Source organism: Bombina bombina, chromosome 3 (assembly GCF_027579735.1).
Source record: "Bombina bombina isolate aBomBom1 chromosome 3, aBomBom1.pri, whole genome shotgun sequence".
Lineage (NCBI taxonomy): Eukaryota > Metazoa > Chordata > Amphibia > Anura > Bombinatoridae > Bombina > Bombina bombina.
In genome coordinates this window covers 805,250,370-805,322,458 of record NC_069501.1, presented here as the reverse complement: position 1 = coordinate 805,322,458, position 72,089 = coordinate 805,250,370, and the positions used below count along the sequence as shown (strand labels likewise).

Genomic DNA, 72,089 nt, shown 5'->3' with positions numbered 1-72,089 from the left:
TTGTTTGTCTTTATGTAAGTCATAATTCTTTCTTTTAAGAGGCTTTCCATTAATTTCCCTACTACTGAAGTTAAACTAACTGGCCTGTAGTTGCCAGATTCTTCTCTACTGCCCTTTTTATGAAGAGGTATTACATTTGCTATTCTCCAATCATCTGGGACAGCTCCTGTTAATAGTGACTGATTAAACAGATCAGTTAATGGGACAGTTAGTACTGATCGAAGTTCTTTTAAAACCCTTGGATGAATATTATCAGGACCCACTGCCTTTGTAACATTTAATTTTGATAATGCTAACAAAACCTCATCCTCTGTAAAAAGATTACTGTTAAGCTTGTTTCTATTTTTCGTAGCATCCCTTAATGTAGACATTGTATCTTCACAATCTTTTGTGAAAACAGAACAGAAGTAATCATTGAGACAGTCTGCAATCTGCTTATCTCCTTCCATTATTCTACCATCAACTGATTTCAATTTTACTATTTCTACCTTATTTTTTCTTCTTTCACTGATATATCTAAAGAATGTTTTGTCCCCGTGTTTTACTGACTGTGCTATCTTCTCTTCTGCATGAGCTTTAACCTTCCTAATTAACTGCTTAGTCTTTTTTTGTTGGAGTCTCCATATTTTCATATCATCATCTGCTTGTGTGTGTCTGTAATTTTTATAAGCTATCTTTTTTGTCTTTACAGCATGTGCTACTTCTTTGGAAAACCAAATTGGTTTCCGCTTTCTTTTACTTTTACAGACATGTCTAATACAGTGTGCGGTTGCATCTAAAATGGCACCTTTCACAAATTCCCACTGTTCTTGAACCCCTGTAATAAGAATTTTCCCCTTTAAATAGTTTTTTAGGTATTCTCCCATTAATGAAAAATCTGCCGTCCTAAAGTCTAAAACTTTTGTTTTAGTCTGGGTGGACAGTTCCTGCACATGAATACTAAACCAAACAGATTGATGATCACTGGATCGAAAGAAAGATCACTGGATCACTTACTAAACGAAAGAAATAGAGTGTTTAACTCAGCAATCAATACTTTCATTAAGACTCTCTGTACATGCTTACGGATATGTATAGCCAGGCATTGGAAGGTGGGAGTGCCTAGTTGGGGGGAGGTAGTGGATAAAATTAAAGACACCTACACAATGTCAGAATTAGCAGCATGGTCTCAGGGATCTAATGAGCAGTTTCAAAAAATATGGTTTTACTGGATCTTGAGAAAGGATAATTTCTTATAGATTTGCTGGCAGGAACAGATGTGAAAGGGATGAAGCTGAGGAGGAAGGGAGAGGGGAATAGTAGAGAACCCCAGACGCCTGACACCCACACCTGAATATTTATGCAAAGACAATGTATTTAGCTAGCTGTTGATACAAAAGTATTGATTTTGCCAGGATTTAGCTATGGTTCTTGGAAACACCTGGGGGGGGGGGGATTTCGTGGGAGTTATAAATGTTTTGAATATAATGTTTGAATCTATGTTATTGGACTTGCAGGGATGAGATGGGGCAGAGTCTTTATATTATGGACTATGGGAAAGATAAAGAGAGACTTTTATGACATGTACCCGGGAAATGATTGTATGAGTCCATCTTAAATCACATGATTTGTTCTGTATTATGTCTAATGGAAAATGAATAAAAATTTATTTCAATTAAATATTTGTAGCTATTGTGATATATTTTAAAATTTGTTTTATTGTGGCTAAGTAAGAGGTTATTTCAGCTCAGATTAACTGGCATATAAATAGGCTGTTGCATTAACAATACACAATTTCTGGTGGTTTAATTAGAATTATATAGAACCATTTGTGGTATTGTAAAAAGTGTGTATAATTGATTCATAATCTAGTTTCTACATAAATATAATTCAAAGTGTCTATAAGGATAAATAGTTTAGAATTAAGAAATAAATATTGATCTTAATAAATATATTGTTCCGAATATACATTTTATTGGTTGGCAACTGCTAAAATAAGTTCTCCAACATTTAACTGGAGATTACTGCTTTTATAAATGATATTGTAAACCTAGTATATACCAACAAGGAGGAAATACTAACAATTCTGATAACCCCTGCGTGGCCACGCAGGACTTGGTATGCAGACCTAGTGAACATGACTCAGGGCCAGTTCTTTTATCAAAACCTAGATACTCTGATTCCTAATGAATTAAGTCCTATAATGGACATTATGGATTTCAAAGAGGCTTGTGATTATCTCTCCCTCCATGACCTTAATTTTGAATCTAATGCTCAGAATAATTTCTTAAAGACTACCCATAGTGGCTTTAAGCCACATTCAGTCTTTTACCCTACCAGGGAAAGGGGTCCTTTTTTGGAGGCCTTTCATCGTAGGGTGGAAGAGGATTTACTCATGCCTTCCAGATACCACAATGCTGTGCCCCCCAATCTTAGTCAAGCACAGAAGCTGGCTCTTGATACCTTAAGTAAAAGAGATGAAATAGTGATTAGAGCAGCAGACAAGGGGGCAGCATTGTGGTACTGAACAGAATAGCCTATATAGGTGAAGCAGAAAGACAAATTACAGATGAAGAGGTCTATCTTCCTCTCCCCAAAGATCCCACAAATATATTCAAACTTCAGTTCCTGGATTTGCTAGACGATGGTCTGCAGGAGGGTTTTTTTGACCTGGACACATTTAACTATCTTTATGTGGAATTTCCGGTCATTCCTATCTTCCATCACCTCCCCAAGGTGCATAAATCCTTGGAGGAGGTGAGAGGAAGACCTATCGTTTCAGGGATAGGTTCTCTTTTTGAGAAGATATCAGGGTGGATTGAGTCCCTCCTGCAGCCCATTGTACAACAAATACCATCTTATCTTAAGGACACCACTCATCTACTAACATGCCTGCAACAGGTTTCTTGGAGCAGTGAGTGCTCTTGGCTTACTATGGATGTAGTGGGTCTTTACTCCTGCATTCCACATTTTTATGGCCTGGAAGCAGTTTCCTTTTCATTGGACAAGTACAGCAACTATGACCCCAAATTGAAAGGATACATCCTAAAAACTTTGGAGTTTCTTTTGGATCACAATTATTTCAAGTTTGGTGACTCCTTCTTTCTCCAAAGGCGTGGGACCGCTATGGGAGCAAAGTTCGCCCCAGCCTATGCGAACATCTTCATGGGTTGGTGGGAGAGGACCCACGTCTTTGGAGAATCAAATCCCTACAAACACCTAATAAGATCATATAAAAGATACATAGATGATCTTTTGTTTGTATGGCTAGGAACCAAACAAGAAATGGAAAACTTTGTTGCTTACTTAAATGATAATAATATCAACTTACAATTTACATTCAGCTTTGAAAAAGCAGTAATTCCTTATTTGGATGTGTATTTGATGGGTGATACTGCTAGTCACAGTGTTATGACTACACTATATAGAAAGTCGATCACATCAAATACAATTCTTCACACCAAATCTTGTCACCCCAAACATACAGGTTTTGGGGTGGCAAAAGGGCAATTTATAAGATTGAAGAGGAACTGTTCATCTGATTCTAATTTCATTAAAGAATCTGATGTGTTAAAAAAAACAACTCCAAGAAAGAGGGTATTCTAACAAAATAATAAATAGAGCATTTTTAGGGGTTAGCAGATTAGATCGAACACAGATGCTGCAACATAAACGAGGTAACCTAAATGAAAAGTTTGACAACAATAAACCTAAGTTTATCACTAATTACAGCCCCCAATTTGGAGAAATTTGTTAGATCATAAACAAACATCTACCAGTATTAGCAGGGGAAGACAGTTTACAGGATGTGGCAAAAGATGGTGTTAACTGTATATCCAGGAAGGGTCGCACTATAAGCAATATTGTGGCTCCAAGTTTGCTAAGGAAAGCAACAACTACTGGCAGTAGCTGTTTATTAATTAAGGGACATTTCAAGTGTCACTTTCTAAATTGCATAGCTTGTAGTCATGCTAACGTAACTGACAGATTTCAATCAAAAACCACATAGAGAGTATTTCTTTCATCCAGCTGCACGAATTGTAATTTATCTGGCTGAGTGCACACAGTGTGATAAGCAATACGTGGGGTGCTCCTCACGTGAAGCACACTCACATATTAGAGAGCATCTAAACAACATAGATAAGAGTATTGATGTGTCAGATTTAGTACATCATTTTATTTATGAGCATAATAAATCTGTAACCAGTTTTAGATGGCAGGTTATAGAAAGTATTACACATACCCCTAGGGGAGGGGATAGATTAGAGATTATTACATAGAGAGGCTTTCTGGATATTCACCCTGCAAACAAGACGCCCAAAGGGCTTTAATGCAGTAGGTTATATCATAAATCACTGGCAACATAAATAATTTACAGCAGGTTTTTCTATGGTGGTCATTTAGGGACTGAACATATTATGCATGAGAGATTGTAGTATACAATTATATTACTCTCTATCCCTGTGTCATCCCTAAAAATAGGCATTTATTAGAAGTGATTGAATTGTAAAAATAATGAAAACAAAACTCATTCTTCATGCCGAATTTGACTCCTATTGATGAGATAATAGTACAGATCGCATGAGAATCACAGGAGTTATGGAATTAATTTATTGCCCTACGGCGATTTTCCTTTATGCATGTGGTCATCAATGTATTTATTTACTTATTTATTACTCATCTACCTAGTTACATATGTGTATACCCTATAAACAGAGTATAAAGCACCAATACCCAATCAAATTGTCTGAATGTTTATGCCATTGCTGTTAAGACAAGGTATGCATTATTCAACAGCTGTACACCCTTAGCATTTAATTGACCAGCCAGCCTATTTAAGGGTGTAAACCGGACAATCTGTATGGTCTATGAATAAGGCTACCTACCAGCCGAAACGCATAAGACCAACTGGTTGCTGTTGAGTAATGGCATACTCTTCTCTCATATATATATTTTTTTCACCCCCATTTTTTTTAGTGTATTTTATCCTCTTTTTAAGCAATAAAATTTACCACTGTTTTTTCAATGAGGCTCGCTGGATTTGTTGCTGTGCTCTGAGGCTGACTGCCTGGAGATTGAATGGTTGCTATTAACTCAGAGAGGTCTGGAGGTCTAATCTTCACTGGTGTGGCCAGCGAGGTTTCTCCTGGCGTAGAGTGAAGACTCTGCGTATCCTACAGTTTCTCCAGGAGGTTCTGGAAAAGGACCTGTTTTTGTTGCACAAAAAGTTGGCTAGTTTACCTGATGTTCAGGAGTTTGTTCAGGCCTTGGTCAGAATTTGACCAGTTTTCAAACCTGTTGCTCCATGGAGTCTAAATTTAATGTTTAAAGTTATTCGGAGGCCTCAGTTTGAGCCTCTACATGCTGTTAAAGGGACAGTCTACACCAGAATTGTAATTGTTTAAAAAGATAGATAATCCCTTTATTATCCATTCCCCAGGTTTTGCATAACCAACACAGTTACATAAATACATTTTTTACCTCTGTGATTACCCTGTATTTAAAACTCTAATGACAGCCTCCTTATTCCAGTTCTTTTGACAGACATCCATTTTAGCCAATCAGAGTTGGCTCACTGGAACTCCACGTGCGTGAGCACAGTGTTATCTATATGACACACATGAACTAACACCCTCTAGTGGTGAAAAGCTGTCAAAATGCCCTGAGAGAAGAGGCGACCTTCAAGGGCTTAGAAATTAGCATATGAACCTCCTAGGTTTAGCTTTCAACTAAGAATACCAAGAGAAAAAAGCAAAATTGGTGATAAAAGTAACTTGGAAAATTGTTTAGAATTACATTCTCTATCTGAATCATGAAAGTTTATTTTGGACTAGACTGTCCCTTTAATATTAAGCTACTCACTTGGAAAGTGCTTTTCTTGCTGGCTATTTCATTTGCTTGCAGAGTGTTAGAGCTTTTGGCTTTGGTGATCCATCAGGATAACTTTGTGTTGAGGACTCAAATAGGCTTTCTATCCAAGGTAGTTAATACCTGCAATATCAACCAGGAGATATTGGTTCCTTCAGTTTGTCCCAATCCTTCATCCTCCAAGGAGAGATTTGTAACTATTTGGAGTTGAAGTTCTACCTTCACACTACTACGGAGTTTCATCAATCATCTTCCTTATATATCCTGTAAGTGCAAGGGTCAGAAGGTCTCAGCTGTCACTATTTCTTTTGGTTGAGAAGTCTGATTCTCATGGCCTACAAGGAAGTGGGTCAGGAGCCCCCTCCAGAAATCAAAGAACATTCTACTTGTGCTGCGGTGTCTACTACTTGGGCCTTCAAGAATAAGGACTCAGTTGAACAGATTTGCAAAGCTGCAACTTGGTCTTCAGTATAAACATTCACAAAGTTCTAAAAATTTGATGTTTGTGCCTCAGGAGAGGCATCTTTGGGTGATGGGTTCTACAAGTGGTGCTGCCTAGTGTTTAGGACTGCCTTTCATAATTTTCCCTCCCGAACATTTGTGAACTCCACAGTTTGGGTTTTGATTTCCCATTGGTTAAGAATGTTCTTGTGGACTCACTGCCAATAGAAAGAAAATTAAATGTATGCTTACTTGATACATTCATTTCCTTCTTGGCAGTGAGAGTACATGACCTTGCCCGGATGCTTAATGTGTAATGACGGCAGTTGTTTTTGCACCTCTGTACCCCTTGTATCTCTATTCACTTTTCTTTATCCTCTGATTGAACTACTGAGAGGGTAGGGGAAGTGGGAGGGATAATTATAGCTTTGTTTGATGTTGCCTCCTCTTGTTTTGGCATTTGTTGTTTTTTGTGGAAAATGCTTTCAGATTCTACTTTAAGTCTCTTCATATATTTGAAGGTTTCTATCATGTTACCTCTTGCCCTTCTATCCTCTAAACTATACATATTTAGGTCATAGACTTTCTTTGTACGTTTTACATTTTAGACCATGTACCAATTCAGCAGTCTTCTTTTAAACAGCTTCTAGTTTATTTATATCTTTTTAAAGCTATGGTCTCCAGAACTGTACACAGTATTCCAGATTTGGCCTAACTAATGATCTGTAAAGTGGCATAAGAACCATTTCTGCTTCTAATACCTCTCCCAATGCAACAAAGTATTCGACTGGCCTTGCTGGCTGCACTGCTGCATTCTGTACCAAATTTTAAATTATCTGAAATAATAATAACCAAGTCCCTTTCTTCTTTAGTTACAGTCAGTAATGTACCATTGAGACTATAATTGGCCTTTGGATCATATATGAATAATTTTGCTCTTGCTAATATTACATTTCAGATCCCATTTATTTGACAAGTCCTCTAGTTTTATAATTTCACTGTTCATTTGATCAACCCCTACTGGAATATGTTGGCGATGGGGGTGTACGGCAGTTTAGGGGTTAATAGGTTTAGTTCGTGTTGGCGTTGTTTGGGAACTGCGGTTTAGGGGTTAATAGGTTTAGTTAGTGTCGGGGGAATGGCGTTTAAGGGGTTAATAGAATTATTTAGTAAGTGTTGGCAATGTTGGGGAACATGAAAAATTCCGAATATGAATAAAGAATGGATCTGAAAATTTGGAAACTGATTTATTTATTTTTGGAATTTTTCGGGATTTTAGTTTTGGTGCCGATTCGAAAATTCGGATGCATTTGAATCTCTGAATTGGCCGAAAACTAAATTTGGCCGAAACGCACAGGTCTACTAGTAACTGTCCCCTCATTTGAATGTACTGAAACCCTCTGCCTTCAATGCTTAAGCTAGCATTAGACCCACATAATCTTAGTATATGCTGGTGAGGGTTATTTTTAAACAGACCAGTGACCATAGTCAATATTTATGCCACAAACACTGCTCACCGCCTATTTTTTTTTCATAAGTTAGTCAATAAGATTTTAGAAAGAAAAAAGTTTAATAGTAGGCAACTTCAATTTTCCACTAGAACCTAGATTAGATTGCTCTACGGATTGAGCCTGGTTCATAAATATGTTCTGAAATTGGTCAAGGGAGATTTATCCAGCCTAACATTAGTAGATTTGAGGTGGATGATACATCCTACCCAACAGGATTATTCTTTCCCTCAACACTCATTCTCGTACAGACTACATCTTTTTACACCTTACTGAAATGATCCCACAACTGTAATATCACATGGTCCAACCATGCCATGACAGATATGATCATTGACTGGCCTGATGCTTCCCTGACCCCATTCCAGTGGCATTTAGATGATTTGTTTTTATCAGACCCCCTTATAAAACAGCTTATTTCCCCTCTGTCTACCCCACAATATGACAATAGAGGAAAGGGCTCTTATCCAACTTAATAAGAAAACCTGGTCACAATCTACTGATCCCCCCGCACTTTGATAGCACCACAAAGCAATGCATAGCACCAATATTTTGATTCACTCAAGAACAGTATACATTTCTTCACGTTTTTTTTTCTTTTTTGTTACATGGTTTTTGTTAATTTTTATTTTATAGTTTTGTTTAATCTAAAAGCATTGAAAAGTCAACCAGCAAAATGGGTTACAACTTGAATATGACAAATGATTGATAAAACATGTGGCAGTGAACTCTAGAGCTCTTTGAAGACTTCCAATGATAAATGTAAATGGACATTTGCAGTAGGTGAACTGCAACATAAGAACTATTATCCTCTGTACTACTTTTTTTTCTCTTATTCAGCCCATGTATACTAGAAGTTATAATAGAAATTATGTCAAATAAAACAGCTTATTTCACAAACTCTAGAATCGTATTTTGCTCACAATGTTCCAGGAGATACCTCTTTTATGGTTTGGGAAGCACACAAATGTGTAGTCAGTTTTGAATTTATCAAACAAAAATCAAGCTTAACCAACAATATTGCATACATATGCTAAACTGTTGCCATCTTTATGATGCAATACCAATTTAATCTTTTGGACAATTCGCATACCATATAATTGGTGTTTATAGTCCAATCTGGGAACAGCTCTGTCTGTGAATGAGTATGACCGGTTCCTGATCAAGCAAAGCACAATTGTACGTCTCACATATGAAACCGCTGTGTACTTAGCGGTTACTTTCTGTTCCGGTTTCAAAAGTACCCCCTTGATGAAAAACGACACATTGCGCATGCGCAAACGCCGGGAGCGTGTAGAATAGAAAAGTGAATGCGAGAAGACAAAATAAGGGAAGGGGCAGGCTGACATTTTTGAACTACAGAAACGAACATAGTAAGTCTTTTTAAATGCTAAAGCAATATTGTTGAAAATTGGTCTACATTTAAAAATAATAGTTTTAAACTCTATATGTATGATTTAAAAGCTGTTTTAGGTTGACTGTCCCTTTAAAGATTGTGAAAACCTCTTCAGCTCATTATGCACAACTGTATAACATTTCCTCAAAAGATTCTTCCAATTCCTTTGCATTAAAATGTCTTGATTTTTTTACGCATTTTCAAATTCCCAGCATAACAAAGGGATCAACTCAATGACACTTTTTCCACGTAGAAAGTCCTCCATGTAATCCAGAGCCTGACCTCTGGTAAAAGCCCAGGTCCAGATGGTTTTAGCTCCAGTTATTATAAAACCTTTGCCAACATTCTAGCCCTAAAACTTGCAGATGCCTTGAATTAAGTGGACAATGATTCCTGCTTTTCACCTCAGATGCTGTGAGTGCAAATAGTGGTTTTAATCAAGCCTGGCAAATCCCCCACCTAGCTACAACGCAATGTCACTACTAAACACAGATCAAGATACATGCCAAATAGCAACTAATTGAATAAAGTCCTCCCAGATACAGTCCATTTAGACCAGGTAGGATTTGTCCCTGGGCTTGAAGCCAACGATAATATCAGAGCCATTCACCTGTTTCGATATGCCCAGCTTCATAATAACCCATTAGTGGCCCTAAAAAGCGATTGACAATCTAGACAGGGAATTTTTTATTAGTTAAACCTCCAAACACTGAAACACATCTTCCACCTTTATAATAACCCTACCACAAAAGTACAAGTTAACGGTGTACTGTCTAACATTTTTCCCAATAACAATGGGAAAAGACAAGGTTGACCACTGTTCCCCCTCTTTATTTTGCCCATGGAGATATAAGCAACTAACATTAAAAATAACTCAAGTTCGCTAACAATAGGGGATCGGGAATCTAAATTGGCTTTACATGCAGACGATGTCCTCCTAACACTCATTGATCCCGCTAATTTATTATCTGAGGTGGAAACCGCTTTTCACAATTTGTTTTATTTCCAATTTCCATATCACTCATAGGTTTAAACAGTTAGACGATATATGTAAATCCCATCTTATCTCGACCTTCCGCCTCCTCCCAATCCCGTTGAATGCAGAATTTCAGGGAAGAGTATTATCTCACCATCCAAACCAGTGGCATCACTAGGGGAGTGCGGGCTGCACCCGGGTGACACCCTCCAGGGGCTGACACCACCAGAAAAAAATAAATAAATGATGATAAGTAGCGCAAAAATCTTAATTCCTAGGCATTGGGGAATCACCCATGGTCCCCACCCTCCAGGAATGGATGGCACAGCACAGGTAGACACTCTTACAATTAGAAAGGTATCACTACATCAAAAATGCTCAGTGGACATACACGAAATGATGGTATGTATCTGGAAAAAGAGAGATATGATAACATTTCTACAATACATTACCCTTACCTCATCCACCCCTTGGAAGACAGTGACCACACACTCCTATTAAGATGAGACTATCTAGATAAATAGGAAAATGACATTAAGTTAAACAGCCTTGGCACTGTATTGCGCAACAGAATGTGTAACTATCTCACCCTAGCTGAGCTGACAGACTTCCATAAGGACTAAAGATTATGAAAAAAATGACTTTTTATGGAAATAACGACTATTGAATAACTAGCCATAGCTTAACACACTTATGGAAATAATCAGATATTTACCCTATGTAACCTGTTACAGATAACTGATTGATTATGTTTGTATTCTTTATTTGATTACAATAAAATAAAAAGGGACAGTATACACCAATTTTTATATAACTACATCTAATAGAAACCACTATAAAGAAGAATATGCACAGATACTGATCTTAAAATCCAGTATAAAACCTTTTAAAAACTCTTATTTAGAAGCTCCAAGTTTAGCACTTTTGATGAGGTTAGCTGGAACACCCAGTAAAAGGGGTTGGGAGCAGACACTCCCCCCTCTCCTGCATTTGAAAAGACAGATTAGACAAACAGGAGTCGGCAGTAGACTGTAAACGCGTGTATACATCTTACACTTTGGGGCTTGGTTAGGAGTCTGAAAATCAGCACAATGTTACTAAAAAAAAAATATATAAAGAACTATTCATTGTTACAAAAACACTCCCAGATGGGCTATATAAATGGATTATCTATAGAACATTTATGCAAAGAAAAAAACTAGTGCACAAGCCCAACATTTTGTTTTATGATTTAGATAGAGCATACAAATTTAAACAACTTTCTTCTATTATCAAATTTGCTTAATTTTTTTGTTATCCTTTGCTGAAGGAATAACATTGCACTACTGGCAGCTGGATGAACACATCTAGTTAGTCGTTGACTGGTGCCTGCACACATTTGTCTTTTGTGATTAGCCAACTCCCGCTAGTGTAGGATATGTGCGTATTGTTTTTCAACAAAGCACATTTTAAAAAAAATTGAAGTGAATTTAAAAAAGTGTCTTAAAATTACATGATCTATCTGAATCATGCAAGTTTAATTTTGACTTTCCTATCTCTTTAAAGGGACAATCAAGTCAAGATTAAACCTCATGATTCAGATAGGGCATGCAATTTTAAACAACTTTCCAATTTATTTTTTATCTTTGTTCACTTGGTATTGTTAGCTAAACCTAGGTAGGCTCATATGCCAATTTCTAAGCCCTTGAAGGCCACCTCTTATCTCAGTGCATTTTGACAGTTTTACATTGTGCTCACTCCTGTGGAGTTATTTATGAGTCAACAGTGATTGGCTACAATGCAAGTCTGTCAAAAGAGCTGAGGTAATTGGGCAGTCTGCAGAGGCTTAGATTCAAGGTAATCACAGAGGTAAAAAGTATATTAATAACAGTGTTGGTTATGCAAAACTGGGAAATACTAGCGATAATCATACTTTAGTAATATCTTTATAAAATGCATTCTTGTTTTGTTAAAACCTACATATTAGAAGCATGTACTACAATGTTTAATCCTAGACTGTACCCTTGTTATTATTGATCATCTTTGGAATTTGGTTCTTTATTAAATCCTTTTTAGCTCTACCTGCATCTATTTACGTATTGTGTTGCATTTCATTTGGAGAAACTCAAAAATTGAATTAAAAAAAATATATATATATATATAAATAATAATAATAATATATGATTTTTGTTGAACTATTTTGTTCCCATTTTTGATGCACCTTAAAGGGATATTAAGCCAAAATGTATCTTTCATGACTCAGAGCATGCAATTTTAAAGAGCTTTCTAATTTACTTCTATTATCAAATTTTCTTTGTTCTTTTGGTATCTTTTGTTGAAAGGCAGGGATGTAAGCTTAGGAGCCGTCCCATTTCTGGAGCACTATATGGCAGCAGTTTTGCAAGACTTATCCATTTGTAAGAGCACTAGAGGGCAGCACTATTTCCTGCCAAGTAATGCTCCAGATGCCTACTTAGATACTCTTCAGCACAGAATATTATGGGAACGATGTAAATTTGATAATAGAAGTAAATTGGAAACTTTATTTTTGCGTGATTTTTAAAATTACAATTTTCATTGTACACTTTTGTAATTTATGCATGTCCTTCCGATACGAAAATGCATTATACGCCCCTTAGCGAGAGACACCATATTTTCAGAGTTAGAGAAAATAAAGTGTACCGGCGTGCATTCTTAATATCGCCAGCCCAGAGACCTTTAGATCATCAGGTCTAGTCATACACCCATGAACCGCCCTCACTTCTATTAGAATATATGTGTTGGAGGCTGCATGCCATCTGCAATAACAGTAGCTCTGATGTTTAAAGGGACATTATACACTAGATTTTTTATTTGCATAAATGTTATGTAGATGATCCATTTATATAGTCCATCTAGTAGTGTTTTTGTAACAATATATAGTTTTGCTTATTTTTAAATAACATTGTGCTGATTTTCAGACTCCTAACCAAGCCCCAAAGTTTTAGATGTATATAGACGTCAGACTGCTTCTGTTTGTATAATGGATCTTTTCATATGCAGGGGAGAAGGGAAGTTCTACTATCAGCCCCTTTCAGTGGGTATCCCAGGCTTATTTCATTAACAGTGTTAAATTGGGAGCTTCTAAGTTTTTTAAAAGGATTTACACTAGATTTTTATATCAGTATCTGTGCATATTATTCTTTATAGTAGAGTATTACATGCAGTTAAATAAAAATGAGTGTATACTGGCCCTATAAAGGGATAGGAAGGACAAAAATTAAATGTGTATGGGTGCATTTCAATTTGAAATGTCAGCAGTTTTGTAATATACTTACACTAGCAAAAAATGCTTCTATTAAAATGTATTACTGGTTTTTCGGTGGCATATGCTGTTAGGGTTCGTGCACCAGTATTCAAACACCATACCTGCTCAGACAGCTTTTGATGGTGTGTATTGCTGCTGAAAGTGTAATGTGCGTCATACTCTCAGCAGGCATGGTGTTTGAATACGTGTGCACAGGACCTTGCAGGATATATGCATATGCTGCAGAAAAACAGTAATTACTTTTACTAGAAGCATTTTTGCTAATAGAAGTATATTGCAGAAGTGACTATTTTAAATTGACATGCACATTTTATTTTTGACAGCTCTATCCCTTTAACTCCTGTGGCATTATCTGCAACAACCAATAGCTACAGTGAAATGTTGAGGTTTAAACATGTACTTTTGCAGTTCTCTACATGTCTTAAATCTCTTTACTTGTGTAATTATTTACAGTTACAACAATCCAAAACTAAAGTCATTATAGACTCCAGACTGCAAGGTGATTTAGCATGGAGTAGGGAGCATGAAGCAGGGAGGACATAGGAGGGGATGGAGTAGGGAGCATGAAGCAGGGAGGACATAGGAGGGGATGGAGTAGGGAGCATGAAGCAGGGAGGACATAGGAGGGGGTGGAGTAGGGAGCATGAAGCAGGGAGGACATAGGAGGGGATGGAGTAGGGAGGATAGAGCAGGCAGAGGCAGCATGAAGGGTGAAACAGAAAGGAGGCAATAGGGAGTTTTACTGGAGGGCTCATGGAGTGTTTGTACAAGAGAGCGCATGGAGTGTTTGTACAAGAGAGCGCATGGAGTGTTTGTACAAGAGAGCATGACTAAAGTAATAGACTCCAGACTGCAAGGTGATTCAGCATGGAGGAGTGAAATGAAGCAGGGAGGACATAGGATGGAGGATAGAGCAGGCAGAGGCAGCATGAAGGGTGAAGCAGAAAGGAGGCAATAGGGAGTTTTACAGGAGCGAGAGAACATAGAGTTGTGTACTGCAGACAAAACATTCCTTATTAGTTTGACGATAGGCCTAATAAAGCAGATCGATATTTTGTCTGCAGTACACATCTAAGTACATATAGGCCAAAAGTGTACCATCTAAGCCTAATTGTTTACATATTGGGAGACATTCTAGGAATATATTATTCACCTTTACCATTTGGGTAGCCTTAAAGAGCTAATTTCATGTGTTTTTATATAAATATGCTGGAAGTCTTATTGATTTTTTTTTTTTTGCTTAACAGCTAATAGATTGAATTCTATACATCTGCAAATAGTTATTGCTGTTGTTCTTATGCTATAAGGAGTTTTAATATATATATATATATATATATATATATATATATATATATATATATATATATATATATATATATATATATATATATATATATATATATATACACACACACATACATACATACATATACACACACACATATAGATACATACATATATATAGCCCTCAGTTTACGCCGGGGTTAGGTTCCAGAAGGAATGGTTGTAAATCGAAACCGTTTTAAATTGAAACCCAGTTTATAATTTAAGTCAATGGGAAGTGAGGGAGTTAGGTTCCAGGGCCCTCTCAAAATTGTCATAAGTAACACCTAATATATTATTTTTAAAGCTTTGAAATAAATACTTTAAATGCTAAACAGCATTATAAACCTAATAAAATAATCACAACACAATATATAATTAAACTATATTAAATGAACAAAAATATTTGCTAAACAGCATTATAAACCTAATAAAATAATCACACAACACAGACTTCACTTGCATTTCTCTGCAAACAGTTCTTTCTATGCATTCCAATCTGGACTGATTTATAGACAGGAAGAGCTTGTTCCTTTGAAATCTGCTCAATAGCTCAGGTTTGGTTAAACTGATTAATTTCAGCTTGCATGGCTTTGTTGCAACACAAGCAGACAGCTCCACCCACTGGCTATTTTAATAAATGCACTGCTTCTCAATAACAGTCACATGACTGGAAAAAAGGTGGTTATTCTGATATATTCTAATATATATTTTTCTTACTACTTTTTTATTTTTTAACTTTTATTTTAATTAAATTGTAAGTTAACATTTTGAGTGAAAGTGTTTAATTATTTGACTTGTTTGACTCCGCTTTTAGCGCCCATCCAAACTTTGATTGATTGCTTTTATCTTTGGGAAGAAGATATTTGGAAGGGGCAGTGAGTCTGTAGTTTAGTGCCACACTTCTCTTACTTTTCTTCAGCTGCTTAAAAGAGTCTGACCCTTCCATAAACTACACCAAAGGCATGAGACCAGGTTTTAAGAAGTATCCCCCTTTTTAAAGAGGGTGTTCGCTTGCGTTTTTTTAGTAATATGCAATTGAGGGCCTGATTCCCTAAATCCATCTGGTCTGGAGAGATTATATAAAATGCACTGTCAGTATTACAATACCCCTCAGGGATTATTGTAAAAGTAATTTTACCTTGATACCCGTGTATCTCAAAGCAAATTAGCGAACTCTTTGTATTATGTGTAGGAGACACACGTACTTTACACTATAGTGCTCAGTAAAATAAGCAGATGATTTCTCTCCAGGCCTTAAGTGAGAGGTTACATAACCCACTGGCTTGCTGGAGATTGATGTAGAAATTAATCAATTCAGCAGGAGATTTATGGTTCTTGAAGTGATTAGAAAGTCAAAATCATTGCAGTCAAATGGAACAAAAGCAGTTGAAACATTGTGGAATGTTTATTCAAGAGGGTAGGTATCCTTATATGCTGCACTACTGGCTTCATGGATCCATCAGAAACTGCCTTTATGACAACTATTCTGACTTTTTTTTTTGTTGGGAGGGGACACATGCTTGCTATATATTGGTCAATTTTTGTAATTGTTTACAAAGGCCAATAAGACATAAGAAATTATGTAATTCATTTATTTTTTTAAGATATATAATTTAAAGTTTAGTGCAACATTTTTAGATTTTTTTAAATGTATATACATTTTAAATAATTAAAAACTGAAAAACAGATGAATGTTGAGGTAATCTTAGTTAAAAAGGCAAAAAAAAACCTCCCCTAGAAATTACCCAAACTAACCAGCTAGAGATTGGATTGTCAATAAAAAAATGGTGAAACCCCTATTCACTTTACAGATATGGAATCAATTTTAACAGATTCTGGCAGAGTGCCTTAAAATAAATACATGATTTATGTTCCATGCCAAATGAGTTTCCCAATTATATCTTCTCTTATTAAAATATTTACAATATATTCTATACAACTGAATAAAAAGTAACCTGGCTAGACCATTTGATCAATGTTTGATAATAGCCAACATTCTGACTAATCTCATCAGATAACTGGGTGGGGGGTAAACTGTCCTCAAAATGTTTAGCTTTTGCGCTTTCCAGAACAAGGATGTGTGTTTGCTCTTATTTTCAACAACCTACAAAAAATGTACCAATGTTTAAAATCTGCATACTAATCACAAGTGGTTGGATAGAACTTAAATGACATAATTTTTTTTAATATAATCAGAAAGTGGCTCATCACAAAGTCCAGGTTACATATTTTTTCCACGATATGAAGGTATGAATGTTTCAGTTAGAAGGAGGTCATGTTTCCATTTCTTCGAGACGCAGTGGTCTCATTCATTGCAAGTTCGTTGTCACCAAGCTGGCTTTCCTCATCACAATTTAAATGCTCATAAATGTTGGTGGAAAGATTTCCATTTAACAGCCGCTCATCCTTTCTTAGAGACACGGGTAGATTTGATAAAGTGATACTGACATCTTTAAATGCGTGCAATAAAAAGATCCCAACAATTATTGTAAGGAAACCACTGAATGTGCCAATCATGTCATTCACAGACATGTGCTGCCATTCTTTAAAGAGAATAGCTGAGCATGAGAGAACTGAAGTGGTAAAGAAAACATAGTAAATTGGAGTCACTAATGAAGTGTTGAATATATCCAAAGCCCTATTTAAATAGTTTATTTGGGTGCTTACGCAAACTATAAGGCTTAATAATAGGATCCATGCCAGAGGGTGTCTTATAACAGACTCTCCTGCGAAGAGTTCCTTTATGGCAATGCCTAATCCTTTTACGCAGGACACAGACAGAGCTCCAATCACTGAGCATATGCTGATATAAACCAAAATATTTGACTGTCCATGACGAGGTCCAATAACAAATATCAATATGAGTGAGACAATTACAACTGCCGTTGCAAAGAGTACAAAACCTAAGGAAGAAAAAAAAAATTGTTACCTATTAGATGTAAACTCACAATTATGTAGCACAAATGTGATTTTTAGAAATCTATGAATAACTAGAATCAAGCAAACAATTTCTCAGTGGCTTTTCCCTATACTCCTCTACAAACTCAAAGGATAACTGCAGCTGGCACATGTAATTTAACATTTGAATTCAGCAACATATTTTATTAAAGGGACACTGAACCCATTTTTTTTTCTTTTGTGATTCAGATAGAGCATGACATTTTAAGCAACTTTCTAATTTACTCCTATTATAAAATTTTCTTTATTCTCTTGGTATCTTTATTGAAAATGCAAGAATGTAAGTTTAGATACCGGCCCATTTTTGGTGAACAACCTGGGTTGTCCTTGCTGATTGGTGGATACATTCATCCACCAATAAAAAAGTGCTGTTCAGAGTTATGAACCAAGAAAAAAAGCTTAGATGCCTTCTTTTTTAAATAAAGATGGCAAAAGAACGAAGAAAAAATGATAATAGGAGTAAATTAGAAAGTTGCTTAAAATTGCATGCTCTATTTGAATCACGAAAGAAAAAATTTGGTTTCAGCGTCTCTTTAAGCTGCTATCTGGACCAAAATAAAAAGTGCAAATCAAGTGGCTCATTTTATTCATACAAAACAAATGGTTAATTAATGCATCTGTTTTGGCAAGGTACTTTTCGATATGGGCAGTTTCTTTCATGTAATTAGCAAGAGTCCATGAGCTAGTGACGTATGGGATATACATTCCTACCAGGAGGGGCAAAGTTTCCAAACCTCAAAATGCCTATAAATACACCCCTCACCACACCCACAAATCAGTTTTACAAACTTTGCCTCCTATGGAGGTGGTGAAGTAAGTTTGTGCTAGATTCTACGTTGATATGCGCTCCGCAGCAGGTTGGAGCCCGGTTTTCCTCTCAGCGTGCAGTGAATGTCAGAGGGATGTGAGGAGAGTATTGCCTATTTGAATTCAATGATCTCCTTCTACGGGGTCTATTTCATAGGTTCTCTGTTATCGGTCGTAGAGATTCATCTCTTACCTCCCTTTTCAGATCGATGATATACTCTTATATATACCATTACCTCTGCTGATTTTCGTTTCAGTACTGGTTTGGCTTTCTACTACATGTAGATGAGTGTCCTGGGGTGAGTAAGTCTTATTTTCTGTGACACTCTAAGCTATGGTTGGGCACTTTTATATAAAGTTCTAAATATATGTATTCAAACATTTATTTGCCTTGACTCAGGATGTTCAACGTTCCTTATTTCAGACAGTCAGTTTCATATTTGGGATAATGCATATGAATAAATCAATTTTTTTCTTACCTTAAAATTTGACTTTTTTCCCTGTGGGCTGTTAGGCTCGCGGGGGCTGAAAATGCTTCATTTTATCGTGTCATTCTTGGCGCGGACTTTTTTGGCGCAAAAAAAATTTGTTTCCGGCGTCATACGTGTCGCCGGAAGTTGAGTCGTTTTTGACGTTTTTTTGCGCCAAAAGTGTCGGCGTTCCGGATGTGGCGTCATTTTTGGCGCCAAAAACATTTAGGCGCCAAATAATGTGGGCGTCTTTTTTGGCGCTAAAAAATATGGGCGTCACTATTGTCTCCACATTATTTAAGTCTCATTTATTGCTTCTGGTTGCTAAAAGCTTGTTCACTGGCATTTTTTCCCATTCCTGAAACTGTCATTTAAGGAATTTGATCAATTTTGCTTTATATGTTGTTTTTTCTATTACATATTGCAAGATGTCCCAGATTGATACTGAGTCAGAAGATACTTCTGGAAAAACGCTGCCTGGTGCTGGATCTACCAAAGTTAAGTGTATCTGCTGTAAACTTGTGGTATCTGTTCCTCCAGCTGTTGTTTGTAATGAATGTCATGACAAACTTGTTAATGCAGATAATATTTCCTTTAGTAATGTTACATTACCTGTTGCTGTTCCGTCAACATCTAATTCTCAGAGTGTTCCTGTTAACATAAGAGATTTTGTTTCTAAATCCATTAAGAAGGCTATGTCTGTTATTCCTCCTTCTAGTAAACGTAAAAGGTCTTTTAAAACTTCTAATTTTTCAGATGAATTTTTAAATGAACATCATCATTCTGATTCTGATAATGGTTCCTCTGGTTCAGAGGATTCTGTCTCAGAGGTTGATGCTGATAAATCTTCATATTTATTCAAAATGGAATTTATTTGTTCTTTACTTAAAGAAGTCTTAATTGCTTTAGAAATAGAGGATTCTGGTCCTCTTGATACTAAATCTAAACGTTTAAATAAGGTTTTTAAATCTCCTGTAGTTATTCCAGAAGTTTTTCCTGTCCCTGATGCTATTTCTGAAGTAATCTCCAGGGAATGGAATAATTTGGGTAATTCATTTACTCCTTCTAAACGTTTTAAGCAATTATATCCTGTGCCATCTGACAGATTAGAATTTTGGGACAAAATCCCTAAAGTTGATGGGGCTGTCTCTACTCTTGCTAAACGTACTACTATTCCTACGGCAGATAGTACTTCCTTTAAGGATCCTTTAGATAGGAAAATTGAATCTTTTCTAAAAAAAGCTTACTTATGTTCAGGTAATCTTCTTAGACCTGCTATATCTTTAGCGGATGTTGCTGCAGCTTCAACTTTTTGGTTAGAAGCTTTAGCGCAACAAGTAACAGATCATAATTCTCATAGCATTGTTAATCTTCTTCAACATGCTGATAACTTTATTTGTGATGCCATCTTTGATATCATTAGAGTTGATGTCAGGTATATGTCTCTAGCTATTTTAGCTAGAAGAGCTTTATGGCTTAAAACTTGGAATGCTGATATGTCTTCTAAGTCGACTTTGCTTTCCCTTTCTTTCCAGGGTAATAAATTATTTGGTTCTCAGTTGGATTCTATTATCTCAACTGTTACTGGAGGGAAAGGAACTTTTTTACCACAAGATAAAAAATCTAAAGGTAAATTTAGGTCTAATAATCGTTTTCGTTCCTTTCGTCACAATAAGGAACAAAAGCCTGATCCTTCACCCACAGGAGCGGTATCAGTTTGGAAACCATCTCCAGTCTGGAATAAATCCAAGCCTTTTAGAAAACCAAAGCCAGCTCCCAAGTCCACATGAAGGTGCGGCCCTCATTCCAGCCCAGCTGGTAGGGAGCAGATTACGATTTTTCAAAGAAATTTGGATCAATTCAATTCACAATCTTTGGATTCAAAACATTGTTTCAGAAGGGTACAGAATTGGCTTCAAGATAAGGCCTCCTGCGAAGATTTTTTCTTTCCCGTGTCACAGTAAATCCAGCGAAGGCTCAAGCATTTCTGAAATGTGTTTCAGATCTAGAGTTGGCTGGAGTAATTATGCCAGTTCCAGTTCTGGAACAGGGGCTGGGGTTTTATTCAAATCTCTTCATTGTACCAAAGAAGGAGAATTCCTTCAGACCAGTTCTGGATCTAAAAATATTGAATCGTTATGTAAGGATACCAACGTTCAAGATGGTAACTGTAAGGACTATCTTGCCTTTTGTTCAGCAAGGGAATTATATGTCCACAATAGATTTACAGGATGCATATCTGCATATTCCGATTCATCCAGATCATTATCAGTTTCTGAGATTCTCTTTCCTAGACAAGCATTACCAGTTTGTGGCTCTGCCGTTTGGCCTAGCAACAGCTCCAAGAATTTTTACAAAGGTTCTCGTGCCCTTCTGTCTGTAATCAGAGAACAGGGTATTGTGGTATTTCCTTATTTGGACGATATCTTGGTACTTGCTCAGTCTTCACATTTAGCAGAATCTCATACGAATCGACTTGTGTTGTTTCTTCAAGATCATGGTTGGAGGATCAATTTACCGAAAAGTTCATTGATTCCTCAGAGAAGGGTAACCTTTTTAGGTTTCCAGATAGATTCAGCGTCCATGACTCTTTCTCTGACAGACAAGAGACGTCTAAAATTGATCTCAGCTTGTCGAAACCTTCAATCACAATCATTCCCTTCGGTAGCCTTATGCATGGAAATTCTAGGTCTTATGACTGCTGCATCGGACGCGATCCCCTTTGCTCGTTTTCACATGCGACCTCTTCAGCTCTGTATGCTGAACCAGTGGTGCAGGGATTACACAAAGATATCTCAATTAATATCTTTAAAACCGATTGTACGACACTCTCTGACGTGGTGGACAGATCACCATCGTTTAGTTCAGGGGGCTTCTTTTGTTCTTCTGACCTGGACTGTAATTTCAACAGATGCAAGTCTGACAGGTTGGGGAGCTGTTTGGGGGTCTCTGACAGCACAAGGGGTTTGGGAATCTCAGGAGGTGAGATTACCAATCAATATTTTTGAACTCCGTGCAATTTTCAGAGCTCTTCAGTCATGGCCTCTTCTAAAGAGAGAATCGTTCATTTGTTTTCAGACAGACAATGTCACAACTGTGGCATACATCAATCATCAAGGAGGGACTCACAGTCCTCTGGCTATGAAAGAAGTATCTTGAATACTGGTATGGGCGGAATCCAGATCCTGTCTAGTTTCTGCGGTTCATATCCCAGGTATAGACAATTGGGAAGCGGATTATCTCAGTCGCCAAACGTTACATCCGGGCGAATGGTCTCTTCACCCAGAGGTATTTCTTCAGATTGTTCAAATGTGGCGACTTCCAGAAATAGATTTGATGGCCTCTCATCTAAACAAGAAACTTCCCAGGTATCTGTCCAGATCCAGGGATCCTCAAGCGGAAGCAGTGGATGCATTGTCACTTCCTTGGAAGTATTATCCTGCCTATATCTTTCCGCCTCTAGTTCTTCTTCCAAGAGTAATCTCCAAGATTCTGAAGGAATGCTCGTTTGTTCTGCTGGTGGCTCCAGCATGGTCTCACAGGTTTTGGTATGCGGATCTTGTCCGGGTGACCTCTTGCCAACCGTGGACTCTTCCGTTAAGACCAGACCTTCTGTCGCATGGTCCTTTTTTTCCATCAGGATCTCAAATCCTTAAAATTTAAAGGTATGGAGATTGAACGCTTGATTCTTAGTCAAAGAGGTTTCTCTGACTCTGTGATTAATACTATGTTACAGGCTCGTAAATCTGTATCTAGGAAGATATATTATAGAGTCTGGAAGACTTATATTTCTTGGTGTCTTTCTCTTCATTTTTCCTGGCATTCTTTTAGAATTCCGAGAATTTTACAGTTTCTTCAGGATGGTTTGGATAAAGGTTTGTCTGCAAGTTCCTTGAAAGGACAAATCTCTGCTCTTTCTGTTCTTTTTCACAGAAAGATTGCTAATCTTCCTGATATTCATTGTTTTGTACAAGCTTTGGTTCGTATAAAACCTGTCATTAAGTCAATTTCTCCTCCTTGGAGTTTGAATTTGGTTCTGGGGGCTCTTCAAGCTCCTCCGTTTGAACCTATGCATTCATTGGACATTAAATTACTTTCTTGGAAAGTTTTGTTTCTTATAGCCATCTCTTCTGCTAGAAGAGTTTCCGAATTATCTGCTCTTTCTTGTGAGTCTCCTTTTCTGATTTTTCATCAGGATAAGGCGGTGTTGCAAACTTCTTTTAAATTTTTACCTAAGGTTGTGAATTCTAACAACATTAGTAGAGAAATTGTGGTTCCTTCATTATGTCCTAATCCTAAGAATTCTAAGGAGAGATCATTGCATTCTTTGGATGTAGTTAGAGCTTTGAAATATTATGTTGAAGCTACTAAGAATTTCCGAAAGACTTCTAGTCTATTTGTTATCTTTTCCGGTTCTAGGAAAGGTGAGAAGGCCTCTGCCATTTCTTTGGCATCTTGGTTGAAATCTTTAATTCATCATGCTTATGTCAAGTCGGGTAAAACTCTGTTGCAAAGGATTACAGCCCATTCTACTAGGTCAGTTTCTACTTCCTGGGCGTTTAGGAATGAAGCTTCGGTTGATCAGATTTGCAAAGCAGCAACTTGGTCTTCTTTGCATACTTTTACTAAATTCTACCATTTTGATGTGTTTTCTTCTTCTGAAGCAGTTTTTGGTAGAAAAGTACTTCAGGCAGCTGTTTCAGTTTGATTCTTCTGCTTATAATTTCAGTTTTTTTCATTATAAGATTTAAACTTTATTTTGGGTGTGGATTATTTTCAGCGGAATTGGCTGTCTTTATTTTATCCCTCCCTCTCTAGTGACTCTTGCGTGGAAGATCCACATCTTAGGTAGTCATTATCCCATACGTCACTAGCTCATGGACTCTTGCTAATATGAAAGAAATGAATTTATCAGGTAAGTTCTTACATAAATTATGTTTTTGCGCCATTCAGCTCTTTCCAGCCCCAGATTTATTAAGAAAAAAGTATAACATCCAAAATATCTGGATTCATACAGATGGGTCGATCCATTCCTAGTGGTCCAATAATTGTCAAGTTGGTTGCATGACCATTTTTAGAGTAATTACCTCTATCTGTATTGCAAACCCACCAATATTTTAATTTTTATTTTACTAGGTTTAACCATGGCAGCCATCTTTGTGTCATGACATATTTTGGGTATACAGATGTTTAAGGAAACCTCACTATCCCAAGCTCAGGATGGTCCTTAGCTTTTGGAAAAAAAACAGATGTCTGAGCATATTACATGTACATACACAGACATTTTGAACAGTCTTGTTCCTATTTGGTCCCTCACCAGAGATAATCAACCCAAGTGAGGGGAAATGTTAAAGAACTGCACTCTCGGCCCAATAAAAAAAAAAAAAAAAAAAAAAAAAAAAAGTCTCGACCTTGAAATGTTCTGCATGAACACTATACTTACCTAGGTACGCTAGGACAGACCTGAACCCTTCCCATAATAAATTGACCCTAAAAGTGGAACTTCCAATGAATGTCATCATTACAGTTGGACTTAAGTTCTAAGTCTATGGAACAAAAATGCAGATATCCTGAGCTGAGATATTGAGGTTTCCATAAACATCTGTATAACCAAAATTTGCTGTGCAACATGACAAAAAGATGGTCGTCATGATTAAACCAAGTAAAATAAAAGTAATAACTTGCGGTTTACTGATACATAAAAATAATCAGTCCAAAAAAAAAAAAAAAAGAAAGAAAATGGACCACTTAAGATTGACTGACCCAGATACTTTTTGCCTGCAATAAAAAATCCATAGATCCATATTTAAAGGGACAGTCAAGTCCAAAAAAACCCTCTTATTTTTCAAATAGGGCATGTAATTTTAAACAACTTTCCAATTTACTTTTATCAACAATTTTGCTTTGTTCTCTTGGTATTCTAGTTGAAAGCAAACCTAGGGAGGCACATATGATAATTTATAAGCCCTTGAAGGCCGCCTCTATTTTATTTACTTTTCACAGAAGGAGAACAAGCTCATGTAGGCCATATCAATAGCATTGTGATCACGCTCGTGGCTAGTGGCAGACACTGCACTAATTGGCTAAAATGCAAGTCAATAGATAATAACTAAAAGTCATGTGATTAGGGGCGGTCAGAAGATGCTTAGATACAAGTTAGTCACAGAAGTAAAAAAAGTGTATTCATATAACAGTGTTGGTTTTGTAAAACTGGGGAATGGGTAATAACAGAATTTATGCTTACCTGATAAATTACTTTCTCCAACGGTGTGTCCGGTCCACGGCGTCATCCATAACTTGTGGGAATATTCTCTTCCCCAACAGGAAATGGCAAAGAGCACAGCAAAAGCTGTCCATATAGTCCCTCCTAGGCTCCGCCCACCCCAGTCATTCGACCGACGGACAGGAGAAAAACAGGAGAAACTATAGGGTGCCGTGGTGACTGTAGTTAAAGAAAGAAATCCATCAAACCGGATTAAAAAACCAGGGCGGGCCGTGGACCGGACACACCGTTGGAGAAAGTAATTTATCAGGTAAGCATAAATTCTGTTTTCTCCAACATTGGTGTGTCCGGTCCACGGCGTCATCCATAACTTGTGGGAACCAATACCAAAGCTTTAGGACACTGATGAAGGGAGGGAGCCAATCAGGTTACCTAAACAGAAGGCACCACGGCTTGCAAAACCTCTCCCCCAAAAATAGCCTCCGAAGAAGCAAAAGTATCAAATTTGTAGAATTTGGCAAAAGTGTGCAGGGAAGACCAAGTCGCTGCCTTACATATCTGATCAACAGAAGCCTCGTTCTTGAAGGCCCATGTGGAAGCCACAGCCCTAGTAGAGTGAGCTGTGATGCATTCGGGAGGCTGCCGTCCGGCAGTCTCATAAGCCAATCGGAACAGAGAAGACGTTTGTCTGAAATCCTTTGTTGCTTCTAAATAGAACTTTAAAGCACGAACTACATCTAAATTGTGTAACAAACGTTCCTTCTTTGAAACTGGATTCGGACACAAAGAAGGCACAACTATTTCCTGGTTAATATTCTTGTTGGAAACAACCTTTGGAAGGAAACCAGGTTTAGTACGCAAAACAACCTTATCTGAATGGAACACCAGATAGGGCGGATTACACTGCAGAGCAGATAACTCAGAAACTCTTCTAGCAGAAGAAATAGCAACCAAAAACAGAACTTTCCAAGATAACATCTTGATATCTATGGAATGTAGAGGTTCAAACGTAACCCCTTGAAGAACTGAAAGAACTAAATTCAGACTCCAGGGAGGAGTCAAAGGTCTGTAAACAGGCTTGATCCTGACCAAAGCCTGAACAAAAGCTTGAACATCTGGCACAGCTGCCAGTCATTTGTGTAACAAGACAGATAAAGCAGAAATCTGTCCCTTAAGAGAACTCGCTGATAATCCCTTATCCAAACCTTCTTGAAGAAAAGAAAGGATCCTAGGAATTTTGATCTTACTCCATGAGAATCCCTTGGATTCACACCAACAGATATATCTTTTCCATATTTTATGGTAAATTTTTCTAGTTACAGGTTTTCTGGCTTGTACCAGAGTATCTATCACAGAATCCGAAAACCCACGCTTAGATAAAATCAAGCGTTCAATTTCCAAGCCGTCAGCTGGAGGGAAACTAGATTTGGATGTTCGAATGGACCCTGTACAAGAAGATCCTGTCTCAAAGGTAGCTTCCATGGTGGAGCCGATGACATATTCACCAGGTCTGCATACCAAGTCCTGCGTGGCCACGCAGGAGCTATGAAGATCACCGAGGCCCTCTCCTGTTTGATCCTGGCTACCAGCCTGGGAATGAGAGGAAACGGTGGAAACACATAAGCTAGGTTGAAGGCCCAAGGCGCTACTAATGCATCCACTAGAGTCGCCTTGGGATCCCTGGATCTGGACCCGTAGCAAGGAACCTTGAAGTTCTGACGAGACGCCATCAGATCCATGTCTGGAATGCCCCATTGAGTCAACTGGGCAAATATCTCCGGGTGGAGTTCCCACTCCCCCGGATGGAATGTCTGACGACTCAGATAATCCGCCTCCCAGTTTTCCACTCCTGGGATGTGGATCGCAGATAGGTGGCAGGAGTGATCCTCCGCCCATTTTATGATTTTGGTCACTTCTCTCATCGCCAGGGAACTCCTTGTTCCCCCCTGATGGTTGATGTAAGCAACAGTCGTCATGTTGTCTGATTGGAATCTTATGAATCTGGCCTTTGCTAGTTGAGGCCAAGCCCTGAGAGTATTGAATATCGCTCTCAGTTCCAGAATGTTTATCGGGAGAAGAGACTCTTCCCGAGACCATAGACCCTGAGCTTTCAGGGAGTCCCAGACCGCGCCCCAGCCCACTAGACTGGCGTCTGTCGTGACGATGACCCACTCTGGTCTGCGGAAGCTCATTCCCTGGGACAGGTGATCCTGGGTTAGCCACCAACCGAGTGAGTCTCTGGTCTTCTGATCTACTTGAATCACTGGAGACAAGTCTGTATAGTCCCCATTCCACTGTTTCAGCATGCACAGTTGTAATGGTCTTAGATGAATTCGCGCAAAAGGAACTATGTCCATTGCTGCAACCATCAACCCTACTACTTCCATGCACTGAGCTATGGAAGGTTGTGGAACAGAGTGAAGAACTTGACAAGCGTTTAGAAGTTTTGTCTTTCTGACATCTGTCAGGAAAATCTTCATTTCTAAAGAATCTATTATTGTCCCCAAGAAAGGAACTCTTGTCGATGGAGACAGGGAACTCTTTTCTATGTTCACCTTCCACCCGTGAGATCTGAGAAAGGCCAGAACGTTGTCTGTGTGAGCCTTTGAAAGAGACGACTCTTGTATCAGAATGTCGTCCAAGTAAGGTGCCACTGCAATGCCCCTTGGTCTTAGAACCGCTAGAAGGGACCCGAGTACCTTTGTGAAAATCCTTGGAGCAGTGGCTAGCCCGAATGGGAGAGCCACAAACTGGTAATGTTTGTCCAGAAAGGCGAACCTTAGGAACTGATGATGATCTTTGTGGATAGGAATATGTAGATACGCATCCTTTAGATCCACGGTAGTCATAAATTGACCCTCCTGGATTGAAGGTAAAATCGTTCGAATACTTTCCATTTTGAACGATGGCACTCTGAGAAATTTGTTTAGAATCTTTAAATCCAGAATTGGTCTGAAAGTTCCCTCTTTTTTGGGAACTACAAACAGATTTGAGTAAAACCCTTAAAATGACGAAAACGGAGCCGTTTACAGTTTTAACCCCTCTACAGTCCCAGCTACAGCCTTTGCTGCGACTTTACCAAACCCAGGGGGGTATACGATACCAAATGAAGCCTTCTAGGAACCTTTTCAACTACTTCCAGACCCACACACATGCAGCTGCATGTCCTGCTCTCAAAAGTAACTGCGCAGTAATGGCGCGAAAATGAGGCTCTGCCTATTACATAGAAGGCCCTTCCTAACCGGGAAGGTGTCTAAACCAGTGCCTGACGTAAAAAAACGTTCCCCAAAGTTATAAAGTGTGAATTTCAATATCAAGCTGTATAAAATGCCCAAATAAAGCAATCAATCTAGCCCATAAAAGTGTCTACCAGTTTTATAGCCCATATTAAGCCCTTTATTCTGTTTGAGACTAAGAAAATGGCTTACCGGTAGCCATGATGGGGAAAATGACAGGCTTCCAGCATTACACAGTCTTGTTAGAAATATGGCTAGTCATACCTTAAGCAGAAAAGTCTGCCAACTGTTTCCCCCAACTGAAGTTATCTCATCTCAACAGTCCTATGTGGAAACAGCAAACGATTTTAGTTACTGCTGCTAAAATCATATTCCTCTCACAAACAGAACTCTTCATCTTTTTCTGTTTCAGAGTAAATAGTACATACCAGCACTATTTTAAAATAACAAACTCTTGATAGTAGAATAAAAAACTACAACTAAACACCACATACTCTTCACCATCTCCGTGGAGATGCTGCTTGTTCAGCGGCAAAGAGAATGACTGGGGTGGGCGGAGCCTAGGAGGGACTATATGGACAGCTTTTGCTGTGCTCTTTGCCATTTCCTGTTGGGGAAGAGAATATTCCCACAAGTTATGGATGACGCCGTGGACCAGACACACCAATGTTGGAGAAAAAGGTATTATCTCTCTTTTTAAAAAACAAAAATTCTGGTGTTGACTGTCCCTTTAAGGAAGACTGGTGCCAAGACAAAACAATATTTAGGTCAGTTAGAAAACATAACAGATTACCATCTAGAACAACCCTAAGAGATGCAACCTGCTACTTTTACATGGCAGAAACTGGATTAGGAATGTTCATTTATAACTGTTAGCTGGCATTGCTGCCCTCTCTGTTGCAGATAAAGGAAAAAAAGATCCATTTAGTAACGCAGCAAAACAAAAAAAAAAAAAACTAAAATCTATATATTATACAATATCATTATTATAAACTCTAAAAAGAAAAACCATGCGCTAGATTTAAAAAAAAAAAAAAAAAAAAAAAAAAAAAAAAAAAGGATTGATGTGCAGCAAAACATACATATCATACATAGTTCTCACTATCTGTCTAGATAAGATTTTCACCACATTGTGCTTACCTGGATCTGCTAGCTTAATGGCCATTTGATTCAAGGTCTCGATCACCTCTTCCTGTGGTGCATGAATGACCATGACTGTAGAGCCCAGTATGCTCAGTAAACATCCAATTTTACCATGAAGATTTAGCTTCTCATTTAAGAAGTAGGATGACAGGATGGCACTGCAAACAGAACATATCAACTGCACTACTTAAAAAATGAGTTTGCAGGCAATTAACAATATCATTTTGTTAGCAAATTTCATATAAAAAAAAAATTCAGACTGGGGACAATTTTAAAAAGGGACAGAAGAGTCAAAATTAAAATAGGATAAAACAATTTTCTAATTTATTCCTATAAACATTTGTTCTATGAACATGTATTAAGGTCAGAATTCTATACTAATGAACTTACTGTATGTTCATATACAGCATACAATTTTACGTTTGATAATACAATTATGCACAGTCCAATTTGTTGACCTATTCTGTAAACATAAATATGTATTAATCTTACCTGACTAAAACACTTAAAGCGCCTAAAGGAGTAACCAGTGTAGCAGGTGCAAAAGCATATGCCGCAAAGTTTGCAACTTCACCAGCTCCCACTGAAAAACATAAAAAGGAACAATGAAGAACGAGTGCTCATGCTCAGGATTTACCTAGTAGCAACTAGCAGGAAGTTAATGAGATGTCCCCAACGCTTCACTGTACACTCATTGCATAATTTATAGTGTCTCTTATTACAAATATAAATATTGGATTCTTTTACTGAGTAACAATTGTGTTTAAGGCGGACTGTATATAGCATTATAGGGTAGTCTTTTATATACTATGGTATAATCTTATTCTCTGAGAGATATAAATTATCTTTAAATATTTTTATACACTACTTAGGTGTCGCGATCATTTAAATTGCATAGCTAAATGACTGAATGCTGAGAAATACCTAGTTAACTTTGGAACAGAAACACTTTTTTTTTTTTAATTAACTTACTTGAGAGAAGTCCGGCCCACCACAACCATTCCTTGAGATATGCATGGCCACCTTGCCCTAAATCACAGGATGTAAATAAAAAGGGTTAATGTCTTGGTGCAAACTGGCAGGAAAAAGCAGAATACTTAAAGGCATAGTAAACACACATTTCTTTCACGGTTTAGATAGAGCATGCAATTTTAACCCCTTAATGACCGAGGACGTGCAGGGTACGTCCTAAAAAAAAGGCAGTTAACGCCTGAGGACGTACCCTGCACGTCCTCGGTGTGGAAAGCAGCTGGAAGCGATCCTGCTCGCTTCCAGCTGCTTTCCGGTTATTGCAGTGATGCCTCGATATGGAGGCATCCTGCAATAACCTTTTACGGCCATCCGATGCAGAGAGAGCCACTCTGTGGCCCTCTCTGCACCGGACATCGATGGCCGGTTTCGTTGGTGGGTGGGAGCCGACTTGGGAGGCGGGTGGGCGGCCATCGGTGTGCCGCATGACGTCAAGGGGGGCGGGATCGGGGGCGCGATCGTCGGGGGCGCGCACGGGCGCGTGCGCGTGCACGGAGGGTGGCGGGCGGGCGCGTGCACGGGGCGGGAGCGGGTGGGAACCGCTACACTACGGAAAATGTATTAATAAATAAGACCTAATCTAAGCACAAAAAGTGATCATGGAGGGGATCATGGAGGGGTGGGGGGTTGGTTTTGTGTGGGGGAAGCTACACTACAGAAACTTTTAATAAATGTAAAAAAAAAAACATTTTTTTCTTCTAAACTGGGTACTGGCAGACAGCTGCCAGTACCCAAGATGGCGCCCATTAAGTTAGAGTGGGAGGGTTATAGAGCTTTTTAGGGGGGGATCAGTGAGGTTGGGGTCTAAGGGGGGATCGTACACATCAGCATATGTAAATATGCTTCTTTTTTTTTTTTTTTTTTAAAAAGGGCCAAATACCTTTTATTTTAGTACTGGCAGAGTTTCTGCCAGTACTTAAGATGGCGGGGACAATTGTGGGGTGGGGGAGGGAAGAGAGCTGTTTGGGAGGGATCAGGGGGTCTGATGTTTCAGGTGGGAGGCTGAGCTCTACACTAAATCTAATATTAACCCTGCAAGCTCCCTACAAGCTACCTAATTAACCCCTTCACTGCTAGCCATAATACACGTGTGATGCGCAGCGGCATTTAGCGGCCTTCTAAATACCAAAAAGCAATGCCAAAGCCATATATGTCTGCTATTTCTGAACAAAGGGGATCCCAGAGAAGCATTTACAACCATTTGTGCCATAACTGCACAAGCTGTTTGTAAATTATTTCAGTGAGAAACCTAAAATTGTGAAAAATGTAACTTTTTTTTTTATTTGATCGCATTTGGCGGTGAAATGGTGGCATGAAATATACCAAAATGGGCCTAGATCAATACTTGGGGTTGTCTACTACACTACACTAAAGCTAAAATTACCCCAAAAAGCTCCCTACATGCTCCCTAATTAACCCCTACACTGCTGGGCATAATACACGTGTGGTGCGCAGTGGCATTTAGTGGCATTCTAATTACCAAAAAGCAACACCAAAGCCATATAAGTCTGCTATTTATGAACAAAGGGGATCCCAGAGAAGAATTTACAACCATTTGTGCCATATTTGCACAAGCTGTTTGTAAATAATTTCAGTGAGAAACCTAAAGTTTGTGAAAAAATTTGTGAAAAAGTGAACAATTTTTTTTATTTGATCGCATTTGGCGGTGAAATGGTGGCATGAAATATACCAAAATGGGCCTAAATCAATACTTTGGGTTGTCTTCTAAAAAAAAATATATACATGTCAAGGGATATTCAGGGATTCCTGAAAGATATTAGTGTTCCAATGTAACTAGCGCTAATTTTGAAAAAAAGTGGTTTGGAAATAGCAAAGTGCTACTTGTATTTATGGCCCTATAACTTGCAAAAAAAGCAAAGAACATGTAAACATTGGGTATTTCTAAACTCAGGACAAAATTTAGAAACTATTTAGCATGGGTGTTTTTTGGTGGTCGTAGATGTGTAACAGATTTTTGGGGTCAAAGTTAGAAAAAGTGTGTTTTTTTCCATTTTTTCCTCATATTTTATAATTTTTTTTATAGTAAATTATAAGATATGATGAAAATAATGGTATCTTTAGAAAGTCCATTTAATGGCGAGAAAAACGGTATATAATATGTGTGGGTACAGTAAATGAGCAAGAGGAAAATTACAGCTAAACACAAACACCGCAAAAATGTAAAAATAGCCTTGGTCCCAAATGGACAGAAAATGGAAAAGTGCTCTGGTCACTAAGGGGTTAAACAACATTCTAATTTACTCCTATTATCAATTTTTTCTTCATTCTCTTGGAATCTTTATTTTAAGAAAGCAGGAATGTAATCTTAAGAGCCGGCCCATTTTTAGTTCAGAACACTGGGTACCCTCCTAAGCTTAACATTTCAAATAAAGATACAAAAAGAGTATGAAGTAAAATTGATAATAGGAGTAAATTAGAAAGTTGCTTAAAATTGCATGCTCTATCTGAATCATTACAGAAAAAAAATGTGGGTTTACTATCCCTTTAAACTGTGATAGTTTACTGAAGTACTAGCAAAATATTAGAAATCTAACATGTCCTCCATTTTACAGACAGATACTGTTCTACTTTCCACATAACATGTCCTATCCCTAAAACTATATCCCCCCCCAACAGTTTCTTTTTTTGTATTGCATAAATCTAATAGAAAAGCTGCATATTAAAAACAAGGATAGAGGAACCTGGGCTTCTATTTTAACTTTTTTTTTGGTCCTTAAAGAGAAACAAAAAGTATGCTGTGGATGTACACTTGTAACCCATGTTGCAATATAAAGCATGTTTTATTAAAAAAGGCTGCTTTTTGTGGCACCTCTTTCGTGACCAGATACAAATACTTAACTGACAGGCTATCTAGTACAAAAGAGTGGCACTTGACTAAATTTCTGGATCAGTACTGTAAGAACATGCTCATGGGCGAAATAAGGGAGACTTCCAGGCTTAAGCCATTTTGATGGGTCGCACTGAGCTTCAGCTCCTAAAGATTTCCCTACTTTTGTCAAAATCAAGCTGAATATACCAATATATTTCTCTTATATTAATGGGAATATCTAGCTGAAGGCATCCTGCACAAGATATGGGGATTTGGATTGTGTTGTGGCTCCTTAGTCCTCAGTGACGGACATTTTATACTGGGGCCTTTCGCTACTTAAGAAACCCCAGTGGGCTGCGTGTGATAACAGATTAGCCTATTCTTCACATCTACTGTATGGAGAATAGCAGGCTACTTTACTGCGCCTATGGGTTGCCCTAAATTTCAGGATACTTTACTATATTATAGCAGGAGAGCCGAACAGGCAGCTTACTAGGACTTTTCTTTCCTTGCTTCATGAGGGTGAATTAGTACTGAAGTATTTTACAATACACATAAATGCCAGAATTTCCTTTTTGAGAAGAAATGTGTGCTTGTAGTTAACAACTTTAGATAGAAAAAGGGATCATACATATACACATATAATATACAGTGTGTATATATATATATATATATATATATATATATATATATATATATATATATATATATATATATATATATATATATATATATATACACACTGTATATTATGTTTTAAATATAGGTTTCCACTTGGTTTAGGAGATTTGGGTTTAAGTGCAGTTTACCTTATTTGGTATCTTGGGTTTGTTTTCTTCTAGCTTAAAAATTAAATTTTAAATGAATTTTGAAATGACTGAGACCTATTCTAATTAATATTATATTTATATTGTTTGTCGGTTGCTAGCTCAATAAAAAAAAAAGGCTAAATAAGCCTCTCATTTTAAACACAATGGGCTAGTTTACATTACATTTGTAAACTGTAAGATCCAAAATCTCCACTGACTATAATAGACATCTGTTTTTACTTCCAGTATATGGAATGTAAACTAGCCCATTGTATTTAAAATAAAAGGCTTCTTAAAGGGACAGTCAAGTCTAAAATAAAAACTCATGATTAAAATAGGGCATGTAATTTTAACCAACTTTGCAATTTACTTTCATCACCAATTTTTCTTTGTTCTCTTGGTATTATTAGTTGATAGCTAACAATAGGTAGGCTCATATGCTAATTTGTTAGACCTTGAAGGCCGCCTCTTATCTGAAGGTATTTTGACAGTTTTTCACCACTATAGGGTGTTAGTTCATGTGTGTCATATAGAAAACACTGTGCTCATGCACGTGGAGTTACCTAGGAGTCAGCACTGATTGGCTAAAAATGCAAGTCTGTCAAAAAACTGAAATAAGGGGGCAGTCTGCAGAGCTTAGATACAAGATAATCACAGAGGTAAAAAGTATATTAATAAAACCGTGTTGGTTATGCAAAACTGGGGAATCAGTAATAAAGGGATTATCTATCCTTTTAAACAACAAAACTTCTGGTGTTGACTGTCCCTTTCAGACTTTTTTCCCCACACACACACACACACACACACAATGAGCTAGTTTACATTCCAGTTGAAAATTTAATTTAATATACTGGAAGTAACAACAGATGTATTAGTCAGTGTAGATTTTGTATCTTACAGTTTACAAGTGGAATAATAACTAGCCCATTGTTGGTTTTTGCAAAGGTGTTGACATAATATGCTGAGGTTCTACAACCTAGGACACTACTACCTTTTAATTCCCTTTAAAAGGGACATTTATCTCAAAATAGACTGCTGAACGATTACATATTATAAATGTTATCCACTCCTGCCATATTGTTGCAGGTTGCTATGGAAATACACACACCACAGATTTTCACAAGCATACAGCCTGTATACTCATAGGCTGTTCTGCACACAATCTGAAGCACACCTACTAATTTCAGATCATTTTTTATTAACTAACAATTTTACATAGGTGATGCACCAGAAAACAAAACAAACAGAATTTCTGAATTCAATGTCTTTTTAAAAGTATACCTGCTCTCATAGATCCTTTTCTTGCTAGCCGGAGAAGCCCCTTCTTTTTCAAGATAAAACTTCCACCAATGAAAATACTTGAGCTGATTGCCAATCCAAGTCCAATGTAGAAATCATATTTCCCTCTGTCTTGGCTCATCTTGAATTATTTTAGAACGAGCACATTACAATATTATTAAATTTTAAGGCAAGACATCAAAACCAGTCACACTGCCACCAACGCAAGATCACCACTCATTTGAAAAATATTGGATTTACTTGACAGTCTGTGAAAAAAACAAAAAGGGAGAAGGAATGTCAATTTCATTGTTATAAATGATGGTGAATGCTATTTTTCCTTGCAGAGTTGCAGAATAACATACATATAATTAAATATATACAGTAAAATTGTATAATCTACAAGTGCATATTAAAGAAGACAATGTAGAACACCTCCCACCCCACATTCCCTGCCTGAGCTCTCCCAAACAGCTCTGCCCCCCTCTCATTGGTCACCAATATCTTAGGTATGATATTATGCAGTTTAGGACCTTTTTTTTTTGTTTAACATTTAAGTAGTTCTTTATTTATATTAATACCCAAAGATGGAGGTGAAATGTATTAAATGTTTAGTATCCGGTTTGCAGAGAGCTCCGGTGTATTTGCTTGTAACTTAACTAAATCCACCTTACCACACACTTTTTAATTCAGGGGGTACCCCACAGCTGGGAGGAGGATCTGTGTCTAGCAGGAGGATCTGGTAAAACTACGAACCCTGATATTTGGGAGACATCTGCCTGCGTCCACTGACTATACTTGCAGCCGCCAGAGTGTTGGGGCTCTGCTCCGACGTCTGAACAGGTTTGCGGATTCAGGAGGAAGGATAACGTAGACGAGGTGGTTCCTTTTGCCACAAGACCGTAAAAAACGGCTTAACCGCATCAGAACGTGCGCACCATAGCAACGGAGAATTACACTGCGCAACAAGCTGACTGGAGTCGTTGAGACAAAGCAGTATACCAGGTACCCAACCGTATCCATATATAAGGTCATTAGGCCTGGGATATTAACAGATAACTGACAGGAAAAGACGCCATTTTAAGATATAAGGCCCTCACCTTCAAGTTCAAACCAGCTGCAACATAAATAGCTGCGCTATCAGAACGATAAGGCGCCAAACACAGAAGGTTAGTCTAGCAAGCAAGCTATAAAATGTAACTGCAATAATATAAAAGACAATTCCTTTTTTACTCGGCCTAAATAAGAAACATCACCTCTCCCTTGCCTGAAGAGGCAGCTTGATTAGCCGCGATTTGGGAACCATCTTGGGAGTTTTATTAAAGGGGCCACGGTCTCAAGACAAAGGAACTGCTCAACATTTACAGGAGGAATTCAGACTTTCTCCTGGATCACAAGCTCCCTCCATAGCCTTCAATATGGGTGAACATTAAACAGAGAGGCATAGGGTGTGGCAGGCTGAAGACTTCTCCCCAGCAGCTGATGGGTATGAGTGCTACAGAACTATATAATGTTATATAACTAAATCTCCAGCTTCTATATTCCAGCCCCTGAGCCCTTTAAAAAACTAAAGCTAATTTCTACTTAATTATACTTATACAATTTAAAACCTTCTGGAAACGGATTGCAAGATGAACAAAACAAACAGTTAAGGAGTGTCTTTCTAAATCCCAACTTAAGCAAAAACACCTAGACAAAGGCTCTTCAATATCTGGTGTTAGTATGGATACTAGCGTCTCAGAAACAAATACACCTTCCATCACAGACACCGAAAGCAAAGAACTTTTATCCCAGATAAAATCTCTGTTCCTGGAGGAATTGAAAACTGCGTTATCAGACCTAAGACAAGATATAAAAGATATTGGCACCCGCACAGCAGAACTTGAAGAAAGAACAGATGATATCGCAGAAGGAAATCCCTCAAAATACAAAAATCTGTCAGCACATGCAGAATACATTAATAAACTTGAGGAGCAAATTGAAGACCTCGAAAATAGATCCCGCAGATCTAATCTCCGTATTAGAAATTTGACGGAATCCTATAAAACAGAAAAATGTTCCTGATATAGAACCTGATAAGTTCCTGATGGATAGAGTGCACAGAGCCTTAACCAAACCCTAACAATCTTCCACAAGAGTCATTGTCCTCAAACTCCATTTTCACATAAAGGAGCTTATCCTTAAGGCGGCCAGACAACAGCAAACAATTGATTTTGAGGGCCACTCACTACAAATATTTGCAGACATTGCCCCAAACACACTGAGGAGGCGCAGAGAACTCAAACCCATAACAGCCCTCAAAAAAGCTCAGATAAAATTCAGGTGGAATTTTCCCTTCAAACTTGTATTTAGACACATGAATGTATCCTACACCTGCTCCACCTTAGCTGAAGGATTAATCATTCTACAATGTCTCCAGATTCATTTTGAGCCTCCTAACACTCCATCGAATACAAATTCCCAGAGGAAGTCCTTTCAAAGAGAGTGGACACCGGTAGGAAATGCCAGAAAACAAAAAAGTTAAAGGCTATCCCAAGTATTTCTACGGAATCTGGACCTCCAAGAGAAGAAGAAATTCCACCAACCTGATGAACAAAGTTGACCTGATGAGTATTCTGTCTAAATTGCTTTGGTTTAAACAAATAGTTACTTGATAAGATCAAGTTCTATTAGATAGAGACTGCCTCCTTATGTTTATGGACACTTGTTTATTATATAACTAGTTGCGCACAATTTGTTCATTCAAATATGCTTACATGTTAGGCTGTATTTTTGCCTCACTCAGGGGCTGTCGTTTCCCTCTCACCTCCCCAGATTCCCGTTACCATTATAGTTCATTTTTGCAATGTAAGTGTCAAACATCCCCTGTTTCTCCTTAATTTTCCAAATCCTCCCCCTTCCTGATTCCCCACTGGCTAGCTGTTTGGAGACTATATATAGTTAAAATATCTTACTATAGTTCTAATGTGGCCTGCCACCCCATATGTCCTATCTTTCCCTGGTTGGGGATACTAATACAAGCATGAGAGTTATTTTGTTCATTATTATTTACATTTACTTAACTCAGGCATATCTTCAACCAGTGATGTTATGTTCAGAAAGGTTCCACTGCTTAATATATGTTGTTTTACATTACATACATGTTACATTCAATGTTTCCAAATCATTGCAGATCGTGCTGTTTGCTACAGTCTCATAATTGAATCTCTTCAATACAAAGTAGGTCCGGGCTCTCAATCGCAGGGTCATATTCCGCTTCTCGCTATACTTAAGATTCCCATCAAGAATTACTGTCAGGGGTGCCTCAAGCTTTCCTCCCATAATATAATACTTACTCACATGATAACCAATCTATCAAACCCTTAAAATGTCTTAAAATAATTTCACACAACGTTAGAGGCCTGAATTCAGATATCAAAAGGAAAAAGGCAAATCACTACATATAAATCTTTACAAGCTCAAATAGTCATGCTGCAAGAAACTCACTTTACTAAAAATTACACACCAAAATACTGGGAAAAACTGTACCCAATCCAATACCATGCTGTTAGTGGGGGGGGGGGGAATGCGGGGGTCACAGTACTCCTACACTCATCACTAAATTTCAAATAAGAGGAAATATAGATAGAGAAGGGAGATTCCTGCTGATAAGGGGTTTAATCCAAAATACACAGATATTACTTGTTAACATTTATGCCCCCAATGAACACCAAGCACCTTTTTTAACAAAATTAAGCAAACTACTAACACAATGGAAAAGATATGACTATTATAGGGGGTGACTTTAACCTTTCACTAGACCATAAACTAGAAAGAACAACGTTGAGGGCGACACAATTGAGACCCTCTAGCTCTCCACAGAACGTCTTAAGAGACTTCTCCTTAGACCACAACTTGATCGATTGCTGGAGATCTCTAAACGGGAATGATAGGGATTATACTTACTTCTCCCCAATGCATCATACACAATCTAGGTTGGATTACATTTTCATGAGCCAAATACTACTGCCAACATTTTTAAACTGCCCTTGGTCGGATCAATCTATAGTGGAGGCAACCGTCTCTGGAGTTTTAAATCCAAACAGAACCAAATCATGGTCCCTTAAAGGGATACTAACCACACATTTTTTTCTTTCATGATTCAGATAGAGCATGCAATTTCAAGCAACTTTCTAATTTACTCCTATTATCAATTTTTCTTTGTTCTCATGTTATCTTGATTTGAAAAAACAGTAATAAAAGGTTAGGAGCCAGCCCATTTTTAGTTCAGCACCTTGGTAGAGCTTGCTGATTGGTTTGCTACATTTAGCCACAAATCAGCAAGTGCTACCCAGGTGCTGAACAAAAAAATGGTCTGGCTCTAAAGCTTACAGTACTGCTTTTCAAATCAAGATAGCAAGATAACAAAGAAAAACTGACAATAGGAGTAAATTAGAAAGGTGCTTAAAATCTCATGCTCTATCTGAATAATGAAAGGAAAAAAAATGGGTTTAGTATCCCTTTAATGCTAACTTACTACAAGATACCTTAATACTACAAAAGCTCCAACAACAAATATCAGAATTTATAAGCTTCAACACCGGTAGCACATCTAATCCAATTTATGTCTGGGGAGCATTAAAGGCTTTTGTCAGAGGCAATTTGATAGCAGAGTCGGTAAGCGTAACAAACAACATAAAGCCAAATTGTCACAATTGCAATCTGAAGCAAATGAGTTGCACTCTTATATCACCCCGAACACTAGTAAGAAGCATAGGAAAAAATTGAGATGCATAAATGACGAGATAGATAAACTACTTAACAAAGAGGCAGCTAGGTCTATTAAACTTAGACACTCATTACCACATATATGGGAATAAGCCAGACAAAATGTTAGCAAATAAACTCAAGGAACTCACTAGAAATACTACAGTCCCACAACTTCAACTACCTGATAATAGGAGCACCAATGACCCTCTTAGTATCGCTAATATATTTGCTAATTTCTATCATGATCTTTACAACCTTCCTTGACATAAGAAAGGAGTGGACAAATCTGAGGAATTAGATCGATTTTTAGGACCTAGCACACTTCCCACAATATCAGTTGAGGAGCGCAGGAATTTGAACGCTGCTATATCTCAGGAAGAAATCAAATTTGCCATAGGAGCCATGAAGAGCTCCAGGGCACCGGGTCCGGATGGATACTCGGGTATCTTTTATAAGTCTTTACAGGATGTCATAGTCAACTTTCTCTAGTGTTTAATTTGATAATGCAAGGTAAAGAAATCCCTAAAGAAATGCTCATGTCCAGAATAGCAGTTATACCAAAACTGGGAAAAAATAAACAGCACTGTCAAAATTATAGGCCCATTTCATTGATAAATCAAGATGTAAAAATTTTCACAAAAATTTTAGCAAATAGACGTAAAGGGACACTGAACTCAAAAAAAAATATTTCATGATTCAGATAGAGCATGCAATTTTAAGCAACTTTCTAATTTACTCCTATTAACAAATTTTCTTCATTCTCTTGGTATCCTAATTTGAAATGCAAGAATGTAAGTTTAGATGCCGGCCCATTTTTGGTGAATAACCTGGGTTATTCTTGCCGATTGCTGGATAAATTCATCCACCAATAAAAAAGTGCTGTCTAGAGTACTAAACCAAAAAAGAAGCTTAGACGCCTTCTTTTTCAAATAAAGATAGCAAGTGAACAAAGAAAAATTGATAATAGGAGTAAATTAGAAAGTTGCATGCTCTATCTGAATCACAAAAGAAAAAATTGGGTTCAGTGTCCCTTTAATCCCATTCTCAAAACATTAATTCACCCAGACCAAGTGGGGTTTATAAGAAATAGAGAAGCCCCAGATAACACGTGTAAGATTATTGACCTGATTAATATGGCCACGGTCGAAGCACCTTCTCTGTTCCTCTCTTTGGATGCAGAGAAAGCGTTTGATAGAATTGATTGGGACTATACGTTTGCTTTATTGGAAAAAAAAACAAAACAAAAAAAAACAGGTATCACTGGAGCTTTTCATTATACTCTTACTACTCTTTACTCATCTCCCTCAGCTTTTGTCAAACTCTCAGGATATCAATCCAAGCCAATACAGATCAAGAATGGTACGAGACAGGGTTGCCCTTTGTCGCCACTATTATTTGCGCTGTGTATTGAATCACTAGCAATTCATTCACTTGGAGTAGGGGCTAGTGAATACAAGGTTTTGCTATTTGCGGACGATATAATACTATCATTAACTAGACCACTTCTATCCCTCCCCCATTATATTCAACAATTCACCACTACGGAATTCTGTCAGGTTATAAAATAAATGAGGACAAGTGCGAAGTGCTCAGCATTAACTTACCCCAACACACTAAAAAGCTTCTAGAACTTAATTTCTCATTTAAATGGGCTCAAAAAAGCTTAAATACCTGGGAATATACCTTCCAGCTAATATTTACTCTTTATACCAAGTAAATTATCTCCCTGTTTACACATATCAGAAATGTAATCACGAAATGGCTAAAGCTCAAGATATGTTTTTATGGCAGAGTCGTTTCCACTAAAATGACTGTTACCAAAATTACTTTATTTCGGTCTTTGCCGGTCTCTATTCCAATAGCCAAGCTTAATACTTTTCAGAAAGATCTTCTGCGTTTTGTTTGGCAGGTGAAGAGAGCTAGGATTAATAAGAAGATTATGTGTACTCATAAGACAGATGGGGGTAGGTAGGTCTCCCACATCTGGCCTCTTATTATTCAGCACGAATAGCCCAGACATTGCATTGGTTCAACAATGCACATCAGCCTTTATGGGTACATTATTCTGCAGTTGCTAATGCAGACCAGATTTCCAGACTATTATGGACTCTAAAAAGATAGACAGCCTCTAATATATAAGCATGTAGCGATCTCACACACTATTTTCCTATGGAATAAGTTGACTGCTAAATTTCCCTTAATAAAGGACAATTCTAAACTAACAACTTTGATACTACCACAGACCTCAATAGATTAACTTGTACAACAGAAATGGGCCAACAAGGGGCTCTATAGAATTGCTGATGTGTTGGTGAATGACAGTATCCTCTCATATGAGCAATACAGCGCCACTTATCCCAATGATAGAAACATATGGTTTCACTATCTGCAACTGAAATCCAGGTTACAAGAGGTAACGGGTCTTTCCAAAGCACCGGCAACCACTATATTTGAATATTTATGTTTAGCTAAGGACCTGACACACGGTACAATATCTATATTATACCCTACTTTTAATAATAACTTTAGAGAGGTTAAATCACAAACTATTATGAAATGGGAACAGGATTTGGATAAGACCTGGCCTTTAAAGACATGGAATGCTAACTTAGCCGAAGGCCTCTCTTTTTCTCATAATGCTGTACTTAAAGAAAATTACCTTAAGGTGGCCTTCAGATGGTATCTCCACCCAACTAGGTTTGGGAGTACGGAGGGTTTATCTCCAAAGCTTTGTTATAGAGGATGTGGCAAAAGAGTATCGTATACGCACATGTGGTGGCATTGCGACAAAATAAGGGAGATTTGGGAGCAAACCTCTGGTCTCCTAAGTTCCATATTCCAGAAACAAGTCACTATCTCCTGAAAAAGCGTCATTACACTTCCCGACACCACATATTCCAAAAAGACACCAAAAACTAGTTATGACAATCTACACATTTGTTAGAATTAGTGTGGCACAATTTTGGAAATCTATACCCCTAGGTTTTGCGTTTATTGAAAAAAAAAAAAAGATATCATTATGAAATGGCAAGCATGGCAGCAGAAACTTTATACACTAGGGACAGTTTTATTATACAGTGGGAACCATTCATTATGCACCATGAAGCAAGAGTGAGAAGAGGTAATGAAATTTCATAGCAGCGACATGTTGGTTCAAGATTATAGTAGAGAGCCGGGACCTATTACTTACCTATCACCACACAAAACTGTTATTTGTTGTCTTCCTTTCCTTTACCATTATCTGTGATTACACCTCCAAGGCCCGAAATTTAATAAGACAACGAGTGGACCAAGGACTTTAGAGTAAGGATAACTTTATTGAAGAGTGAACAATATTTACAGAGCAATAGTGGACATAATTGGAAATATGATGATAATGCTGATGTGTTGATTGCATATGCCTGTGTATGTTATTTTTACAATAAAATCTTAATAAAAACAATTTCAAAATAAAGAAGACAATGTAATAGCACCCATTATGAATTTTAAATGGAGCAGTACATTTTTGTGTGTGACAAAAATGTATTTCAATTTGCCAGGCCTATGTATCATGTTACAGCCATCAGCCAATCACACACATGTATATGCTATGAACTCTTGTGCAAGCTCAGTATGAGCAAGTGCCTCAGAAAGTGTGCATATAAAACGACTGTGCATAATTTGATGATGGAAGTAAAGTGAAGTCTATTCAAACTGCATGCTCAATCTGAATTATGAAATCTTAAATTTTGACTTTAGTGTCCCAAAAAAGAAAAACACACAACAAAGTCCCTTTTAACATGAAGATAGTTTCATTGATGAGCTCTTCCATGGTTTTAAGAAGCTGAGGATTACCAGTCCTTATATTCAGCTTTTTGTACCAACGCCACTTTACACAGTTACCAATTTGATATCTTAATATTTGAGATAAGAAAAACAACACTTTGAGAATAGGCATAACAGAGGACTGGGTTGGTTGTTCAACTAGTAAAATTACATTTTTATTTTTTTTACTTAAAATAAACCAAACATTTTTCTTTCATGATTCAGTATACAATAAAACCTATGATTAAGCGCTTCACCAGCGCGAAACGTGTCAGGGATTACTGCCTTGTCAACCTGCACTGAGACGTTTGCATTTTTTAATCTTTAAATAAGTTACATTTTAGAGTTTACCCTTGGAGTGCCCCTTCTTTTTTTTTTTTAATTAGGAACAAAACACACAATCTACAATTTACATCCATTTTCAAAATGAATTTGCTCTCATTGTATCCTTTATTGAAGCACATACCTAGGTAGTTAAAATGAAATATGAACTAGGCCGCAGCCATATAAGGTTTCAAACGTGTACACTCCTAAGCCTACCAGCTTTACAAAAAGAGAACAATGTACATTTAAAAAGTTTTTGTTTTGTTTTTTTTGTTTTTTAAATGGGGTCTTGTCGCTTTTAATGTGAGGAAAAAAGGAAAGTGGGGGGGAAATGAGGTCAGTTACAGTTAAGATAATGAGGCATGTTAATTTTGTTAAAACCAAAAATAAGAAGCAGAGATAATAGCAGGTATAAAACTGACTGTGTCGAATGTATGAACCTTCTTAACAATAAAAAAATAAAAATGTAATAACCAGGGATGATTATCATGTATAGATAAAATCTAAAATAACCACTGTTCTAGAATCTGATTTTTTATAAATAAACTTTTAGAATATTACATTGCAATGCATACAGTGGAATTTTTAGGCAGATTTTCAAAATTTTTTGTGACACTATAATTCCTCTGACTGTAACAAAACACACTGTTACACACCCCACATCAGAGACAGAAAAAAAAACTGACACTGCTAGGAAACTGGTCTGAGATACCTTGGTGAGCTTGTGATCTAAGTTAAAGGGACACTCAGGTCAAAATTAAACTTTATGAATCAGATAGAGCATGCAATTTTAAACAACTTTCCAATTTACTTCCATTAACAAAATGTGCACAGTCTTTTTATATTTACACTTTTTGAGTCACCAACTCCTACTGAGCATGTGCAAGAATTCACAGCATATACGTATATGCATTTGTGATTGGCTGATGGCTGTCACATGATACAGGGGGAGTGGAAATAGATATACCTTTGCAATTTATTTAACAAAAATCTACTACTCATTTGAAGTTCAGACTAAGTGCTATTGCATTGTCTTCTTATCATGCATTTGTTGATTATGCAAATCTACAGTGTTGACTGGTCCTTTAATCAATATTAGTTAATAATAGCATTGTGTCCTTTGATTGTTTCCTTTTTCAAGATTTTAATTTTGGTGCATAATTTAAGTTACAATACAACTGTTAAATGAATCTGATTGAACAAATTTGGCCTAGTCTCCGAGACTTAGGACAGGTATTGTCATGGATTCCTGCACCTTTAAGGATGCTCAGGTGTTGGTTTCCCTAATCTATTTATGTTGGGACACACCCTCTCCAAACTGCTTCAGTATTCAATCTAAAGTGAATGCAGCAAGCTCTCCTGTTTTCTCAGGAACTCTACGTGGGATACATTCATGGACTTGCTGCTAACTTATCAGTTCTACTTAGGGATTCCTAAACTCCAAGAGCCACTGCGAGGATCGCAGTTTTACTACAGCCACCTGACAGCCTGATCAGCTGTGGAAGAGAACGCTCTCAAGGTACCGCTACAGACGGATTACACTGCCTCCCTGCACGGACGCAATCAGTCACTCCTTCTCACATTAGAGCCTCACTGAGCTCTCTAGCGTTACCGCCTCCTCAGGACTCCTGTTCAAGCTCCGGTAAACTTTCTCAGTCTCCCTGCTACGCAGAAGCGTTTGCAGCCTGCCAGCTCAGCAGCTCTCTCCCTGTGTGTCACGCTAAAGCAGCATCGCTGAACACTCCCTGCTTCCAGCGCCTGTCAGCTCAGGATTCCACTCTGCTGTTACCCACTCGGTGTATACCAGCCACACTGACCACTGGCTACAATCATAGCCTGCCAGCACTGCCTAAGCATACACTTAACCTAAGACCTTAAAGCCAATTTTTGTATTTCATTATTTAGAAAGAACATGTAATTTTAAACAACTTTCTAATTTACTTCTATTATCTAATTTGCTTCATTCTCTTGATATATTTTGCTGAAAAGCATATCTAGATAGGCTCAGAATCTGCTGATTGGTGGCTGCACATAAATGCCTCGTGTGATTGGCTCACCCATGTGCATTGCTATTTCTTAAACAAAGGATATCTAAAGAATGAAGAAAATTAGATAATAGAAATAAATTGGAATTTTGTTTAAAATTGTATTCTCTATCTGAATAATGAAAGAAAATTTTTGGGTTTAATGTGCCTTTAAGTTGAACAAAGCCGCCTGTCAGTTCTCATAAACATCATATGCAGAGTTAATTCATGCTTCTTTATTACGCTAAAGTTCAACTACCAAAATAGCAAACTTCCTTTGTCTCTGCTCCAATCAGTTTATACTGTTCAGGAGTTTCCCAATTGTACTATAAAATTAACCTCATTGTTGCCTAGCAGAAGTTACTTTGTAACTGATACTCTGTAAAACTCTGAACAGGCATACAAAACTATTCACTAATATCTGCAGTTGTGATCCACAAGTACAAAGTGACACAAGCCATTACAGGTATGTAGTACTAGACAATGATTTATTGTTAAGGGTGCGGCAAGTAAGAGGAACTTGGCAGAAAATCTGTACTTTGCTTGACATACTCAAGTTGATGCGCTATGAAGGAATGTCATTAAACAGGGTTGCCAAATTTGTTTGACTTATTTTATATATAGAAAGTAGCATATCACCTGCAGCTGTTGACAACAGGAACTAAAAATAAACAAGCTATACGAAAGCTAGAACGGTTACAAAAATTGTTATCTGAACCAATTACATCAGCTGTGACGTCATTCAAGTTTATTCTGTTTATCACTTATTATCCATATCCGGTATTATCCAAGTCTTTGTGATAATTTAAGCCTTGGCCATGCTGAGCTTCCTAGTGTTTACTGAATGATAAGCTCTAGGCTAATACAGTTCCCTTTGTACTCAAGTTTAAACTAATAACTTTGCTCAGGTATGCAAACAGCAATAAACTCAGTGCCCTCAACTGATCTTAAAGGGACACTGAACCCAATTTTTTTTCTATCGTGATTCAGATAGCTCATGCAATTTTAAGCAACTTTCTAATTTACTCCTATTATCAAATTATTTTCATTCTCTTTGTATCTTTATTTGAAATGCAAGAATGTAAGTTTAGATGCCGGCCCATTTTTGGTGAACACACTGTTCTTGCTGATTGGTGGGTAGATTCACCCTACCAATAAACAAGTGCTTTCCATGGTTCTGAGCCCAAAAAAATAGCTTAGTTACCTTCTTTTTCAAATAAAGAAAGCAAGAGAACGAAGAAAAATTGATAATAGAAGTAAATTGGAAAGTTGTTTAAAATTGCATGCTCTATCTGAATCACGAAAGAAATTTTTTTTGGGTTCAGTGTCCCTTTAAGGGCATGAAAAACATGCCAGTGTTAACAACACTACATAAAGAAGAGTGCATTTTGTACCTCTCATGTTTAAACAATAACTAAATAAATAAGTGGATAAAATGCACATGTCTTAAAGGGACATTAAAACAGACATTCATGATTTAGAGAGAGCATACCATTTTAAACAACTTCAACTTTACTTCTATTATTTAATTTGCTTCCTTCTCTTGTTATCCTTTGCTTAAAGGTTTATCTAGGTAAGCTTAGGAGCAGCAAATAACCTAGGCTCTAGATGTTGATTGGTGGCTGCATATATACCGATTGTCATTGGCTCGCCCATGTGTTTCGTTACAAACCATTAGAGCACTGCTGCTCCTTCAACAAATGATACCAAGAGATTGAGAATGAAACACATTTGATAATAGAAGTTAACTGGAAAGTTGTTTAAAATGGCATGTTCTACCTAAATCATGAAAGAAAATGTCTGGGTTCAATGTCCCTTTAAAAACCGTATATACAAATGAAGGGGTAATTTTAAAAATTGACAAAACATTAAATTAGGCAAAATAAATATTTTAAATAAATTAATTACAACATCGTCAATGAATTTCCCTTTTATTGCGTGTTTAAGGTCTTCAAAAGGATTAAATATATATTTAAGCCCTAGAACACTCTCCATTCTGCTGTAGATAAGAATATAGTCAGTGACTGCAGCATGTATGCCTGCTTTTGATTCGCTCACCAGCTCTATCTTTATCAGGAGAGCACAGGAGCATGAAGTTGACTATATATTTAAAAGCAACATCATAGTGGCGACATCATATCCTCATGATAAATGCAATTCAAAGTGTGATGCTTGGGATCATAGGCCTACTTGATCCTGTGATGCTGGAGGTCATAGGGCAACTTTTTAGCTCCCCTCTCTTCCCCCATAAAACACAGGAGGGGCATGAGACCCTCCTTATGGAAGAGGAGAGACATTCTTAAGGGAAAAGCCTAACATTTTACTGTATTAGGGATAGGATAGCAGCATCAAAGGCTGCATTATACTACACATTCTCACAAACAATCTATATAAAGGGGTTATGCGCTTTTAAGTCAAACATGATTTAATAAGAATTGCAACCACTAGGTGACTCAGGCTGTTTCTGGGCTATAAAAGAGACCCTATCACTTCCATATAAGTACAAAAAATGGAGCAAGTGGCACCATTTTGAAAGAGAAACCCTATTTCAAATGTGGTCATGTGTCTGCCCAGATGCCGAATGTAATAACAATGCTAAGTGCCTCACAGCTCTAAGAGATCTGATATGCTAAAAAGTCCTTAGAACCACCTACATCATACCATAAAACACCTAATTAAAAAGGGGTAAAAAAACATGCATACCTTATCAGAATGCACCACTTTGCACCTTATGGATAAAATTGTCAGTGACAAAAAAAATCTCCCACCTTTCAAATCACTCATGTTTATTGTTAATCAGATATTATATTCTTAATTCTGGTGTTTTGGCAAGTTAAACTGAGGATTTGTAAAAAGATTTAAAAGGGACACTAAACACTTTTTCTTTTGATGATTCAGATAGAGCATGCAATTTTAAGCAACTTTCTAATTTACTCCTATTATCAATTTTTCTTTTTTCTCTTGGTATCTTTATTTAATGTGATGCATAGGAGCCGGCCGATTTTTGGTTGAGAACCTGGGTTATGCTTGCTTATTGGTAGCTAAATGTCAACCACCACTAAGCAAGCACTATCCATGGTACTGAAACTAAAATGGGCTGGCTGCTTAGATTTATATTTCCGTTTTCTAAATAAAGATAGCAAGAGAACGAAGAAAAATTGATAATAGGAGCAAATTAGAAAGTTGCTTAAAATGTCATGCTCTATCTGAATCATGAAAGAAAAATGTGGGTTTACTATCCCTTTAACTGAAATAATGACTTGCTTCTATACAATGTAACAAAACATGTCTTGCATTCCACAGTGGGTTGTTTTGTTTGCAATTTTGGGCTATTGATAAAACAAGGTGTGGATAACTAAGGGAAAAAGAAAAAAGCACAGACTGGAAGTTAAATGTAACTTATTCAAGCACAGTGGTGTGAAGAAGACTAAGCAGTGGAAAGGTTAAAAAAGCAAAAAGTTACTCTATGGCAATGTAAAGCAAGAAGCCCATCTATCATATAGTACATCTTCAATAAAAGCTATTCTTTGTTTTGGACAACAGTTAAAGGGACACTGTACCCAAAAAAATTATTTCGTGATTCAGATTGAGCATGAAATTTTAAGCAACTTTCTAATTTACTCCTATTATCAAATTTTCTTCATTCTCTTGGTATCTTTATTTGAAATGCAAGAATGTAAGTTTAGATGCCGGCCCATTTTTGGTGAACAACCTGGGTTGTCCTTGCTGATTGGTGGATAAATTCATCCACCAATAAAAAAGTGCTGTCCAGAGTACTGAAACCAAAAAAAAAGCTTAGATGCCTTTTTCAAATAATAATAGCAAGAGAACGAAGAAAATTGATAATAGGAGTACATTAGAAAGTTGCTTAAAATTGCATGCTCTTTCTGAATTACAAAAGAAAAAAATTGGGTTCAGTGTCCCTTTAAGAAGGGGAAACAAAAAAAGAAGAGGTAATGCATTAGCAAAATAAACAGAATATGTTTTTTGTGTGATGCTACTTAATTTCTCTCTAAAAAGTACAGGAGCATTCGCCAAGTACTAAATAGGAGTTTGTGTTAAACTCATGTTACAGCCCTCTGTATCATGTGACAGCCATCAGCCAATCACACATAGCCGGTGCCTCAACTTGTGCACAATTTTATAATGGTAGTAAATTGGAAACGCTCCTACAACTGCCTTTTGTCTCGTTAAAGTTTCATTTGGACTTTAGGGTCCCTTTAAATCAGTTTTAGGTTTCTTTCTTGCAACCACAAAAATAATTTATGCACAAAATGCACACCTACTTTATGTGTCTTCAATTGCCCATAAAAAGCATGCTGCATGAATACTCCTACAGAGTAAAAAAAACAATGCAACCATATTTCACAGGAGTATAGATTTTATGGGCAGTGCTAGGAACCACTTCAACATCCACAAAGGCTGCCAAACGTGCCTATGCTTTGAGGGACTTGCCTGTCAAATATTCAAACACCTTTTGTCATAGTAACTTATAGGCTTTGGATTGGTCTGAAGTTTGCCTGAAGCCTATCCAAAGAAAATACTGACATACAGTAATTTACATAAGTTTGGTTGTCAGCGGTTAACAAAGATAAACAAGATGGAAACAGATGTGCGTTAGATGTATTCCAACAATATAAAGACAATTGGTGACATTTGCTTATACTGTCAACTATTTAAAATGGCTTTAACTTCTAAGGTCTCTATCACTTTGTACATACCATACGGCCAATCTGAGGGATAGAGGTCTCCCTGTGCAGTTTGAGCGACATCGGCTGCTCACAAAAGAAGCAAAACCTATTTTCGTTACAATACAATGTACAATTTAAGAGAAATCATTGCTGTTTGACAGCTATATCTTTAAAAGTCAGAAAGTATAAACCAATAAAGACTAGAACTTAATGAAAACACATTCTTACAATAACATACACCTCATTCAGCTGACTTATAATTGTAGACAAATATGAACCACTTAGTCTCGCTTGCACATTGTGTGCTTATATATCCCAATGGATTGCACACTAAGTTTACTGACATACAGTTTACGAATACCTCTTCCGTTCCTTTTTTTCTCCCCCTGTCCTCGATAGCCATTAGCCAGTGTCGTTCGCACAGCTCCCGGGGCCTCTACCTCCATGGATCCCTGGCCTCTGCATACACTGCTGCTTCTCTTCCAGGCACTGAAGTCACACCCCTCGGCATCCGCTTCCTATTTCCGCCAGCCGAGCGAGTCTGCGCCTTTACGTCACGTAAGAAGTTAGGCACTGGCAGTCCCTTCAACAAACTTTATTAGAGTGAAAACTGCTATTCTTTTTGGCGTTGGTCCTCCAGGAGTAAAGAAACAATATTAAGCTGAATTCAAGTTGTTGTATTTTTCTGTTCAGATTTAAAGATTCTGTTCTTCAAATTAATCTGTCACGTGAAACTTCAGTATTTATTACTCTTGACAGAGTAGAAAAACATGATATCTGACAGCCATATGTGTGGCGACTTCACCAAGCCCTGTAGGCAGAACACTTATAAGTTACACATGCTGCAGGGAGGAATATGAACAGTGCTGTCCAGAAACACAATACATGTTCCTACCTGCACACTCTGCAGCATGTCTAACTCATAAGTGTCAGGAAAATATGGCTGAGGTGGCAACCCTAAGCCCCGTAAACCGTGAAGCGTCGGCTTTTCTGTCGAGAACGCCAATTCCCCAAAAACTAATCTGACGTCACTTCCAGTGACTCTTCTATCTGTTTTTGCCTGTCCTGAGGGGTGCACCGGCGCACCGCAGATCCTCTGGCATACACCCCAAGTAAACCTTGGGGAATGAGGTTTACAAGGGGGCTTCGCCCCCCTTGAACCCCCCAGGCGGAGGCAAAATAGATAGTCAGACATTCCAATTCTCCCTGAAGTTCAGGGAGTCTCCCTGATTGTAATAGCAGCTCCCTGATGCCAGCAAATGGAATGCAATCTCAAGTACCTTGATCCAATGTGGCCCAAATCCGGAAAAGTGTTTTTTTTAAGGAATGCCTTTAGTTGCTGGGACGATATAGAACCCTCAAAGCATCAGTAACCAAAAAGCCCCCACTGATTCTAATAAAATAAAACACAAATACTACCTTATTTACTGCACGTAATTAAACTTTGTATTCTAAAATATTTATGCATTTAACAAGCGTACGATCACTGGAAAATAGGTTTGTTGTATGTGGTTGTGCAATAAAGCTACTTTTTTTAATGTGACTTTAGCGAAAAGCTTCTTTAATGATAAGTCTCTATCTTATTTAGGGTTTCAAGGTGTTCAATATATAAATGGGGGGGGGGTGTTGGCGGTTGGCGGTGCACCGGGTGAAGCGACCTCCCTGAAATGAGTTTTTGCAGGTTTGGATATCTGCTATCTTATTTAGGGTTTCAAGGTGTCCAATATATAACTGGGAGGGGGGGGTAGCGGCGCAGTAGCGGGTGAAGCCACCTCCCTGAAATGAGTTTTTGCAGGTTGGGATGTCTGGATAGCGAAGATAGGCGATTACAGTGCCCATCTGATTGGTTGTAAATCCTGTCACTCACTGAGACACGGACCAATCAGATGTGTGGAATCACCGGAAGTGACGTCAGATTGGAGTTTTCGATGTATTGGAGTTCTCGATAGAACACAGCAAGGCGAAGATGGCTTAAAGGGACAGTAAACTTACAAACTAATGTTATATAATTCTGCACTGTATACATTAATGTATTGCAGAGATTTTTTATGTAAAAGTTCATTTTACCGGAACGCCGCTCCTTGCTCTACTGAGCAGGTCTGGTTTTTACACAGCACATCACGCCATTAAAATGTAGCGGGAGCGAGCTACATTCATTTTAATGGCGCAACCGGGCACACTGTGACTAGACAGTGTTGCCAGTGTTCTAAAATAAGTTTTGACTTAGAAGAATGTGGGACCTGCGTCACTTCTGGTGACGTTACAACAGCTGTTGAAGGTGTGTGGCTCTCACTGCGCATGCGCAAGAGGCCCGACCTCCTCAAATCAGCTGTTTATGGCCACGAAACGGGTCAAGGAATTCTATGGCCATTACATTTCATTGCGCAGGCACACAGAATGCCGCGCATGCGCACACGGCCCTTCTCCTCACCCTCAGCTTTATAACATTCATCAGAGGCAAGGCACAGGCGGCACACTGGCAACATGACCCTATTGGTTCTCCAGCCACTGACTTCACGGACACACGGACTAATCAGATAATGCAGTAACGCTTTTTTCCTATGTATTATCTGATCAGTCCGTAGTCCGTTTGATTTGCCCACCACCATTCAATTTCCAGATTGGTCCATTGCGTGCCGCCAACTTGCCGTGCAAACTGGGTGGTGTTGTGGCTGATGCGGGTTACAGGGAGGGAGGTGCGCTGAGACTTATGTGTGTTACGGGGGGGGGGCTGATGGTGGTTAAAGGGGGTGCTTATTGGGGGGTTACAGTGGGAGCTGAGGGGGTTTATGTAGATTAAATAGGGGGTGCTTATGGGGGTTACTGGGGTTGCTGATGGGGCTTATGTAGGTTACAGAGGGAGCTGATGGTGCTTATGTAGGTTACACAGGGGGTGCTTATAGGGGTTACAGGGGGGCTTATAGGGGTTACAGGGGGTGCTTATAGGGGTTACAGGGGGAGCGCTGGGGCTTATGTAGCTTACAGTGGGTGCTTATAGGGGTTACAGGGGGTTGCTGATGGGACGTATGTAGGTTAGAGTGGGTGCTTAAAGGGGTTACAGGGAGTGCTTATTGGGGTTACAGGGGGAGCTGATGGGGCTTATGTAGGTTACAGAGGGGTAGTTATGGGGGTTACAGGGGGTGCTTATGGGGGTTACAGTGGGTGCTGATGGGGCTTATGTAGGTTACAGAGGGGGTGCTTATAGGGGTTACAGGGGGGACGCTGGGGCTTATGTAGGTTACAGAGAGGGTGCTTATGGGGGTTACAGGGGGGTGCTGGGGCTTATATAGGTTACAGAGGGGGTGCTTATGAGGGTTACAGGGGGTGCTGATGGGGCTTATGTAGGTTACAGAGGGAGCTGATGGTGCTTATGTAAGTTACACAGGGGGTGCTTATAGGGGTTACAGGGGGGCTTATAGGGGTTACAGGGGGTGCTTATAGGGGTTACAGGGGGGCGCTGGGGCTTATGTAGGTTACACAGAGGGTGCTTATAGGGGTTACAGGGGGTTGCTGATGGGACGTATGTAGGTTAGAGTGGGTGCTTAAAGGGGTTACAGGGAGTGCTTATTGGGGTTACAGGGGGAGCTGATGGGGCTTATGTAGGTTACAGAGGGGTAGTTATGGGGGTTACAGGGGGTGCTTATGGGGGTTACAGTGGGTGCTGATGGGGCTTATGTAGGTTACAGAGGGGGTGCTTATAGGGGTTACAGGGGGGACGCTGGGGCTTATGTAGGTTACAGAGAGGGTGCTTACGGGGGTTACAGGGGGGTGCTGGGGCTTATATAGGTTACAGAGGGGGTGCTTATGAGGGTTACAGGGGGTGCTGATGGGGCTTATGTAAGTTACACAGGGGGTGCTGATGGGGCTTATGTAAGTTACACAGGGGTGCTTATAGGGGTTACAGGGGGGCACTGGGGCTTATGTAGGTTACACAGGGGGTGCTTATAGAGGTTACAGGGGTTGCTGATGGGGCTTATGTAGGTTACAGAGGGGGTGCTTATGGGGGTTACAGTGGGAGCTGATGAGGCTTATGTAGGTTACACAGGGGGTGCTTATAGGGGTTACAGTGGGAGCTAATAGGGCTTATGTAGGTTACAGAGGGGGTGCTTATGGGGGTTACAGGGGGTCCTGATGGGGCTTATGTAGGTTACACAGAGGGTGCTTATAGGGGTTACAGGGGGGCACTGGGGCTTATGTAGGTTACACAGGGGGTGCTTATAGAGGTTACAGGGGTTGCTGATGGGGCTTATGTAGGTTACAGAGGGGGTGCTTATGGGGGTTACAGTGGGAGCTGATGAGGCTTATGTAGGTTACACAGGGGGTGCTTATAGGGGTTACAGTGGGAGCTAATAGGGCTTATGTAGGTTACAGAGGGGGTGCTTATGGGGGTTACAGGGGGGCACTGGGGCTTATGTAGGTTACACAGGGGGTGCTGATGGGGGTTACAGTGGGAGCTAATGGGGCTTATGTAGGTTACACAGGGGGTGCTTATAGGGGTTACAGGGGGTGCTGATGGGGCTTATGTAGGTTACACAGGGGGTGCTTATAGGGGTTACAGGGGGGAACTGGGGCTTATGTAGGTTACAGAGGGGGTGATTATGGTGGTTATAGGGGGTGCTGATAGGACTTAATAGTAACCCCCATAAGCACCCCCTGACTTGATGGTGATTATGAAGGTTACACAGGGGGTGCTTATAGGGGTTACAGGGGGTGCTGATGGGGCTTATGTAGGTTACATTATAAATTATAAATAATAGATAATAATAATATAAATTATATAATAGAAGTAAATTGGAAAGTTGTTTTAAATTGTATGCTCTGGACCGAATTGTGAAAGAAAATTATGGGGTTTTATGCCCCTTTAAGGGAGCTGGATGGAGGGGTAGGTGTTCAAACCTCTCGATTTCAGTTCTCTTAAAGGGATAGTACACTCAAAAAATGTTTTATTTTTAAAAAAACTTTCGGCTAGATTACGAGTCTTGCATTATGAGTAAAGAAGCCTCATAACGCTGCTTTTTCACTACCGCTGGTATTACGAGTTTCCGTAACGCAACAAAAATCACCATCTATGCTCAAATCCATAACGTAAACCCAGACTCAGTAGTTAATCATATATCGATAACAAAAACATCCACAAATCACTTCAAGAACATTACACAAAGTACACTTTCACTCATACAAACACTCCACAATATTTATTTTTCAGATTTAAAATTTTAATGTCAAAATAGAACGGATCAAAGTTACGAGATCTCGGGTGTTTGAAAAAAAAGGCACACAAATCCATTTTACATTGACTTACATAGACGAACATAACATAACATACACTCATATAGCTACATCTAACTACAAATATTATCACATACATAAACAAATCGATACATACAAAGTCAAACAATATACAGCTCATTACCCACACAAAACATATTTTTATTATGAAATTAACACTATTTAGCTACTTTTTCACAAAAGAACATGACGTCACTCACTTTATGCTCAACACAAGTGTTGTATTTTATTTCTCTACAAATTTATCTCGTCCATTGACTTCTATGGGAAGACGTGCTCGTACACGCGACAGGCAGATTTCCCGCTATGACAAATAGATCAAGAATTTACTATTTCCCTATGGAGTTATGGCTTTTACTTGTGTGAACATCACTACAACATCAAATTGTTATAGAAAATTACATTACATCAACTACAAATCACCAGCACCAATACGAAATCGGTTTTAAAAATTACATCATATTTAAACGGACAGAAAAATAATTCTTACATTTCATTATTCACAAACAGTAGCCAATTGTAAACACGTGTCATTTACCTCTATTATAGCATTTCATTTATTCAACTCATATGTTTGGATGAACAGCATATCTACATAGGCTCAACACATGATCATTGATGGATGCACATATATGCCTTTTGTCATTGACTCATACATGTGCATTGATATTCAGCCAAAATAACACATATAAACAATGAACACATTTACATCATACAACTACATTGGAAGGTTGCTTAACATTGGATTATCTCTCGGAATCATGAAACATCAATTATGGATTTAGTGTCCCTTTAACATCACGATTTACTCATAATATACCATTAGGAATTACGTACAATAATAACATATCATTAGAACATATTAGAGCTGTCACTTTTTTGGAAGGAACAACAATGCTATACTGCTTTATAGAAATCAGCATATGTGGGAGAGAATCACAATACATACGTATATGTACATAACACGCATCACACAACAACAAAACACACATTTATCTTTTTAATAAGCACACAAGAAGAATGCTGTAAAATACAACAAGAGAATGAAGATTTGCTAACTAGACAGGCAGGTTGCTAATATGATGAGGTCATTATAAGCTTTAACCATACAGATTACAGCATTGGGACTGTTCCGCCCCTTTCAGCAGTTTCTCACTCAATACTACATATACGAAAACGAGAGTTTGGAAGATCTTCATTATTATTGCGATTTCAATGGGACGTGTACAATATTGACATCTCGCCAATCTCTCATATATAAAATATCATAGATGTCAGCAGTTACTTTATCGTTTAGAAACAATATCGCAGCGAGGGGCGGAGCTTGGCCAAGCAGGCAAATGGCCGCATAGTCACATCGCTCCGGCACAGCAGCAAGACCTGTCACCCTTAAAACAGTGTCTAGCTCTTTCAACCAGCTGCAAACAGTGGTTAAACAACCAAAGTCCCACATGTGAGCAAGCTCGAAACCGGGAGGGACCGGACCCGCATGCAATTTCACAGAAAGCAGGAGCAACGGAGCGCTCCGTCGCCATTTTTACACATTCGCAACTGCGACGGTAAAGGATCCCTCACGATACACGATGACCGGAGACCCGATGGGGTAAGAGCTCACACCAGTTTGTTCATAAAAGGCTCCACACAAGTCTCACACCAGAGAGAACACGGTACAAATAACTCCACTTAATGCATAACATGCCGTAAAAACGGATCACAAAAATAACAATAAAATGATCAGCACAGTATTGGGAAATCCTCTAAGGAGATGAACAAAACAGTTATCAACGGATCAACAAGAGAACATACACTAAAACTACCTCATAAAATATAAAAGGACAACACGAATCAGAAATTAACGCATAGCACTGCACATTGTGCATAAATCCCAACATACGCCATCAGGCCTAAGCAGACTTCCGCAGATCGCTGCATCACAAGTTCTCACACTGAGTTTTCTAAATTACTCACCTGCAGCAACCATGACATCCAAGAACAAAGGCAAAGGGGACAAAAACCCTAAAGGACAGTTGCAGTCCAACATGCTGGTAAGCTCCTTTTTCCAATCCAATACATCAGATACACAAGAATCAAACTCCACAGACGGCACCTTCCAGAATGACCCAATATCATCTCCTGACTACATGATACAACTTAAACAGGACATAGCAAAACTACCATCCAAAGAAGATTTTGAATCTCTCAAATCTCTCATAACAAGAGAACTATCCTTGCTGCGCAAAGATATAACAGAGATGGGAGAGAGGATAGTAACAGTTGAGGAAACGCAAGACATAACTACTGAAGCTGTCTGCTCATTATACAATCAAACCAGCACACATGAAAGCAAGTTAGAAGCCCTACAAGAAAAGATAGAGGACTTAGAGAATAGGGGACGGAGGAGTAACCTCCGCATCAGAGGCATACCCGAGATAATAAAGCCAACAGACCTGCTGGAATACTTACAAGGACTTTTTCGTCAAATACTGGGAAACCAACAGGCCCCACCGATAGAAATAGAAAGAGCCCATAGATCTCTCCGTCCCCCACCATCACCTAATGCTCCCCCCAGGGACATTATCCTCAAATTCCTCAGATTTAACGACAGAGAAACCATATGGCAGAAAGCTAGATCCTCCCACACAATCACATATTTGGACCATGAGCTACAGATTTATCCGGACCTGAGCCCCAGCACTATACAAAAGAGAAAGGAAACCCGTTTCATCACTTCTATACTCCAGGACAGAAACATCAAATATCGCTGGGGATTCCCCTTCAGCTTAATCGTTCCCCATGAAGGAACTACCATCATTTACAAAGGTATACAAGACCTGGACAAACTCTCTAAAGGACTGGGAATCCCCTTGAAATTACCTGGCCCACCCTCCTCAGCCGAAGGCCCCCAACCCTCAACTGCACATACTCCATTCTCAAGCTTGCAGAAAACAACTTGGAACAAAGTTCAGTCCCTTAAGAAACGAAAAGAAAATATGAACATTTCTCCTGTATCACTAAGAGACTGACCAAGACAATTGTCTTATTTGAACTGTTCATCCTGGGTAAGACCTTGAAATGTAAAACTTGTCACCATTACTAGTCAGAAGATAGTACACTAACTGTTTAGCTACTTGATAGTTAAGTTAAGCAAAATGTTATTTCCTGTTGATCTGTTCTCTCCACCATAACCCTATAAGGGCCTTTCTAATTTAACAAGGTTTTGGTTGTTGACCATTAGCATAGATAATCACATTGTTATTCTTATATTTAATATTTACATTCTTGCTGCTGTAAACCTCAGATTGAAATGAAAGGAATTTCAATCCTCCCTCTGGCTTCTGGCCATTCCCCCCTCCTAGTTAACTATCTTACCCCCATTGATGACCATTTAAGCATAATGAAACATACTGTAATGTTCATATTGTTCACTCTTATAAATGTACAATGTATACGCTCTTTTTATTTCACATTTCCATGTTGGTTCTTATACCGTCCAGGCCTGAGAAATAGCCTAACACTGTTTCCACATACCCGACACAGCGTAGTACCACCAAGGATAAATCACCATGAGTAAAAATAAAACCAATAACAGACAATTATCTTTTCTAACGATTAATGCTAAAGGCCTAAATAACCCACACAAAAGAAACATCGTTATGCGAGATATCAAACATAAGAGAGGGGACCTGATATTCATACAAGAATCCCATTTCATAAAGGGACAAGAACCTAAAACTTTCTTCTATAAATTTGGCCCCTCATATTACTCCTCAAACAGTGCCAAGACTAATGGAGTTGGAATTTTAATAAAGAAGGGTATACCTTTTCAGTTACTCGATTCACATAAAGATACAGAAGGTAGATATATAATACTAGTGGGGAAACTATTTAACACTATTACCACCTTAGTAAGCGCCTATGCTCCAAACACCGGACAAGACAAATTCATAACCTCCCTTACTGGGAAAATCTTAGAAGTGGCCAAGGGTATGTTAATAATGGGAGGAGACCTTAATGTATCCCTAGACCCGTACCGAGATAACTCGAATCACACTTCATCAACACCACATAGAGCACTGACGGTAATAAAGCAACGCTTAAGAGATTTGGCACTACATGATGTTTGGAGAATACATCACCCTGAGATAGATGATTTTACGTTCTTTTCTCATCCACATTCACGTTTCTCTCGCATAGATTACATACTAACTGATGTAACTACTCTCTCATTAACTACACAATCATCCATAATCCCAGCGACCTGGTCAGACCACTCTATAGTCTCATGCACAATACAATGGCCCTCAGCTTCCCCTTCTACTTACATATGGAAAATCAATGAGGAATTATTAGATCACCCACTATACAATGATAAAATTCAAAAAGCAATAAAAGAATTCTTCGATTTTAATATTAACTCTATACCCTCATTCCAGAACATCTGGGAGGCGCATAAGGGAACTATACGAGGTGAATTAATGAGCATGCACTCCCATTACAAAAAACAACAGAGACAACTGCTACATGACTCCTTGAATAAAGCAAATGATCTAGAATCACAACTTAAAAGAACACCTGACAACCCACAATTAGCTAAAACATTACAAGAGACAAAACAGACAGTGACCAACCTTCTAGATAAAGAATGCAAAGCATTTGCCTTCAAACTCAAGCAGACACATTACGAAGGAGACAACAAATGCAGTAGACTATTTGCCCGCAAATTAAAACGCAAAACCCAACGTGACTACATTCTCTCAATAAAGTCCCACAACAAAACACATTATGACACTTCAAACATCGCTGAAGCCTTCCGTTCCTACTATGAAAAACTATACAACCTTACTACGAAACCCACAGACTCACATACACATAATTCAGAACCCAACGCATCCTTTATTGACAAATACTTATCAGACGTTAAACTTCCAGAACTGACAGAAGAACAACAAACTTTTCTACAAAACCCCTTTACCCTACTTGAAATTAAAAGAACCATAAAAGACCTCCCCACGGACAAAGCCCCAGGCCCTGATGGCTACACTAACTATTACTATAAAAAATACATAGATCTCCTTTCCCCGCACCTTCTATCTCTCTTTAACTCGATAACACCGGAGAACCCTTTCCCCACTAGGACACTGGAAGCTTTCATCTCCATTATACCAAAACCTGGGAAAAGCCCTGATTATGTAGAAAACTTTAGGCCAATCTCACTCCTAAATACAGACTTAAAAATATACGCTAAAATTCTCGCAGTAAGACTAAACACAGTACTACCGCAACTAATTGAAAAAGACCAGGTCGGCTTCGTACCAACCAGGGAAGCAAAAGACAATACTGTCCGGGTTACACAACTTATAGAATACGCTACACACAAAAAAATCCCGCTCTTAGTTCTGTCGACCGACGCGGAGAAGGCGTTCGACCGCGTTGGTTGGCAGTTTCTGAGAGCGGTATTACGAAAAATGGGTGTGGGTCAAGACTTTATTAATCGGGTGTTCGCCATGTACTCTACTCCAACAGCCAGGGTCCGCGTAAATGGTTCCCTTTCGGCCCCATTTCATATCACAAACGGTACACGACAGGGCTGCCCCCTCTCCCCGCTGCTATTCGCCTGCGTAATAGAAATACTAGCACATAAAATACGAAACCACCCCCTAATAACAGGTCTACAAATACACAACTCACATCACAAGATTATGTTATATGCCGATGATGTGCTGTTCTGCATCACTAACCCTCTAACCACTATACCACACATCATACATCAGTTAGACGAATTTAGCATTGTATCTAACTTTCTAATTAATAAAACGAAATCAGAAATTATGAACATTAATGTCCCAACGACGGAAATAGACTTAATCAAACACATATGCCCATTCCGCTGGCAAACAAGCTCACTAAAATACCTAGGTATCCAACTCACGCCATCCCCAGATCACCTCTTTACTTTAAATTACAAACCACTCCTTAAAGGAATTATCACAGATCTCTCCTCCTGGAAAAGGAAGCATATTTCATGGTTAGGGAGGATCAACGTAATTAAAATGAACGTCCTTCCAAGACTCCTCTACCTTTTTCAAACTCTACCCATCCCCCTTCCTACAAACTACCTCAACACCCTGCAATCAAACATCCTAAACTTCATTTGGCTCAACAATAGAGCGAGAATTAGCAAAAAGATAATGCTCCTTCCCATACAAATGGGAGGCCTCGGAGTCCCAGATCTCCATAGATACAGACAAGCTACATTTTTACAACGAATTATAGATTGGTGCTCGAACCTAAACGATAAATCATGGGTACAACTTGAACATGACATGACACACAACCAACACCTGGGCCAACTCTGCTGGTCGCCAAGGGACAGAGATAGATTCTTAAAAACCACCACACAAATTATATCAGAAACCTTCAGAGTCTGGGACAGAGTTTTGACTGAGTACCCCAATATATCGACAAAACTCTCACCTTTAACACCGTTAACACACAATAACGAATTCCAACCTGGCCTCTCAATGGCAGCTAGACTTGCGGGTAGCTCCATCAGATCCCTACAGATTCACCACTTGGGAAATGAACAACACTCCCCTACCGTGGAGGAGCTAGTCTCTGAGGGCCTCTCCGTCCTTGGAGACTGGTTCTTCTATAGACAGTGTCAATCATATATCACTTCACACCCACAATCCAATAACATGATTAGGTCAATGACACCCTTCGAATCTATTTGCCATAAAAGCACCCCAACCAGACACGCTCTATCTATTACACACTCCCTCCTATCACAACAACCGCACGGAGCTCTACCATATTACATAGACAGATGGAACACTGAATTGGGAATAGAAATTACTTACACAGATGCCTTGCAAATTTTCACAAATATTAAAAAAACCTCAATCTCCTGCAAATTCGTTGAGCTTAATTTAAAAATACTTCAAAGATGGTACCTAACACCTGAACGATGTAAAAAAATATATAAACTTAAATCAGCTCAATGCTGGAGATGTGGATCTGAAGAGTGCCACATGTCCCACATATGGTGGCAATGCAGTAAATTAATACCTATTTGGAACGAGGTAGCACAGGAATCTAGTAAAATACTAGGAATACCTACTCCCTTAGACCCTTGCTTATGGCTCTTTAACAAGACCCCGAGAAAACTTTCTACTCCGTTAAAAAAACTATTTCATATCCTGAGCAATAGTTTTAAAATTCTGATTGCAAGAAACTGGAAATCAGATAAGACCCCCTCCCTGGCACACTGGCTTGCAGAGTGCCATCGCACTATATCTATGGAAGAATACTTTTACATGAAAAATAAAACTTTAGACTTATACGCCCAGATGCTTCTTGTGTGGGAAACCTACATACACTCCTCTTCTGAATGAAAAGGGAAAAAAAAAAAAAAAAAAAAAAAAAAAAACCTCAGAAAAGCCCTTAGCAAAGCTAGAAACACATGCAGGCCTGGACGGTACACTTTATTGTACAATGACTCCTCCTCTCAACATTGATAATTATTGTAACATTACTTGAACTTCCCTCCCCCTCCCCACCCCCCCTATCCACACCCCCTCAAAAGTAAGACACAAAATGATTCAAGACTGTAATTGATTTTACTTTGTATGTTTATTTCTATGTAAAAATTTGAATCTCAATAAACTTTTGAAACAAAAAAAAAAAAAAAAAAAAAACAATATCGCAGCAACATTGATCAATCAGATTCTATGCCATGTCTATGCACATTATACACAAGTATCCACTTTCAATCATGTTAGCGTGGACGTGTGCTTTTTACTATAAGATCGCGCTTGCTAAGTATTTGTTACGCATATGAACAAACATTACGAAGGTGCACTGTATATGTTATATTTTACACTTTCACCTTACGATTCATTGGGGGGAAACAAAATTTCAGCAAACACCTTAAAAAAACACCCACTTTGAAAGTATTCACGCCGTTCACATACAATCAAGTGTATACAATCAGCAATCATTACGAACACGCTACCATTGGACATATTGCACTATAAATCCCCCAAACAACATGGCCAAAGCATCCCTTGTGATCGACATTGTATCAAATCGCTTTTGTGTTTTTGCATACCTTGTTACTCCTTGTGTGTTTGCTCTGCTGTTTGGCTTTGTGCTGCTTAGCTTGGCAAATATGGATGATCCACAGTTAGTTGTTGCTGGTTCTGTTGCACGAGTTGTGTTCAACCGAATCAAGCGGGCTCGGCATCTCCAAGAGAGACAAAGGGCTCGTCTGGTTAGAGGTCCTCCTGTTCACAGGGGCGACTTCGAGGTTTATGACAAGTATAGGCTACATCGCGAACAGCTCATTAGCCTTTACGATGTACTTAAACCTCATATGGAGCCACGTAGACGTATACGGACTCCAATCCCTGGCATGACCAAGATGCTAAGTTGCATACACGTCCTGGAAGTTTTCAATCCGGAGAGGGGTACATGCATGGGCTGTCTCAAGGTACCTTCTCTGTGGTTTTTGACAACTTTCTGGATGCCATGGTGCAAGTCAGTAAGCATTACATAGAATTCCCTCAAAATGATGGCGATTGGAGGCACCTGAAGAAGGAATTCTATGCAATAGCTTGAATGCCCAATCTCTTGGGAGCAATAGATTGCACCCACATTGCGCTGCATGCTCTTGCAGATGACCTGCCCTTCCGAAATCGCAAACACTTCCATAGTCTGAACGTGCAGTTTGTTTGCAACGCACGGATGCGGATTATGCAGGTGTGTGCGAATTTCGGCGGGGCTTGTCATGATGCCCGCATCCTCAGACAGTCGTCCCTGTGGCGGCAGTTTGAGGGCAGACATTTTCCCCATGGGTGGCTCGTTGGTGAGTACTTGTGCACAACATGGTTAATTAGACAATTGCCACTGTAATCTTCAGAGACAGTTGTGTTTGTGTAATGTGCAAAATGTGCAGCTCTAGGATGCGCTTTAACCATTTCTTGCTTTCAGCAAATGTCCAGTTTTAGCTGCAAACAGATATGTAGCAGGTCCTAGCTTAAATGTGCAGCTATAGGATGCAATTTAACCATTTATTTTTCTTTTAGCAAACGTCTAGTTTTAGCTCCAAACAGATATGTAGCATGTCCTAGCTTGAAGGGACACTAAAGTCAAAATTAAACTTGATGATTAAGATACAGCATGCCATTTTAAACAACTTTCCAATTTACTTCCATTAACAAAATGTGCGTAGTCTTTTTATATTTATACTTTTTGAGTCTCCAACTCTTACTGAGCATGTGCAAGAATTCAAAGCATATACGTATATGCATTTGTGATTGGCTGATGGCTGTCACATGATACAGGGGGAGTGGAAATAGACATAACTTTGCAATTTATTTAACAAAAATATACTACTCATTTGAAGTTCAGACTAATTGCTATTGCATTGTCTTCTTTTCATGCATTTGATGATTATGCAAATCTACAGTGTTGACTGGTCCTGCAGCTCTAGGATGCAATTTAACCATTTCTTTCTCTTTTAGCAAATGTCTAGTTTATGCGAAATACGCATATGTAGCATGTCCTAGCTTAAATGTGCAGCATTAGGATGCGCTTTAACCATGTAATTGTCTCTTTCAGCAAATGTCTAGTTTTAGCTCCAAACAGATATGTAGCATGTCCTAGCTTAAATGTGCAGATATAGGATGCGATTCAACCATGTAATTGTTTTTCAGCAAATGTCTAGTTTTAGGCGATTTTCGTGTACACAAATGAATTGTATTTTAATATAATAATTTTAATGATATTTTTAATATTTGACATTTTGTTATGTTCATTATTTATAGGTGGTTTGGGTTACATGAGTGGATGGGTGTCTTTCGGTAAGTATGTTTTCATTTCTTAAGACACTCTTAGCTATGGTTTAGCACTTTATGTATTAATGTAAAGTTCTAAATATATGTATTGTACTTATATTTGCCATGAGTCAGGTTTATGTATATTTCCTTTTGCAGACTATCAGTTTCAAAATTGGGAAAAACTAACGCCTTGATTACGAGTTTTGCGGTAACAGGGGTGCAGTGCTAACTTGCAGTTTATTCTCACCACTCACTTCCCTGCAGCGCTGGTATTACGGTTTTTATCAACCCAGCATTAACAGGCAAGAAATGAGCGTAGAGCAAAATTGAGCTCCACATTGCACTCCAATACCAGCGCTGCTTAAGTGAGCGGTGAGCTGGTTATACATGTTCGTGCACGATTTCCCCATAGACATCAATGGGGAGAGCCGGCTGAGAAAAGTCTAACACCTGCAAAAAAGCAGCGTAAAACTCAGTAACGCAGCCCCATTGATTCCTATGGGGAAACAAATTTTATGTTTACACCTAACACCCTAACATGAACCTCGAGTCTAAACACCCCTAATCTTACACTTATTAACCCCTAATCTGCCGCCCCGGACATCGCCGACACCTGCATTATATTTATTAACCCCTAATCTGCCGCCCCTAACTTTGCCACCACCTACCTACATTTATTAACCCCTAATCTGCCGTCCCCAACGTTGCCGCCACTATTCTAAATTTATGAATTACTAAACCTAAGTCTAATCCTAACCCTAACACCCCATAACTTAAATATAATTCATATAAATCTAGAGAAAATTCCTATAATTACCTAAATAATTCCTATTTAAAACTAAATACTTACCTATAAAATAAACCCTAAGGTAGCTACAATATAACTAATAGTTACATTGCATCTAGCTTAGGGTTTATTTTTACTTTACAGGCAAGTTTGCAATTATTTTAACTAGGTAGAATAGTTACTAAATAATTATTAACTATTTACTAACTACCTAGCTAAAATAAATACAAATTTACCTGTAAAATAAAACCTAACCTAAGTTACACTAACACCTAACACTACACTACAACTAAATAACTTACCTAAATTAAATACAATTAAATAAATGAAATACAATTAGCTAAATTACAAAAACAAGCAAACAATAAATTACACAAAATAAAAAAAACTAATTACAAGATATTTAAACTAATTACACCTAATCTAAGAGCCCTATCTAAATACCCCCCCCCCCCAAATAAAAAAAAACCTAGCCTAAACTACCAATAGCCCTTAAAAGGGCCTTTTGCAGGGCATTGCCCCAAAGAAATCAGCTCTTTTACCTGTAAAAGAAATACAAACAACCCCCCAACAGTAAAACCCACCACCCACACAACCAACCCCCCAAATAAAACCCTAACTAAAAAAACCTAAGCTCCCCATTGCCCTGAAAAGGGCATTTGGATGGGCATTGCCCTTAAAAGGGCATTTAGCTCTATTGCTGCCCAAAGCCCTAACCTAAAAATAAAACCCACCCAATACACCCTTAAAAAATCCTAACACTAACCCCGAAGATTCACTTACTGGGAGAAGTCTTCATCCAAGCGGCAAGATGTCCTCAACGAAGCCGGCAGAAGTGGTCCTCCAGATGGGCAGAAGTGGTCCTCCAGACGGGCAGAAGTCTTCACCCAGACGGCATCTTCTATCTTCATCCTTCCAACGCGGAGCGGATCCATCTTCAAGACATCCGGCGCAGAGCATCCTCTTCTTCCGAAGTCTTCTTGCTGAATGAAGGTACCTTTAAATTAAGTCATCAAAGATGGCGTCCCTTAGATTCAGATTGGCTGATAGAATTCTATCAGCCAATCGGAATTAAGGTTGAAAAAATCCTATTGGCTGATCCAATCAGCCAATAGGATTGAGCTTGCATTCTATTGGCTGATTGGAACAGCCAATAGAATGCAAGCTCAATCCTATTGGCTGATTGGATCAGCCAATAGGATTTTTTCAACCTTAATTCCGTTTGGCTGATAGAATTCTATCAGCCAATTGGAATCTAAGGGACGCCATCTTGGATGAAGTCACTTAAAGGTACCTTCATTCATGTCGTGAAGATGGAGCCGCTCCACGTCGGAAGGATGAAGATAGAAGATGCCGTCTGGGTAAAGACCTCTGCCCGTCTGGAGGACCACTTCTGCCCGTCTGGAGGACCACTTCTGCCGGCTTCGTTGAGGACATCTTGCCGCTTGGATTAAGACTTCTCCCGGTAAGTGAATCTTCGGGGGTTAGTGTTAGGATTTTTTAAGGGTGTATTGGGTGGGTTTTATTTTTAGGTTAGGGCTTTGGGCAGCAATAGAGCTAAATGCCCTTTTAAGGGCAATGCCCATACAAATGCCCTTTTCAGGGCAATGGGGAGCTTATTTTTTTTTTAGTTAGGTTTTTATTTGGGGGGTTGGTTGTGTGGGTGGTGGGTTTTACTGTTGGGGTGGTTATTTGTATTTCTTTTTCAGGTAAAAGAGCTGATTTCTTTGGGGCAATGCCCCGCAAAAGGACCATTTAAGGGCTATTGATAGTTTAGTTTAGGCTAGGGTTTTTTTATTTTTTTTGGGGGGGGGGCTTTTTTTATTTTGATAGGGCTATTAGATTAGGTGTAGTTAGTTTAAATATCTTGTAATTTGTTTTTTATTTTCTGTAATTTAGTGTTTGCTTGTTTTTGCAATTTAGCTAATTGTATTTCATTTATTTAATTGTATTTAATTTAGGTAAGTTATTTAATTGTAGTATAGTGTTAGGTGTTAGTGTAACTTAGGTTAGGTTTTATTTTACAGGTAAATTTGTATTTATATTAGATAGGTGGTTATTAAATAGTTAATACCTATTTAGTAACTATTCTACCTAGTTGAAATATATACAAATTTACCTGTAAAATAAAAATAAACCCTAAGCTAACTACAATGTAACTATTAGTTATATTGTAGCTAGCTTAGGGTTTATTTTATAGGTAAGTATTTAGTTTTAAATAGGAATAATTTAGGTAATGATAGGAATTTTCTTTAGATTTATTTGAATTATATTTAAGTTAGGGGGTGTTAGTGTTAGGGTTAGACTTAGGTTTAGGGGTTAATACATTTAGAATAGTGGCGGCGACATTGGGGACGGCAGATTAGGGGTTAATATGTATAATGTAGGTGGCGAAATGTCCAGAGCGGCAGATTAGGGGTTAATAAGTATAATGCAGGTGGCGGCGATGTTAGGGGCGGCAGATTAGGGGTTAATAATATTTAACTAGTGTTTGCTAGGCGGGAGTGCAGCGGTTTAGGGGTTAATAGGTAGTTTATGGGTGTTAGTGTACTTTTTAGCACTTTAGTTATGAGTTTTATGCTACAGCTTTGTAGCGTAAAACTCATAACTACTGACTTTAAAATGCGTTAGGAATCTTGGCGGTAGAGGATGTACCGCTCACTTTTGGCCTCCCAGGACAAACTCGTAATACCAACACTATGCAAGTCCCATTGAAAAAAGCCTTTACGAAATTTACGTAAGTTGGTTTGCAGTAAGGCCAAAAAAGTGTGTGGTGCCCCTAAACCTGCAAGACTCGTAATACCAGCAGGCATAAAAAAGCAGTGTTAGGACCTGTTAATGCTGCTTTTTCACTTTACCGCAAAACTCGTAATCTAGCCGATATTTAGGAAGTTATTTTTCCTTTCCTGGGGCATAGTCTTTTCTTCAAAATTGACTGTTTTTATTCATTTTCGGGGGCAAAATTAGGCTTGCGAGGCTGCAAAATGCCGATATTTATTGTGTCATTCTTGGAGTGAGAATATTTTTGGCGTAAAGGTACGTTCGGTGATGCAAATCTGTAATTTCCGGCGTCTGCCATGAGGTTGCGTCTGCCATGGCGCGAATTGCGTCATTTCCGGATGTTGTTAGCGCCAACAAAATTTATTTTGCGTTGTGCGTCATACTTGGCGCCAAATAATTTCGTTTTTAAACCCCAATATGCCTCTTGCCTTTTTCTATGCTCAGAGGGCTATGCTGTTTGCATTTTTTTCCCATTCCTGAAACTGCCATATAAGGAAATTGATCATTTTGCTTTATATGTTGTTTTTTTTCTCTTACATTTGCAAGATGTCTCAATCTGATCCTGTCTCAGAAACCACTGTTGGATCCCTGCTGCCTGATAACGGTTCTACCAAAGATAAGTGTATCTGTTGTAAGTTAGCAGAGATTATATCTCCAGCTGTAGTATGTAACAGTTGTCATGATAAGTTTTCACATGCAGAGAATGTATCCATCAGTACTAGTACAATGCCTGTTGTTTCTTCAACATCTAATGTACATGATATCCCTGTGAATATAAAAGATTTTATTGCTGATGCGATTCAGAAGGCTTTGTCTGCTATTCCGCCTTCTAATAAACATAAAAGGTCTTTTAAAACTTCTCATAAAGTTGATGAAATTTCAAATGACCGACAATATAATAAATTATCCTCCTCTGATGAGGATCTATCTGATTCAGAAGATCCTACCTCAGATATTGACACTGATAAATCTACTTATCTCTGTAAGATGGAGTATATTCGTTCCTTGTTAAAAGAGGTGTTGATTAATCTGGATATTGAGGAAACTAGTCCTCTTGATACTAAAACTAGTAAACATTTAAATTCTGTTTATAAAACCTCCTGTGGTTACTCCAGAGGTTTTCCCAGTTCCTGATGCTATTTCTGACATGGTTTCAAAGGAATGGAATAGGCCTGGTACTTCTTTTATTCTTTCCTCTAGGTTTAAAAAGTTGTATCCTTTGTCAGCAGTTAGATTGGAGTTTTGGGAAAAAATCCCCAAAGTTGATGGGGCTATTTCTACTCTTGCCAAACGTACTAGTATTCCTATGGAATATAGTACTTCTTTTAAGGACCCTTTAGATAGGAAACTTGAATCTTATCTAAGGAAAGCTTATTTATATTCTGGCTATCTTCTCAGACCTGCCATTTATATGGCTGATTTTGCAGCTGCATCAACTTTTTGGTTGGAAAGCTTGGCGCAACAGGAAACAGATCCTGATTTGTCTAGCATTGTTCGTTTGCTTCAACATGCTAATCATTTTATCTGTGATTCTATTTTTGATATTATCAAAATTGATGCTAAATATATGTCTTTAGCTATTTTAGCTAGAAGAACTTTGTGGTTCAAATATTGGAATGCTGACATGGTATCTAAGTCTAGATTACTATCTCTTTCCTTCCAAGGTAACAATTTATTTGGTTCTCAGTTGGATTCAATTATTTCAACTGTTACTGGGTGAAGGGAGTTTTTTACCTCAGGATAAAAGACCTAAGGGTAAATCTAAAGCTTCTAATCATTTCCGTTCTTTTCGACAGCATAAGGAACAGAAAGCAAATCCTTCCCCCAAAGAATCTGGTTCCAATTGGAAACCCTCTTCAAGTTGGAATAAATCCAAGCCTTTTAAGAAACCAAAGCCAGCCCTTAAGTCTGCATGAAGGTGAGGCCCTCATTCCAGCTCAGCTGGTGGGGGGCAGATTAAAATTTTTCCATAACATTTGGGCAGATTCTGTCCAAAATCAATTAATTCAGAGCATTGTCTCTCAAGGATATCGAATAGGATTCAGAGTAAGACCTCCTGTGAGAAGATTTTTTCTCTCACGCATTCCAACAAATCCAGTGAAGGCTCAGGCCTTTCTGAAGTGTGTTTCAGATCTAGAGCTTTCAGGGGTAATTTTACCAGTTCCATTTCAGGAACAGGGTCTCGGGTTTTATTCAAATCTATTCATTGTCCCAAAGAAAGAAAATTCATTCAGGCCA

General features: G+C 38.4%; 1 protein-coding gene across 1 annotated transcript; it reads right to left on the bottom strand.

Annotated features, from left to right (window-relative positions):
* Positions 1-16,358: 16,358 nt before the first annotated feature.
* NIPA2 (NIPA magnesium transporter 2) lies at positions 16,359-51,680 on the bottom strand. The gene is made up of 6 exons (XM_053707732.1): positions 51,517-51,680; positions 35,567-35,832; positions 30,590-30,646; positions 30,110-30,200; positions 29,615-29,775; positions 16,359-17,683 (listed from the first exon to the last, which is right to left on the bottom strand). The coding sequence occupies exons 2-6, from the start codon at positions 35,703-35,705 to the stop codon at positions 17,043-17,045; spliced, it is 1,089 nt and encodes a 362-aa protein (XP_053563707.1). The 5' UTR covers positions 35,706-35,832; positions 51,517-51,680; the 3' UTR covers positions 16,359-17,042.
* Between the last annotated feature and the right edge of the window lie 20,409 nt (positions 51,681-72,089).

Excerpts from the sequence above, each read along its gene's own strand:
- NIPA2 (XM_053707732.1), bottom strand. The coding sequence starts at position 35,705 with ATGAGCCAAGACAGAGGGAAATATGATTTCTACATTGGACTTGGATTG. Across the intron at positions 30,201-30,589 it reads GTGGGCCGGACTTCTCTCAA|TGGGAGCTGGTGAAGTTGCA; the intron begins GTAAGTTAATTA and ends TATGTTTTTCAG. Across the intron at positions 17,684-29,614 it reads CATTAAGCTAGCAGATCCAG|GTTTTGTACTCTTTGCAACG; the intron begins GTAAGCACAATG and ends TTTCTTCCTTAG.